The 61188-nt window shown below is 36.1% G+C and overlaps 2 non-coding genes across 2 annotated transcripts; one reads left to right on the forward strand and one right to left on the reverse strand.

Annotated features, from left to right (window-relative positions):
• Nucleotides 1-8229: 8229 nt before the first annotated feature.
• Nucleotides 8230-8420, reverse strand: LOC150093753 (U2 spliceosomal RNA). Its single transcript, XR_016550355.1, has one exon. It is a non-coding gene; the product is annotated as a U2 spliceosomal RNA (small nuclear RNA).
• A 17365-nt stretch (nucleotides 8421-25785) lies between these two features.
• On the forward strand, nucleotides 25786-25978 carry LOC150093754 (U2 spliceosomal RNA). Its single transcript, XR_016550397.1, has one exon. It is a non-coding gene; the product is annotated as a U2 spliceosomal RNA (small nuclear RNA).
• The last annotated feature ends 35210 nt before the right edge of the window (nucleotides 25979-61188 follow it).

The following is a 61188-nucleotide window of genomic DNA, read 5'->3' on the forward strand; positions in this document are numbered from 1 at the left end:
TATAGTGTTATTTCCGCCAATTATGATTTCAAGAAATCGAAATGCCTCTAAATCTCTGTTTGCCAAAGTGAGTAAGCGCAATATGAGCAATAGAAAGTGCTCAATATAATCATACTTTAGGACTTCCAGGGATGCATGGAAAAACAGCTGCGATCGCTGTGTACAGCGATCTCATACTATGTATACACTGTCTTCTACTTCGAAGTAGGAGACGGTGGAAAACAGGAGTTATATTTTCATTTATTGTCAATCCTCCGAACTTTCATGAATATAAAATGTATAGACTTTTTCAGAGTGCAGAGTGATCTTGATTATGGAAGATTGGGAGGACTCAGATTGATCAGAGGGAGTTTTGTGATATTTGTGAAATATAATATATAGTGATATATAGTAATGGACGAACCAACTCGATACTGGGGAATGAATCTGGATTGAAATTCGTTCAGCGAAAGGTAAGGTCTCGCTACTAATTGTGAGACTTAGTAATTGACCAGTCAATATCCCCCCCCCACACACACACGCACTTTAACTGGACACGTATGGACGTCACCAATGAGTTTGTTCAAGCCTTTAGTAAAGATCAGCTACTTGACCTATTTAAGAAAATTCTAAAAAGGTTTGACACAGAATTCCCAGGATACATAAACATTTATATACATGTCAACGATCAAGAGGGGGATGAAGAGGAAACAGAGGGCGAACTCACAAACATATCATCACCCACAACCAATAGACAGATAGACTCCCAAGAAGAGCAGGCACCCAAGAGACGGAAGACAGAACATGAACACATGGAAGAAGACATAACACCACAGAACACAGAAGTTAAAACTGAAAATGTCCCACCAGTCATCCTCCGGGATAAAGAGAAGGGGACCTTTTTCAAAATCATTAGGTGAACAAAACATAAAATTCTCGACTGCGAGAAACACAGATGACAGTGTAAAAATTCAGCCAGACACAGTCACCGATTATCGCAAAATGACCAAGATGTTGGACAACGCCAAGCTTCCCTTCCACACCTTCTCACTGACAAGCGAGAAAAACCTTAAAGTGGTCCTCAGAGGGGTTGCTGAGGGCATCACAATCCACGAGATCACTGCTGACCTAATCAATCAAGGCCTGACACCAGTCAAAGTAAGCAGAATGATAAGATCTGACAAAAAGCCAATGCCACTTGTGCTTGTAGAAAAGGATTTATGAAATTACAGATATCTGCAGGCTCAAAATAACAACTGAGCCGCTAAGGAAAAAGGCATCAGCAGGGCAATGCCACAGATGCCAAAAGTTTGGACATGCATAAAAACTGTGCAGAGCAGCATACAGATGTCTGAAATGTGGCAAGGGACACCAGACCAACACCTGTACCAAACCATGCACAACTCCTGCATGATGTGCAAACTGTGGAGGACCTCACCCAACCAATTACAAAGGATGCCTCTACCACCCAAAAAATCGAGAATTGGCAAGAATTAACCAAGCTCCCATTCTCAATTACACCAAAAGCAACGAAACAGGTCACCCTTCAGTCCGAAACTCATCAATACAGGAAGGCACGAGACCCACAACCAAGACCAAAACTTATACAGAGGCTGCAAGAAATTGCATCCCCACTACCCATGAGCAAGCAAGCCCAGATTTAACAGCAGCTTTAACAGCTTCACTGTAGAACATGGTGCAAGAACTTAGCAAAACAATCATCCAGAATCTCACTACCTTCCAGAAAGATACCTCTACAAGGAACCCAAACCACCATAACAGCCACACACGATGAACAAAAAATTCAAACCAAAGTCACTCAAGATAGTTGCATGGAATGCAAAGTCCTGGAGCTGCAAGAATTTGCGACTGACACAGTCCTGATATCATCTTAATTGGAGAAACCCACTTAAGGCCTGCAAACAACCCAAGAATACATGGCTACACTACATACAGAAATGACAGACTTGGTGCAAGAGGAGGAGGCACTGCTATATGCATCAAAAGCTACCTAAATCATAACACAATACCCAATCCCAAAACCGGGAACCTGGAAGTAACCAGAGTGGAAGTACATACCAGCAATGCCAGCAGCATAAAAATTTATGCCGCTTATAACCTACCAAGCATACCTATATTGACAACAGATCTGGACTCCATCCTAGGATTCAATGACTCCATTATCATAGCAGGGGATCTCAATGCAAAACACACATCTTGGTTCAGTTCATCAAACAACACCAAAGGCACCATGCTAATCAACTATGCAATGCTCAAATCTATGGTTGTGGCTGGTCCCACTGAACCCAACCACTACAGCCCTACAGGCAGCTCAGATGTGCTAGACATCGCCATTCTTAAAAATATTAAATACCAATACCAACTGAAAACAATAAACGAACTCTCTTCGGACCACAATCCCATAGTGCTCCAGCTAGGATCATCAGACCCACACTTTCCTCCACACACACACACATTCATACCATGGGACAAGCTAGCAAAGGTCCTCCCAGAGCATATCGTTCCAGTTCCAATCATCCGCAAAAAGGAAGAGATGGACACAACAGTAAACAGTTTAACCAGCCAAATCCAGAAAGCAATGGAAACAGTCAGGCAAACCATAGTCTACCACCTAGCCAGCCACATCCCAGAAGAAATAATGGATCTAATAAGAGCAAAGAATAAAGTCAGAAAGCGATACCATAGCACCACAAGACAAAAGAGCACTGAACAACCGAAACAGACAGGTCTGAGAGGCTCTTCAAAAACATAGAAATCAAAAATGGGAAGACAAACTGACCAACATCAATGCTGAAGATCACTCTGTCTGGAAATTTCTAAGAACCATCCGCACCAAACAACAAATCATACCCCCTATACAAACCAAGAAAGGAATGGCACACACAGATAAAGAGAAAGTTGAGGCACTAGCAGATAAACTGGAATCACGGTGCAGTCCATCTTATACAAACCTAAACATCAACCTTATATACAAGATACACCGCCAGGTTAAGACAACCTTACAACTGCAGAAAGATAACTCAGAACCCATCGCTCCCACCACTCCGGCAGAAATAATAACTGGCATAACTAACCGAATAATAAAACTACTCCCAAGAAAGGCCATAGTACATCTCGTCAACATAACCAACGCTATCCTCAGATACCAGCATTTCTCCACAGCTTAGAAGATCGCAAATATCATACCATTGAAGAAGCCGTGAAAGAACCCCCAACACCCTGAACACTACAGACCAATCAGCTTGTTACTCAGCCTCGGAAAGGTGACCGAGAAAGTGATACTATCAGGGCTTCAAGCAGAAACAGACAAAATGGGAATTGTACCAAACGAGCAGTTCAGCTTCCACAAGGGCCACAGCACTGTCCAACAAATACACTGGCTAGTGGAGATCATCACAAAAGGCTACAACTGGAAACAACACACAGCTGCCATCTTCATCGATGTAGCAAAGGCATTCAACAAAGTTTGGCATCAAGGCCTTCTGTACAAATTCATAAAATTTAACATGCCAGTTAAGTTAACGAAAATCATCCACTCGTACCTAAAAGAAAGCTATATGCAAATAAAAATCAATGAAACACTATCATCCAGACGAAAGGTATCAGCAGCCATTCCTCAGGGCTCACTTCTGGCACCTCTCCTGTTCTCAATCTTCATAGCGGACATCCCTCTGAACTCAAGAACAACAACCGCATCATTATACGCAGATGATACTGCAATACTGGCAAGATCTATGAGTCCAAATCTGGCAATTAGAAAACTATAAAGCAGCATTCACATAATAGAAAAATGGCTGGCAGACTGTAGGATCCAAGTAGACCCTGAAAAAAGTTCAGCCATACTGTTTTCCAGAAATAGAGTCCACAACATGGACGACATTCACCTCTTAGGTGTCAAAATCCCATGGCAGAATGACATCAAATATCTCGGAGTAACACTCGATAAAAAACTCAACTTCAGCAATCACATAAAGCACACTGCCTCAAGGACATCGAAAGTAATGGTGCAGCTCTACCCTATGATCAACAGGAAAAGCAAACTGGACACACAAACCAAGCTTCTCATCTACAAGATGGTAATACGCCCGGTTATCACATACGCATCCCCTGCATGGAGGCATACCACGAATACAAACATCCAAAAACTACAGAGAATACAGAACAAATGCCTGAGGATGATCTTAGACGCCCCTTGGTACATCAGAAACTCACAAATGCACAGAGAAATCAACATCCCTTACATCTCCTCCCTACTCCTAGATCTTGCAGGGAAAATCTTTGCCACAACAAGCAATCACCCAAACCCGTTGATCAAGGAAGCCTCAGAATATAACGAAGAAAGACACAAACACAAAAGGTCAAAGTCCATCCTACGTCCAGCTAAACACAGCTAAACTCACGGCCATCAGGTGGCGAGCTTAAAGCTCATTAAACAATCCATTCAAAACACTCCCTTAACATGTTCATTGCCAAACACGCGATATCGCGCGGTGCGAGTTCTCACCAAACGGCCGATTACGCGTTATCGCGTGGACGTCGCTAACTAAATAAAAAAATAAAAAAAATTTGGCCACCACACGAAATTCCAATTTTCAGCTTGGCAATGAAAGTGTTAACAGACAAAGGGGAAAACGAAAAGCATATTTGCTTCACCCATCCAGCCAGTAATGTTATGCATTATGCGAGAGTGCAGAGTATTAACTGCTAGTAGGCTAGCAATAACGATAACATATATGTTATGCCACCTTTACCACGAGTTGCCTTGGTCTTGCACTACCTGTAGGATCAGCTAGACTTGCATCACTTGCAGGCGCAAACTTGACTTGTTTGTCTGTTTGCTTACTTGGGAAATGGAGTAAAACCAGGTTTAAAATTGCTTGGTATTTATAACATTTATTATACCCAAGGTAAAATACTTTCTACAAACATATATGTTATATATTTATTTATTACTAATTATATATATATATATATATATATATATATATATATATATATATAATTTGTGAGTTCAACAAATCTTCATCATTGGCCTGTAGAGTATGATAGGCTGAGAGTCAGCAGATAGTAGGAGAGAAAATAAAGATAGAGTGCATAGTGGTAGAGTAGGTTAAAGAGGCCTGAGTTGACCTGTTTTAGCTGTTTGCCCCCCAGGGGCGTTTCTAGAACGGTCGTTGATTTTTCACTTTAGAAAAAGGAAAAATCCTGAAAAGGAAACATGTAACAAAACAAAAGAGGGAATAAATCTGGAGAAGGAATGGAAAAGTAAACTTAGAGGTGGAGGAAGGATCTGGCCCGAGTGATGCAGCTCACAAGGAACTGCACCGCCTCGCTGTAAGCCTTCGCCGCTCGGGTTCTCAGGTCCTCCCCCACCTGTGGGAGCTAAAAACCAGTGAAGCTGAGTACAGAAATCCACAAGGTGGTTACTGTTCCTTTCTTTTGTTGTGGGCTGTTATGATTCTTTTGGCTACCTCACTTCCCTTGGCCATGTCTAGTTTGCAGAGAGCAATGTAGAACGCCGAAGCTGCCTCCTCGTCTATATTCAGGGCTACCTCTACTTGCTCAGGGATGATTTTGCTGATGTCATCAACGAAGAGGTCACCCCATTTTGCACTGACGATGTCGGGTCCATATTTCCCTGTGAGGAGGAGTTCAGGTTCTTCTACTTTATCTATTGCCTCTTTAAACTTTTCTGCCACCCCGGGCATACCTCTAAGGAGATGTTTTAGAATCTCCCCTGCTTTTGCATGAGGGACTTCTGGGTGTTCGGTTTCAGATACTTTTGCTGTTTTGAGATTTGTCAGCTCTTCTTCCTGCGGACTTAATGGCCGTTTGGAAGTTTTGGTGTTCGTCTCCATCTCTCCTACAGCTTCTTCTACTGTATCTGAATTGGCGATGTCTATATCGGCAGTGGTAGCTTCGCTTTCGTCCGTGGGAGTTACCATGATGGTTTCTGCATTGTCAGTCTCTTCTGTTGGGATCGTATTGCTGGTCTCTGCAATTCTGGTAGGTTTCCCTCCCTTACGGGACCTTTTCGTTGTCTTAGACATGGCGGCATGATCAGGAGTGGCCTCAAGAGGCGGAAACTCTTCCTGTGTTGTGACCTTTTCATTAGTTGGTTTTGTTGCTGATGTGACTGCACCACCCATCCTCTCTGCGAGGGTTCTGGATGGGCAGGTGTCGACTTTGTGGTCAGTGACCCCATATTTCAAACAAGCTGCCTCATATTTTTCATGGTTGTGGCCAATTTTTAGGCAGTTCTTGCATTTTATGCGAGGGCAGTCTGCCCCAAGATGATTGAAGGCACTACATCTAAAGCACTGCTTTTTGACGCCTGGGTAATTTACCATTACCCGGGAAGATCCTATGAGGACAAAGTTAGGAACTTCGGTCCTCATTTCAAGAGAGATAGTTACCTCCCCTGACTTCCACTCAGGATTGTCTGAGTCATTGTGAACCTGGATTTCCCGTACAACTCCCCACTTAGAGAATACGCTGTGAATTATATCGTTGTTCTCTGCGTATTCTAGGGGAAATCGTGGTATCTTAAGGGTTCTCAGGATGCTTCCAACCATGAAGGGAGATACTTTTACTTTGCCACAGTCAAACCCTTTGAGAAGCTTTTCTCTGGTCTCGATGTTTTTGGTCACTACCTGGTATCTTCGTCCCCCATAAGGGATAAATCCAAAAATGTTCTCTGCGCTGACGCAGTCTATGATAGCTTTCGCCATCGACCTTGCCGGTATTGTGGCGTCAACCTCAATTCCGAGGGTACGCACACGCGGCAGAATGGAGGGCATGATCAGATGGGGGAGCTTAACTATTCCCACCACCAAGTGTTTGATATTTCCCCAGTCTGGGGTTTAAGAAGTTCTGCAAATTTCCCGTTAAATATCGTGAAACCCGATGGGACTCGTACCGATATTAACGGTTAAGAACAGAAACTATACACTATATATATATGATCTAAGCCAAAAGGCCGAGAGCTAACCACACTACAGAAATGATCCTGTGAAGTATGATCTCTCTCTCTCTCTCTCTCTCTCTCTCTCTCTCTCTCTCTCTCTCTCTCTCTCTCTCTCTCTCTCTCTCTATATATATATATATATATATATATATATATATATATATATATATATATATATATATATATATATATATATATATATGTTACTGTGAAAGACCGATATCAGAGAATGTCGACACATACCAAATACGTCGGTGAAAGAGCGACGTATTTGGTTATATTATTATACATTCGAACCATCGCCGGTATATGTCGAGAAGCACAGATAAGCTCCGGTGGGGGTCGAAACGACAAGCTGAGAAAATGTTACGAACCTCAAAAAGAAAATTTCCTCCTGCTCAAATTGGTGATACCGTACGAATACAAGTCCCTGATGTCGACCGTGGTCGTACACATGCCCGAAATGTGTTGGCGGTTGTTGTTGGAATAGAAGACTCCGGCTTTTATAAATTACCAAACAAAAATGGTTCCCTCAAGCAGCTTTATACCCGTAATCAGTAAAGAAAAGTTTCTTTCCATAGATGAGATTTCTTCTTAAGAAATGTCGCGGAGAGAAGCAGCTGCAACTAATTCGAGAAGTGGAGGGCAAGGCTATACACGCTGTAATTGCAAAAAGAAGTGTTCCACGACTAAATGCAGTTGGTAAAAGCAAGGGACTATTGTGCAATTCAAAGTGTCATAACAGTTTAAGTTGTTGTAATAAATAAGATTGTATAACGTTAATCCCATAATTTACGGGTAAGTTTATTATTGGTATTATTTTCTTTTCTGATTTAGAATGTACTGTTCGTTTTAGGTTCAACAGTTTATTTACATGTGCTGTTACTTACGTTTTCTCCTATTTTGACATATATCATATTATTTCTCCTATATTGACATATATCATATATTAAAAAGTTGCATTTTTGTCTTAACGTAATAAAAATATTTTTATTCAACATTCACCATCAGTGCATGCTGAATGTCGACATTTGCCGGTGTAAGTGAGAAATAATGATATTTAGCAAATATTTCGTACATACACCAAGCGACTATGTCGAATACTGACATTCACCGAAGAATATACGACCTTTGCCAGATATCGGTCTTTCACAGTAACATAAATATATGTTATATATATATATATATATATAAAACTAAAGTATATATAGTTATATATACTTTAGTTATATATACTTACTTAACACTACTTTTTGTTTTCAAATAGGGGGCTCAACCAAGCATGGGTGCAAAGCCCGGTGAACCGTTGTAAAGTAGAGCAAGCTCCTTAACTTCACAAAGTTCCAATAAACAGTTTAATACCCAGGCTCCAAATAGGAGCCCGCCAGATATTAAGCTGACGAGAACAGAATATGTTTGAGTACCACTCTCTGTTCTAACTGTTGTTAGACATCTCCCATGCCCAGGGCAAACCTTCACCAAGGAACATGGAAGACATACTCATTGATAAAGTACAGTTATCGAAGCTTCCGCCTCCGCTTCTCTAACCGTACCCTATTACCCTTTGTGAGTTACCATTTTGGATCTATTAAATTCCCATTTGCCTGTTTCGTCCTAGCCCTCTCTGGCCACTGTTTGAGTCGAGAGGGTCTATAGACTTTCCAGGCTTGGGAATCCTGTTGAAACTTATGGTCTGAAGGAAAAGACTGACAGGACAGATGAAAACATAAACATCTAGGATTGAAGTGGGTTCTATCTTAAACTATTTAAATACTTTGGTTGGGGTTCTTCCCAGCGAAGGGGCCAGTCCCTTCCCTGGGTTCTGTTCACCTCGTCGTCCCAAAAGTTGTTAGAGTTAGTCTTGGGACGGCTTGGTGAGACAGGAGGTTAGTATCTGAAAAAGTAAACTTAAATTTAACTATTAATTATTCACACCTCCTTTTTGTAGTAGGCAGTTACTTCTGCGTAAGGTTAGTGGAAAGGAAAATTAATATATTAAATATAAATAAAAATGTTAAATATAAGTATAAATATAAAATTAAGTATGAATTTTTTTTTTTTTTTTTATATATATACATAAAGAGATAGCTAAAGTAAGGAGGTATTTAAATATTAACATAAAATTGAGAGAGGTATTTTTAGAGCACTTGGCAACTTTTCACAGTTCTTGCATCCCAGAGACCACTTTTGGTGGCCACCTGAAGTTGGTCTTTCCTGCTGTGATGTAGGGTCCTGCTCTAAGTTTTCCATACTCTAACTTGCCTGAAAAGTAACGTTAGCTATTATTATTATATTATTATTATGTTATGCTTCCGTTTTTATAAGAGACTCCACTTAATCCGTTGGGATCAACTTTACAGTGTCGTCTCTTATAAAGGAGTAGACGGCATCATAAGCTGCCATCGCGTCCTCAGGAAGCATGTTCATAAAGCCTTCGAAATCCCTAGGCTCTATTTTGTAGACATCTCGGAAGATGACTCCTCCCCATGACAAACCCACCGTTCTGTTGCTTTTCCTTTCGTTATAGAAGAAAAAAGGCTCTTCCTTGGTTCCAAAGGTTTTCCTGATTTTTTGCGCAGCTTTTTTCTTCCCGTGGAACCTTCTGAGCATTTCCTCTCCTATCTCAACAGTGGTGGTTCTCTCATCGCCACAAATACTCGCAAGTTCTTCTTTAGTTAGGGAGTTTTCTCCAACTAAAGCTTGTGAATAAGAAGGTTTCTCCTTTTTCTTGTCTTCACTTCTTAACTCTCTAGTGTTGAGTGGTTCTTCAGTGGGTTCTTTTTCCTCTGAATTCTCTGTTTCCTTTTGTTTTTCTTCTGTTGATGCTGAGCATCGTGCCTCCTTTTCTCTGTCTGGTTCTGGAATTTCCACTAAATTGTTAGGGCCCTCTATATTTTCTGGTTCCTTCACGTTGTTTGTCTCTGCTGGTTTGTTTTCTTTTCTGGATGGGCAGTCTGCGCTTAGATGGTCTGCAGACTTACACCTAGTGCACTGACGCACTACACCAGCATAATTCATTAGGAGTTTCCAGCCCGCTACTGTTAAGATATTATTATTATTAGGGACTAGTTTCTCCATTAATATGGAAATTGTCATATTTCCATTCTGGATATATGAGGAATGAGGAAACTCTTCATGGTATTTTCGCCTATGCTAATTTCCCGGCCATATTTTGTTAGACTCTCCTTGATCCAACTGTCCTCTAGTTCTATGGGAACTCGTTGGATTCGGATAATCTTCCGAGGGAGTCCGATTGTCTCAGGCACGATGATGTTATTTTTATAGGGAAATCCCTCAATCAATAAATCTCTATCTCTAGCCTTTGGGCTTACTGTGACCTGGAACCTGTTACCCGAGAAGTGGGTAATCCAGGTGACGTCCTTGTCATTTCCTATAAATTTTATTAATTTTAATTCTCTTAGGAGATCTCTTGCGTCTACTTCTTCTTCACCAGGCACCTGAATTTGCAGGGTGTTCGGCCGGCTAAAGGTAGGAGGAGCCATCCGGGGGGACCGAAAAACCTTATCCGGGTACTGGGGGAAAAACGCGTAGTGTTGGGAGAGGAGGGGAGTGCAGTGTCCTCACTCGGCCTCAGCCTAATTTAGAGCTGGGATGGAGCCGGTGCTATGTGATTCCAGCATGCACCTCTGAAAAATAAACAGTGTTTGTTTTTACCCCAGTCCGGGGTTTCTCGGTCCTGTAGGACTCTAGTGGTACCAGTTTTAAAAAAACTGGTACTGCTCTGTATCTACCTTATCAGCTTAATATCCAGTGCCTCAGTTGAGACTCAGTTAGATATCAAGCCGATAAGAACAGATACTACTATCTGGTTTAGCCGGGCGGCCGAAGTTCTATCTATTCTAATATAAGAACAGATACTACAATTTGCCTGTAGCCAAGAGCTCTCTATTAGGTCTTAGCCAAAAGGCCGAGAAGCGATAAACACAATCATTAACATTAACATTTCTGGCTAGATGGGTGAAGCAAAATTGCTTTTCATATTCCCCTTTGTCTTGTAATGGTAGGACTTTAAATGGAATGTTTGTGAGCTTTATGCTCGCCCATTGAGGACAGTGAAGTTAGTTGTGTTCAGCTGAACTTAATATAGACTTTGGTCTTTTATATTTGTAGATTTCTTCTTCATTATATTCCGAGGCTTCCTTGATTAAAGGGTTTGGGTGGTTACTTGTCTTGGTAAAGAACTTCTCAGCTAGATTTTTGAGAAGGGAAGAGATATAAGGGATATTAACTTCTCTATGGATCTGGGTGTTTCTTATGTACCAGGGGGCATCCAGAATCATCCTCAGGCTCTTATTCTGTAATCTCTGAAGTTTTAGAATGTTTGAATTTGCGGTGTGGCTCCAAGCTGGGGATGCGTAAGTGATAACCGGTCTAATTGCCATCTTGTAGATTGTTCATTTTGTTTGCATATCCAGTTTACTTTTTCTGTTGATCATAGGGAAGAGCTGTGCTAAGACGTTGGATGTCTTAGAGGTAATGTAACTAATATGTTTGCTGAATAGGAGTTTACTATCAAGAATCACTCCAAGATATTTAACTTCAGTCTGCCATGGAATCTTTACTCCCACCACCCCCCCCCCCCCCCACCCCCCCCCCCCCCCACCCCCCCCCCCCCCCACCCCCCCCCCCCCCCACCCCCCCCCCCCCCCACCCCCCCCCCCCCCCACCCCCCCCCCCCCCCACCCCCCCCCCCCCCCACCCCCCCCCCCCCCCACCCCCCCCCCCCCCCACCCCCCCCCCCCCCCACCCCCCCCCCCCCCCACCCCCCCCCCCCCCCACCCCCCCCCCCCCCCACCCCCCCCCCCCCCCACCCCCCCCCCCCCCCACCCCCCCCCCCCCCCACCCCCCCCCCCCCCCACCCCCCCCCCCCCCCACCCCCCCCCCCCCCCACCCCCCCCCCCCCCCACCCCCCCCCCCCCCCACCCCCCCCCCCCCCCACCCCCCCCCCCCCCCACCCCCCCCCCCCCCCACCCCCCCCCCCCCCCACCCCCCCCCCCCCCCACCCCCCCCCCCCCCCACCCCCCCCCCCCCCCACCCCCCCCCCCCCCCACCCCCCCCCCCCCCCACAACTTCCTGATTTGGATGCTTCCAAGGATAATGAAAGTTGCAGCTTGACGAAACAATGATCTGAAATGTAGGAAGGGATGTGTGAGATGTTTCTGACTAGAGGCAAGGTATTTTTGGAAATGTAGTATCTGTCCAGTCGTGCTTGGTAGAGGAGTTGATGCGGATTTCAACATCACAGAAGAATTATTGGCGCTTCGGCCATTAAAACGAACAACTACCGGTGAAGATATATTTGAAACAGGCAACACAATCTTCGAGAGATTTGGGCTTAAATGGAGTTCACTATCTGGCATATGCACTGATGGAGCCCCTGCAATGGTTGGTGCACAGAAGGGATTTATTGGAATAGTTCATGAAAAAAGCAACAGAACATCCATCCGAAAAATTTAGCAAATTTTCACTGCATTATCCACCAATAAAATCTGTGTGCAAAATCGATTAAATTCACAAATATTATGGAAGTTGTAGTAGCCAGTATTAACTTTATTAAGTCACGTGCCCTTCATCACCGCCAATTTAAGGAGTATATAGCAGACCTATTTTCGGATTATGAAGATGTGTCTTATTATTGTGAAGTGAGGTGGTTGAGTAAAGGTAAAATGTTAAAACGATTTTATGATCTGAGACAAGACATTGTAGATTTTATGGACATAAAAGGAAACACAATTAACCAAGTAAAAGATGATGAGTGGGTGTGTGATTTAGTATTCCTTGTAGATGTCACCGGATACCTAAACGAACTTAATCTTAAATTGCAAAAACAAGGACAATTGGTTCATGAACTGCATGGACATGTCAAAGCTTTTTGTAATAAACTAAGATTGTTGGAAAGTCAGATAAGAGCTAAAAATTGTTATCATTTTCCTACTCTAGCAATCCATAAAAATATATTTTATAATTGTTATGGAGATGAACTGAAGGCACTAATAGAGCAATTTGATACAAGGCTTGCCGATTTCAAAAACAAAGCCCACATTCGCTATATTTGCTCGTCCGATGGATGCTGATGTAAATAATGTGCCAGAAAACTTACAGATGGAACTCATTGAGCTTCAGGCGGATTTAGTGCTAAAATCACAATTTAACAACATTGCTTTGACTGATTTTTGTAAATTTTATTTGGTGGAAGGAAAATATACAAATTTACGCGCCTTTTCAAGAAAAATCGTTTGTCTTTTCGGCAGCACCAATATGTGTGAAGTTTTTATCGAGGATGAAATACAATAAATCAAAAATTCGGACAAGAATAACGGACGAAAACCTCGAAAATTCTATGCGATTATCCTTAAGTAATATTAACATCAATACTGATAGTGTCGTAGTTGAAGTACAAGGCCAGTTATGTCGTTCATTATATTATAAAATTTATGCAGAGCTTTATACCAAAGCATTATATTATAAATAAATGAAATATGAAGTAGCAACTTGTTTTAATTCATTTAATATTAATTTATTTTATTTAATAATTTGGTCCGGCCCTTTACTCGGAGACAGAATGATAATTTGACCCCCGAACTAGGAGAGGTTGCCCATGCCTGACTTCAGACTATGGTAGTTGTCATTTCGACCCTGCAGAAAGGATAAAGTACGTGAATCACTTGCATGGATTAAGAATTCCATGTATCTACACGCAGTAAATGAAGATGAGGTAAAGAGTGTAGTAATCGGATTAAAAAAAAGGGGGGGGGGAATGGGAAGTGACAGTGACAATATAAATGTCAAAACACATTTATTAACACATTTTCATAAAAAGTGCTATTGGGGTTTCATAAAACGGTCTGTAGTGGAATAAATAAAGGAATGCACACAGCAGCCGTTTTTCTTGATATATCTAAGGCATTCGACTGTGTTCATCATGACCTATTGCTACTGAAAATGTCCAAATACGGCATCAGAGGAATCTAATGACTGGTTCAGATTCTATCTAAATAATAGAAAACAATATACCAGCTACGGCACATTCAATAGCGCAACAAAAATAATAAAATACGGAGTCTCGCAAGGGTCTCTACTAGGACCCATCCTATTTTTAATATATATTAATGATTTATGTAAATACAAACATTTTGGCAAAATGATATCCTTCGCCGACGACACGGCATTAATATACACCGAAGCAACCCTTGAAGATCTAAAAAATCGGATTAATAGTGATATGTTAAAACTAAGTAAATGTTTAGCAATAACGGACTTAACATCAATACCGATAAAGCGAGATATATGTACTTCCCGTTAACAGATAAGCTAGACCACAATATAACCATAAAATGACATGAAAGGAAATGACATCCTAAATTGTGACTGTGGCTTAATCAAAAAAACAAAATCAATCACGTATTTGGGCCTCCATATCGATAGCAATATGAAGTGGAACTCCCACATCACTTTCATAACAAATAAGTTTAGGTTCATAATTAATAGAATATATTATGTTAAAAAAAATTGCAAATGCAGCATTCTTAAGATGCTTGTACTCAGGAGCGCGCCAAGGGTATTTCCCGCCCAGGTGCAAACTTTTATCTGCCGCCCATTAAAAAAAATAACTAAAAGAAATTGCATGTAGCATTTATCAATGTTGCTACCCTATCTACTTTGCCATCCGGGTGCGGTGTACCCTTTGCACCCTCGGGTTGGCGCGGCCCTGCTTGTACTATTCCTGGGTAAATTCCTCACTGCAATATGGCATCACCGGTTGGGGTGGAGATTATCACAACAATCTACTTACATTAAGAAACATTCAACCAACGATCTGTTTGTCATGCATAATATTCTTCCACTCAATGCCGCGCCGTGGGTAGGAGGCGCCCTTGTGCAAAACGTTTTTCAGCGACCCCATAAAATAAGTTTCCATGAAAAATTTTTTGCGAAAAATTTTATTTTGTTAAAAGTACAAAACGGTTTATACGCATATATAAAAATAAATTTCATTTAACAGTAGTAGAACATTGTAATCACTGAAATTCATTAATAAGGAATTTTTAACAATAAACATTTTCAAAAATGTTTATTCCTTAATATATAAATACAACAGAATATATATACATATATTTTTTTTTTTCAAAATTCATTTTTACTCGGTTGGAATATTATAAAAAAAGGTTTAATGACTATTACCGAGAGAAAAGATGACAAGATATATTTAACAAGATACTACTAGTTTACTAGTTTCGTTACATGAACATCCTCAGGTATCATAATCAAAGAAGTATATAAAAAAATTACAGAGACTTAAAATTGTACTAACAGAACAAGTATAAAAAACAGTAGCGTGTTTGAAAAAAATGCAAGTATGAGTTCCAAACAAACGAATACTACGCGTTTTGCGAGTGCGCCGGTACTGAACAGAAGCAACGTGTGCGTCAGAGAGATTGTAACTCAGGCTGTTGTTGATATGAGAGGAATCTAGAGAAATTTCCCTAGATTCAACAATCTTTCTTTCGAGTTCATCGTAGCACACATGGATGTTAGCAGTTCGAGTCCAGTTTACAATGTGCTGGCGGCCTTCGTCTGAGTTAGCTGAAAAGAGAACGTGGCTAGAGAGAGCGCTAGCTCTAGTCCTGTTATAGGAGATATCTCTACGGTGTTCATCCAAACGTAGAAGGATGGATTTAGCAGTCTGTCCATAGTATGGCTTTAAAATAAGAAGTATAGTTTAAAATAAGAAGAGCGTTAAAAGTTGTCTACCAAAATAAATAATAATTTCTGAAATTTTCCCTTAAACTTATTTTTTAACCCCTTAATCAACTAAGTATTAATTTTAAGGTGAATGGCCCAAGACTGACTATTTTTTTTTTTTTTAAATTACAGAATTTGATTTTTCAGATGTTTTGAATAATAAATATGCTTACAATTTAGGTATATTTTTGAAAATTAACATGTAGAGATATTAGCCACTGATTGATTTCTCACTGATATTTATTTAATATTTTTTACATTCTGGTAATTGTTTAATAATCAAGAAATTTCTAGAATATTAAAATTATTTATTAAAGAAATTAGTAAAACGACCCCATAAAAAATTTTTGTTTCAAAATAAGATAATTAACTAAAACGAAACAATTTAACTGATTTTCAAACTTAGCAAAAATATAATAGACGTACTTACTGAATAATAATCCAAATTCACAAAAAATTTACTGAACAACAATAAATATATTTTATGAAACAAAAGGCAACTACTGCACAGTAACACTGTAACGCACAATGTAAAATTAAATGATGCAAAAATACACCAAAAAAGTATCAAAACAGGGTCAATTGCAGTATGTGTAAACAAACTTAGATCATCTAGAGTTTTATAGCTCATAAATAACCTATGTTTATTAATTTAATTCGATCCGCGTCAGTCTGACGCGCAGATAGTCTACCCCATATATCCGGTATATATAATCCCGTATATATAATACGGGATTTTTAGCTATGGTCCCTCAGTTGATTAATATGTTTATAGTTTATAAACTATTATCTTTAAAATTTTATTTGTCTATCAAAAATCCAAAAATAAGTACACAATTAAAATCAAAGTCAAAAATTGTCCAAAGTCACTTAAACACAGAATACACAATACACTCAATGTTTCACATTCAAAATAAATGATGCTGAAAAAAATGTAAATGCATATTTGGATAGACGCTATTTCGTCTATCCAAATTCTAAGCGGAATTTAAGAAAACGAACATCGTAATATACACCTATGTTTCAGACTAAATATTTTTGGATAGATCAGTGTTTCTGAAACTTCAGATATCCTTGTACCCCTTCTTTAATTTTCATTATTACCAAGTATCTTTTCAAAGTACCCTTATCAAAATAATAATAATAATAAATAAAAATATATTTCATTGTAAATATCTGTTTTATTTGAATTTAGATATACATTTAAACAAAAAAAAAATATTTATTTTTAATAGAACAAAATTTATAAAGATGCTATACATTTTTACTTAATATAAATAATTTATCATCAATGAAAGGAGTGAAATTGCTTATTTCTATATCTGCTCTCCTTTGTGCGTTTTATAAATCCAGTCTTTAACCAATGATTCATACTTAACAATTTGAAAGCTAAAAAAAAATTGCGTATTTACTCAACTATAACTCGCACTTTTTTCCTAAAATTAAAGCTAAAAAATCGTGCTACGAGATATATCCGGGGATTTTGGGAAAATAAAGTTTTCAGAAAAAAAAACTGAAAATGGGTATGACTTACCAAGAAGCTTCTATTCTCCATCACTTCTTCTGTCCTCCAGAGCGGTTTCCTTGTGTTCAATCAAAGTTGTCTACCCAAATAGAGTCATCTTCTTTCCCATTATATCAAGCAAAAATTACAAGTAATTTAAGACATGAGATACGTAATGAACAATCCTTCACAAATTACTAATGAGAAGTGAAAGATGTGCGCGATTGTAGGCCAATAGAGAAAAAGCAGCTATTAAGATGTGCATATGATTGGTGCGGTATTAACAAAAGATCGCTCGACTCAAACAAAACAAGCTGCCAATTGAATTGAAATGCTAATTCTCTTAAACCGATTTTCATAATATCTGAAATGCATTCCCTATATATTTCTTAGTTTTAACACTTTCATGACCAGGGGGGAGGGTAGTGTCAAGGAAAACTATATATTGCACGTGCAACATGTGGTTTGCTTGAGTGTATATGGCAGTTTCTGTTGAAGGGAAGATGGGATTCATTAGTTAGTGTTTATATTCCCAGTTGTCTGTAATTGCACTATTTGTTGAGAAATATATTACACAGTCTGCAAATTTCTGTGAACCTTATCCAGTGACATGATAAAACTAATTGGTTTTCCTGTTTCTGCAGTATAATGGCTGTTGGGGATGGCGTATTGTTTACTGCAGGGAGCGAGTTATCGCTCCAATGTAAAATTCGGGGTGATAAAGACTCGCACTTTGAGTAGGAGAATTCATGCATAATATAATTTTAAAAAAAAAATATATATATATATATATATATATATTGGCAGACTATAAAATTTTATGAAATTCCCATCGTATGATACTTTATGGGTTGTTTCCTTAAGTATCTAATAAGTGGGTTCTAAAATATTTAGTTTTAGTATATATGGCTATAATTTTTTTATTAATAAAATATAATAAGCACATATTTCACTGTCAATGGGAAATGGCGCCTTATTTATTTGCTAACTAAACGCTGTATTTTTGCAACAAGATATTTTACAAAAATCCTGTTGCCATAATATGGCTGAACGAGCAGCCTTATTAAGCAGCGCCGTGAGGCAGGCTGCCTCTAAGCTACATCCTGTAGACATTACTGGGCAAAGCACAGCATAAGAATGAATTCACAGTGTCTTAAACTAACAATTTCCACTGAAAATATAATAAACAATCGAGAATATTTATAAAATTTTCGCTGAGCCGATGCTTGCTCTGTGAAATAAAATGTGGTAATATTGATAACGTTTCACTTCAAACAAATTATAATAAAACTGGTGATGTATTAAGTTAAAAATGTTCTTAGATTATTAAGAATTCATAATAATTTGACTGATTAAAAATTTCATTTTTATTGCGTTAATTATAATTTGTAATTGTGTAATCTATATAGTACGATATAATTCAAGAATAAGAAAATTTAATATTTTTTTTATTATTTCCCGTGATGAAATGGTGCCCCTATCTTCAAGCGGCCTTGTGCTGCGCACAACCGCACGGCTCGGTCCTGCTTCCACTACAGAAACTATATCTCTTTGGTTGTCTATTATACGTAAAAAGGAACGTTGAAAGTTTCTTGGTATATAATGTAGACTATGGATTACGATGCGGCCGGAACATACTGATAGTACAAAGGCAAACGAAGAAATTTTTCATAAATCCTTCGAATACCTAGCGACAAGCAGCTACAATAAACTCCCAAATGAAATCAAATCTATAACCTCAGCTTATGCATTTAGAAAAAGATGGAGAGACTACCTCATGGGACTAAACAATGTTGACAATTACTTTTAACTTATACTATAAGAGATCATTATAACTCGCATATCATATCCAATTAAGGTACCAATATACTAACTAGTTCATTCACTTAGGAGACTAATATATTAAACATCAAATCAAACCGAGTAAGGTGAGCCCTCATAGACACGGTCACTGGACTCGCAGTGACTGTTTCGAACTAATTTAATTCTCTAGTGACCAGTATGGCTACGGCCCTTGGTTACATATAAAATATACAAACTAACTTCTTTATCACTAAAACCAGTAACTTATTATAAACTACGAAAACTATCCGAAATGTATTTTACTCTATTTGTGTATATATAAGGAAACATTTATTAACTGTAACCAAATAAAAGCCAAAAATAAGTCTAATTACCAACAGAAAATGATAGTAATACTTGAACTGTATTGTATAACATTGTACACTCAATTGTACAACTTGATTGGTATATACTGTAATATAAATATCTTGTATACATGATAGGAATGATAATAATAAACTGTTATATATATATAGTATATACAACTGTTAAATTGTTATATATATATATATATATTTTTTTTTTCAGAATTTAATATAAATTTTTTACATATATATATATACACGGTGTCCCAAAATTCACGCAAGATTTAAATTTAGCGCCATTTGTGCGGTAAAGTGTTGCCAACGAGAAAAAAAAAAGACAGCGTGACAGCTGACAGTTCAGGGTTATTAAAAATGACCACACACAGCGAAGAGAGTTCGTTGAATGGATTATGGAACAACAACAAGTGGATGCTTAGTTTTCGAACAAAATCATCTTCAGCGATGAGGCTCATTTTCATCTTGATGGCTTCGTTAATCGACAAAATTGTCGCATTTGGGGTTCAGAAAATCCACGAGTGATTGTTAAGAAACAAATACATCCACAACGTGTCACTGTGTGGTGCGGATTTTGGGCTGGAGGCATCATCGGTCCATACTTCTTCGAAAATGCGGCTGGTAAGGCAATAACAGTTAATGGTGCTCGCTATCGCGGCAAGATAATCCAGTTTTTTGTGCCTAAATTGCAAGATATGGATGTGGACGACATGTGGTTTCAACAAGACGGTGCCACATGCCATACAGCCCGAGAAACAATTCAATTACTGCATGAGTCATTTCCTGGTCGTGTAATTTCCCGTTTTGCTGATCAGAATTGGCCGCCCAGATCATGTGACTTAAAGCCGTTGGACTTTTTTCTTTGGGGTTTTTTGAAGTCTAAGGTTTATGCCAACAAGCCCACGACCACCCACGCCTTGAAGGAGGAAATTGAGCGCTGTATCAACGAAATTCAGCCACATTTATGCAAAACGGTCATGGAAAATTTCGCCAAAAGAGTGCGTATGTGCCAGCAAAGCCGTGGAGGCCATTTACCCGATATGCCATTCCATGCATAACCCTATACTTTATGAATACTTTATGTATACTTTATGAATCAATAAGAAATTACAATTTTTAATTAAAACCCTGTGTTTTCTATCAAAATTACTTCTTGCGTGAATTTTGGGACACCCTGTATATAATTGTTAAACTGTTGAATTATATATATATATATATATATATATATATATGTTAAATTATATATATATATATATATATATATTTTTATGAAAAAAAATTGAATGACTAGAACCGAGATTTAATTAAAAAGGTTTTAATATAAACACACTACTAGTTTCGGCCTGTAACAGCCTTCTTCAGGTGACATTATAAAAGAAAAAACACTAAACATTGAGGGTTAAAAGACTATGAACAACATAGACAGTCTTTATACATAATTAGCATTAAAACGTTGTAGTTGTATTTGAAGCTGTTCTTTCATTTGTTGCATTGTTGGGAGAGTGCGTGCTTGCTGCATCACGTGAACGCCAGTACATGATTACAGCTGAATGACTATCCGGGAGGTTGTAGCTTAAGTTGTTATTTAGATGAACAGGATTGAAGATGATTTCTCTCGATTCCACAATTTTTCTCTCTATTTCGTCACTGCAACGGAAGATGTTTGTAGATTTTTCCCAGCAGACTTTGTGACTTTGGTTATCATCATTAGGATTAGCCGAGAAGAGGATATGACTTGATAATGCACTTGCTCGCTGTTTCTTGTAAGTAATGTCTCTCATGTGTTCTTCCATACGCATTTCGACAGATTTGTCTGTCTGCCCGAAATAAGGAATATCGCAGTCACATAATATTTTATATACGCCAGGGTATTTGAGTTGATGATGACAAGGTTTTGGGTGGCTAATTAAGGAACGGATCTTTGGAAGTGGAGTGAACAAGGTTCTGATATTGTATTTTTTTAAATGAACTGCTTACAGATATAAACCATCTGAAAACTTCTTTCGAAGTTAATGGATATTCCAAGAATATCATTAACAAATTCCTTCTTAATCCTCTCAGACATCACTCAGAAGAAACAAATAGATTCAAAAGCAATATATCTATTCCTTACATAAGTACTGTTTCACATAAATTAGCAAAAGTTCTAAAAAAATACAATATCAGAACCTTGTTCACTCCACTTCCAAAGATCCGTTCCTTAATTAGCCACCCAAAACCTTGTCATCATCAACTCAAATACCCTGGCGTATATAAAATATTATGTGACTGCGGTATTCCTTATTTCGGGCAGACAGACAAATCTGTCGAAATGCGTATGGAAGAACACATGACAGACATTACTTACAAGAAACGAGCAAGTGCATTATCAAGTCATATCCTCTTCTCGGCTAATCCTAATGATGATAACCAAAGTCACAAAGTCTGCTGGGAAAAATCTACAAACATCTTCCGTTGCAGTGACGAAATAGAGAGAAAAATTGTGGAATCGAGTGAAATCATCTTCAATCCTGTTCATCTAAATAACAACTTAAGCTACAACCTCCCGGATAGTCATTCAGCTGTAATCATGTACTGGCGTTCACGTGATGCAGCAAGCACGCACTCTCCCAACAATGCAACAAATGAAAGAACAGCTTCAAATACGACTACAACGTTTTAATGCTAATTATGTATAAAGACTGTCTATGATGTTCATAGTCTTTTAACCCTCAATGTTTAGTGTTTTTTCTTTTATAATGTCACCTGAAGAAGGCTGTTACAGGCCGAAACTAGTAGTGTGTTTATATTAAAACCTTTTTAATTAAATCTCGGTTCTAGTCATTCAATTTTTTTTTCATAAAACTATGTATGTTAACCGAGCCAATGATCATTCTGTCATATATATATATATATATATATATATATATATATATAATTTAATTAACATGTCAATGTTAATTTAAGTGTCTTTTAATATCTTTCTATGTTCTTATCGCCTGATGAAGTCATTCTTGACGAAACATGTTGCATTTTTTCAAATAAATGTCATTGTGTTATAATTCTCGGGTTTAATTTAATTATAAAATAATAATTAAATAATTCATAAATTAAATAATTAATATAATTAATATTAATAATAATATTATTATTAATATTATTATTATTGTTATTAACTTTTTATATAATTAAACATTATTTATATAATTAAAAATTATAAAACATTAATATAACTAATATTATTAATTATAATTATAATTAATATATATTATATATATATATATATATAATTTAACATTTAGGAAATTGGTAGGCAGGTCTAGATCCCTTAGTCGTCATGAGTGGTTGAATTAACGTCTGTCGATAATCTGAATACTTTTGGTGCTCTAGAACTCAGAAGACACTCCGCTAGAGTGTCACCCTAAACACTAATGCGTATCATTTTTTGAGAAAGTGCGAGTTGTACGTCGATTATACTGACGTATGGGGTTAAAATAACAAACTGTACGAGAGGAGAGGAAAACCCGATTTGTTTGAATGAAAGATTTCCTCTAGCTCCGAATTTTTTTTGGGTGAAAAAAGAAAAAAGTTTCTCTAGCCAACGACTAGTACCGAACGTATAACCATCCATCCATCTTCTAGTTATCTAGCGTTACTTTCAAGATTAATTATATTAATTATTTATAAAAGAATACAAAAAATAATCAGTTACATAATTAAATTGATTATTAATTAAATTGTTTATTAAATAATATGAAAGATTTTTAATAATATTAAAGAATATTATTTGTTGTACCAAAAAGTTCAATATGAGTTATAAAATAATAATTAAATAATTCATAAATTAAATAATTAATATAATTATTAATAATAATAATATTATTATTAATATTATTATTATTGTTATTAACTTTTTATATAATTAAACATTATTTATATAATTAAAAATTATAAAACATTAATATAACTAATATGATTAATTATAATTATAATTAATAATAATTAATATTATTATTATTAATCAATATAATAATTATTATATTGATTATTATTATTATTATTATTATTATTATTATTATATCTCAGAATGACATAAAGGAAACCTGGCACCTGATTAATGAAATGCTGGACAATATACACAGAACCACTGTCTCAGAAACAATAAAACACATCTTTGCCTGCGATCCCAAATCCCTCAAACAGTTGGCAAACAACTTTAATCAGCACTTCGTGAACTCTGTCCAAAAGCTACAAGAAACAACTCTTCCTCACACAAACGAACATTCTCCACTAGGTCCACGAGCAACCCAGTCGATGTGGTTCCAAACAGTAACAAAAGAAGAACTATCACTGGCAATTCAACAAATTAATCCTAACAAAGGACCGGGGATGGACGGAATCAGACTAAAAGACATCAAGAAACACTCAACCGACCTACTTCCAGTTATACAAAAACTGTTAAATAAAATCTTCGAAACGGGACACATACCTGAAACACTGAAGACTGCATTAATCACACCCATACAAACAGGGAAAAAGAAACATTATAAGTAATTACAGACCCATCGCCACGCTATCTGTAATCAATCAAATCATGGAGCGCATCGTGCAGCAGAAACTCTCCACATACGTTGAAAAATTTCAAATCATACCCAAAACAATATGGCTTTCAAAAAAATAAAGGAACAGCAACACTCTTGGAAGATTTCGCAGATCTAATAAACGCTGCATTGGATAAAAACAGAATAACATTAGTGGTATTCATTGACCTAACAAAAGCATTTGACACATTAACACATAAAACCTTGTTAACGAAACTTACCCATATCGGAAACAGTGGAGCACCGCAAGGAGCTGTCCTATCTCCCATTCTATTTAACATATACACACACGACATTAAGCCAACTCCCCCTAAAAAGTAAAATCTTTCAGTACGCAGACGACACGGCCATAGTATCCATTCACAACAATGCAAATATCGCTTACACAAATATGCAACATGATATCAATCAAATCACTAACTGGTTAACCGAAAACAGCATATATATAAACCCTGGAAAAACAAAGCTAATGATATTCAAAAACCCCCAAACCCTGCCAACAGAAACTAAATATCTCACTATCAAACATTCATCCTCCTATAGACAAAGTGCAGAACCTAAAATCACAACCATCACACAGGTGAAAACAACGCGCTATCTTGGACTTCACTTCGATGCTGATCAAAGTTGGAATAGCCATACAAACTACCTACATACCAAGCTTAGGATAATAGCAAGCAAACTATACAGATTAAAAGACATTGCCCCAACCCACATAAAAATACTAATCTATAAAGCATTATGTGAAAACAGTTTAAGATATGCAATCACATCATACGCATTCTGCGCAGACTACAGACTTAACAGGCTACAATGGTTGCAAGATAAAATGGTAAAACTGATATTCTCGGAACAACCCACTCTTATGCAGGAAGCACGGAAAAAACACAAAATATTTAAAGTGAAACACTTATGCCACTACACAGTCATGTTAAAACACTACTACAGCCCAACATATAGAGTAACCAGAACAACATATCAAATAACAAGACCACAGTCAACAAACTACATAACATATAAGTACAACAATCAACACGGCAAAGCCACCCGAAACTTCTACATACCTGACATGATAAACAAACTGCCGTTCGAAAACAGAAACCTAGGAACATACAGAGAGCTGAAACAGGCACTATATTATAGCGAGAATGAAAATTAGAGCAATTCCTGTTTCTCTCTCTCCCACCACACACACACACACACACACACACACACACACACACAAACCTATGACAAACCCCCCTCTCAAAAACTATCACTACAAGAACATCACTACAAGAAACACAAAGAAACAAACACACCATGTCTAAATCCAACCCTATTTGCACAAAAAAAAAAAAAAAAGCTAAACTGTAATAGCAGTCGAAGTCTTCCAAGCACGTACCAACAAACAGTAAAATCAACACCTGGCTTGTGACCAGTATAGGAACATAAAACCATGAAACCACCACCCTCTATCACTATGATGTTCATTGTAAGGGTAAATATTTTAGCAGATCAATAAAAATATTATCATATAAAAAAAATTAATAAACAAATCATAAATTAAATAAAAGTTCAATGTGAGTTATAAAATAATAATTAAACAATTCATAAATTAAATAATTTATTAATTGAATGCAATTATAATTAAATATTTTAGAACGTTTTTATGCTCTCAATATTTAAATTATCAAATAACAATTAAAGAACTCTGGAAAACTCCGGACACTTTTTATGATCTCGATAATTTGCTTATGATATTTTAAGACACCATAAATAAACCTATTTAAGTGTCATCTAAAATAATAACTCGTAAAATATGTACTTATCGCTTCTCGGCCTCGTGGCTAAGATAAAAGTGTAGTATTTGTTCTCGTCAGCTTAATATCTGACGTGCTCCTACTCCTATTTGGAGCATTGGTATTAAACTGATTTTTGGAACTTGGTAAAGTTAAGGAGCTTGCTCTACTTTACTACGGTTCGCCAGGCCTTGCACCCATGCCTGATCGAGCCTCATATTTTAAAACCAAAGAATAGTTCTAAGAATTTATAAGCGTTTTGGTAAATTCATTTAAGACAGTGAAACCTGATTTCTTCTTCTTCCTTTCCAGTAATAGTTCTAGTGGCCTGTTTACGGTCTCCTCCCATCTTTGCAAAGGCTGTAGTCTATTCCTTCTCCCTTGAGCTCCATATTTCTGTATCTGGAAGTCTGCCTTCACTCATTTTTTCTGTATGTTGTCTTCATCACACTATAGAGATCGATAAAACCTGATTTAAAGATTAATCCTTCGCCTTCTGTACAACTTATGCTTCAAACAGGTTAATGTTTCGAAAAGCAAGAGTTTCCTTGATATTGCATTACTTAAAAGATATGATCTCCATACTATGCCCATACTTTTTTATATTCCATCAATAGCTATAATAGAATTTCGAACGCTTTCCTTACCGTAATAAATATTTTTTTTTATTAAAGGAGACGAAAGCGAGTTATTTGAGAATATTCATTTTTTTTCAACGTCGTGGCTTCCAAACTCAGACACGTCAGACTTTTTTATATGCTAATTAAAGTGAAGTAACGAACCACGCTGCCAAAACTTTAATACATTCGATCATTTTCATCCTAATATGATATCAGTCTTTATCAGATATCCTCTTCGAACTAGACCAAAGTTCGAAGAGGATATCTGATTTTCTCTAAGAATCTAGATAGTATCAAAAGTAAAAAGGATTACATAAGAGATTTTTAAAAAAACAAAACAAAAAAGACTTGTTCACAGCAGCAAATCATCGCATCCTTATGTGTGCAATTTAACCCCCTATAATTCAACTTTTTTTTTTTTTTAAATGTTGGGTCCATACACGAGAGGTTGCTAATCAACCTGTAATACGTTAGTACTGTGTATGAGTAGTGGGTTGGGAAAGATAATTTTGTTTACATTTGATTTAAAAGCCTGTATGTTGTATTCCTTAGGAAATACATCAGAGGGAAGACTGTTCCACAGTACCGCAGTAGCAGGGATGAAGGAGGAGAAAAAGAAACTTGTTCTGTGGGTTTCAAGGTGTACTTGAAGGAATGCTGGACGGCAGTTGCACGCGTTCTAACGAACTTGGTACTCAGTGGAGGAATTATTGATGCTATTTCGGATGAACATTTGCCGTGGAAATATTTATACAATACACGTATCGCAGAAACCAAACGCCTGTGTTAAAGTGAGAGAAGTGAGTTGTTAAAAGATGAGTTATTAATCAATTTAATTGCCCTCCTCTGTACTGAGTTAAGCATTTTGAGAGAGCTCTTAGGGGGCCCACTCCAAATGTGAGAGCAGTATTTATTAGCCGGGCGGATTTGTGATTTGTATAAGGTCATATAAGGTCAACAGCTGTTCAGAGGTGAGGTAACAGCTTTTTTAGAAGCTGAGGATGTAATGGTTGTGATGTGTTTATGCCTGCAAAGGCTTGATGACGTGGAGATACCAAGAAGATAAATCTCATCTTGTCTGGAAATTTGTGTTGTGAAAAATAATACTAGGACAAAATGGTTACTTTCGTGAGAAATAAGACAGAACTGGGGTTTAGTAGCATTGAAATTGACGAGGTTATCTGAAAGGGGATTGGAGGATCGCTTAGAGATCAGAATTAAGAGTAGTATTGATTGATGTTCTGTAGGTTGAGGTGATTTATGTCGAATAAGGTTTATCAAATGAAAGGGATGGGTGCAATGTACTGTCATCTGCAAAACTGTGTATTGGGTTGGAGGTCAACTGAATTATGTCACTGATATATAGAAGGAAGAGGGTTGGTGAGAAAACAGGATCCTGTAAAACCCAGGCATTAATTGAATGGTGAGAGGATAAAGAACCATCACATATAGTGTGTGTCCAGACACAAATCTGGCAATCTCCAACCGCAGAAGTCCTGAGACAGACCAAATGATGGGAGTTTTTTTAGTAAGCCTTTATGCCAGACCGGGTCAAAAGCTTTGAATATATCCAGTGCAACCGCTTAAGATTCACCAAATTTCTCCATGGCGTTTGTACAGAGATTAGTGATATATGGGAATAACATGCTATCGCTTCTCTCCATGATTCAAGATACCTTGCTTTATCCATTCCTTGTGGTGTAAACTCAACAATAGAATGCATAGTCTTCTATTTACGGATCCCAAAGTGTAAAATCGTAACATAGGTTAAGTTAATTTAGTATTCCCACTCAATTTGTTCACCTTTCAAGTATTCAAAGTTTTCTGTAGATCAAGAGTGAGTATCATGTCGAAAACAGTTGACTCTCTGCAGTTCATTTTCAGTATCGTTGGGATAAGATTGAATAGCAATGGTCCAACTACTAAGCTGTATAACGCCCCTTGTGACTTATGATTTCATTATAAATTCAGGGTACTCTCATGATATCTAAATCCATAATAAAGTTATTTAATCCTTTATCCAAGTGTGAGCAAACAAAGTTTGCGCCTGAAAGTATCTTTCAGAAGAGAAGAGACTGAAGAGACCTCAATAAAGGTCGATACTAGTCTGGGTTATGGCCCTTCCCTTAATGCCTAACATTATACATATCCGCAAGGAGATGTGTGTTGCATTATGGGAGATACTGAGATAGGAGTGATGTTAGCTTGCTCCACCTTTGCAACGAGTTGCCCGGTGTTGTACCACCTTATTCCAGTCCTGAAGATACTTTTAGGCGCAAACTTTGTTTGCAAACACTTGGATAAAGGATTAAACTAAATTTATTATAGTCTAACCAAATGAAAAATAAACTTTCGATATCTAAATCCATTCGTTACAACTTAAATACCAGTTTGTCATGCTGTAACCCCAAAATACCAACATGAATTGATATTTCACAAGTAAATGTCTTTCCCATTCAAAATGTCAAGGGAAATTTCGTTAACACTGACTCATTCCGATGGCATAATTTACCGAGAGTTGAAAAACCCAAAAAGGGGTGAGTAAAGTAACATTAGCTTTTATAGCAGATTAAAATTACATTCAACATGAGATACCGCATCCGCTCGAGTGGGACTATTCCCCCTCCCTCCCAGATTCCAATGTCAGAAATGATAACTAGGTGACACGAAAATATAACTGTTATTAGTCTTACCTGTTCTTCTCAGAGTAAACACTGACGGTCTCTTATACAGAGTCTTGATATTAAACGAATATTGGAACTAGAGGGAGTTAAGAAGCTAGTTGTAATTCGTCACGGTTCTACAGGCCTTGCACACACATAAACACACGTTTGGTTGTGCCCCTATTTAAAAATAAATAATATGTTGGCATATCTACAAAATAATAAACCTTTACTTAATCTTATCCATCATGTTCATGTAACTATGAAACTTCTTGGGTCCCGATAAAGTGTTCGATTGAAGTGAGTTGCCTTAGTATTGCCCTACTTGAAAATGTTGAGTTCTGCAGGTTCTGTTTTTGTGGAGGGGGGGGGGGGGGAACAGTGATACATTCTTCTTTCCGAAAGTCCAATATTATTTATAGATTAATAAGAAACATATTTAACTAGCAAACTAAACTAAACTGGCAAGAGACTGAAAACCAAATAAGAAAAGACTTGTTGGCCGACCAAAAAAAAAATGATGGATAGACTGCCAGCGTTAAAATATTGGTGACGCAATAAGTTGAAACTTAAAGCAAGAAGTAGAAGAAGAAACATGTCAGCAAGTTTCTTCTTCTTCAACATCTTGCGCATTTACGGTAGGATGAAATAAACAACTAAATAAACAACTTCATGGTATGATTGCCATAGAAAACCAAGTTATTTAAATAAATAATTATTACACCAATTCTGAGATAAAAGTTGCTTTTCATGACTTATTTTTAACGATGAAGGGATTCCTATTTTTTTTTTTTTTTTTTTTTTTTTTTTTTTTTTTTTTTTTTTTTGTGAGGAGACTGATTATTAATTTTCGTAAAAATCGTGTAGCAAACTGTCACAAATCCTATTTTATATTCCTTTTCTGAAGAAATGAGGAAAATCCAAAAAAACAACAACAAAACTTTAGGATTAACACATAGCCATAATTCTTATAAGTATTATTAACATACTCATAAGAATTATGAGTATGTTAATAATCGCGGTTTGAAATCGTGGGGGTGCTGCAACTTTCGAAATATACATACACACTGTAAGTACAGTGTATACGTGTTTGGATAAAATATCAAAATTGCGGTAAAAATTAAAAAAAAAATTAAACATGAAAAAATATTGTTTATTATCGATCAAATTATACAGTTTAGTATAATTCAAAATTATTTAAAAATAAAATCCATTCTTCTTGTTTTGAACGAAAACAAGAAGAGTGGACTTTTTCCTTTATGTTTGTGTGACCGTTGAAGAATATTTTCTCCGTTGAAATCATCGTAAGTGCATTTAACCTATCCTGATTCATAGCGCTCCTCAGAAATGTTTTTATTCTCTTTAATTTTGAAAAACAGCGTTCAGACTCTAATGTAGTCATAGGAATTGTCAATTGTGAAAATTTAAGTTTTTGTAGTTCACTTACAGTCACTACTGTCACAGAACTTATTTCTTGAGGTTGCATTTCTGAGGTCATAATTGTCAATAACCCCAATAATATTCTAAAATAAAAACTATAACAAATGTAATGTTTTTAATTATAATGTCTAAATATTTAAAGAGACGGAGTAAACACGATGAGCACTGCGAACACTCTACTACTGGCGCAAACTAACATAAACAACAGTGGAACTGTGCGAAGGACAGTGCCGCATTACTCTAACAGCTCGCATCTCACTATGACGTGCATATGCCTGCGCGCGTAGCAATGTGACACTGTGGTAAACACAGTGCTGCTAGCGTCCTTCGCCCTCCTAAGTGCTACAAGATGGATTTTTATCATTTTTTTATACAAAATAAGAGAATTATAAAGGATTGTTGATGATAAAATTATATATTACAAGCAAATATAAATAAATTAATAAATATATTTATGTATCCAGAAAAATTGGGGGTGCTGCAGTTCCGTAGTGCTTATGCACGAGCAGCCCCTGATTATTAATAGTAAAACTGCATAGCTAATTGGCAAGCCAAAAGCAGCTTATCCTGCTAACAATTCATTCTCTCCTTCCGCAGAAGGGATAGGATAGCAAGATAGAATATTGCTTTTAGAAGCAATATTCGATTATATTTCGCGTCTATCGCTTTTGACTCATGTAATTAGACTAACAAATTGCCGTAAATAAAATAGCAGCCGAATGAACGTAATATGGCATTACATGTACAACGCCCATGTGATGCCATCTTGCGGCTGTATGAGGAAACAGATTATGAAATGATGTTGTTTCTTGAAATATTTTTTGCAATGCGTGATCTACGCAATAAGCTCCATAGCAACACAAATAAGAAAATTACAGTGGGGAAGGGGAGAGAGGGGCGTTTAAATTCTTTCTTTATTTTTTTAAGGGGGGGGGGGTACTTCATCTTTTTTCCTCCTTTTAACTTACACATTTGTCTATTTATCCATATACAAGTTAAGAGAAAGTTAAGTTCGTTGCTTTTAAGTTGCAATACTAAAGGCATTAGGGCAAAAGTGTATCATATGCTTCCGCCCGTTATTTCTGTGAGATGTTATTATTATTATTATTATTATTATTATTATTATTATTACCTGCTGAAGCTGTATATAATAATCTTAAACTTGCATTTTACAAAATATATAACAAAGAATTAACAAAAATAAAAATACGCCCCCAAACGAAACAAAAGCCATGGATAACAGACAACATACTAACAGACATACAAAGAAAAGATGCCCTATGGAAACAACTTAAGAAGTCGCTGAACAATATCGCTTTAAAAGCAGAATAGAAAAGAAAACGGAATATCCTAACAACACAGATTAGAACGGCAAAAAGAAACTATTACAGCAACAAATTAACAACAGCTCAGAATGACATAAAGGAAACCTGGCACCTGATTAATGAAATGCTGGACAATATACACAGAACCACTGCCTCAGAAACAATAAAACACATCTTTGCCTGCGACCCCAAATCCTTCAAACAGTTGGCAAACAACTTTAATCAGCACTTCGTGAACTCTGGCCAAAAGCTACAAGAAACAACCCTTCCTCACACAAACGAACATTCTCCACTAGGTCCACGAGCAACCCAGTCGATGTGGTTCCTCACAGTAACAAAAGAAGAACTATCACTGGCAATTCAACAAATTAACCCTAACAAAGGACCAGGGATAGACGGAATCAGACCATATAAATATTATAGCGAGAATGAAATTTAGAGCAATTCCTGTTTCTCTTCCCCCCCCCCACGCAAACACACACACAAACCTATGACAAACCCCCTCTCAAAAACCATCACTAGAAGAACACAAAGAAACAAACACACCATGTCTAAATCCAACCCTATTTGCACAAAAAAAAAAAGTTAAACTATACTAGCAGTCGAAGTCTTCCAAGCACGTACCAACAAACAGTAAAATCAACACCTGGCTTGTGACCAGTATAGGAACATAACCATGAAAACACCACCATCTATCATCTATTATCTTCCTCAGATAAGCTTCGAGGAAGAAAATTATTAACTTGCAAGTATCTGTTATTCACAATTGTAATGTGTTATAAATAATAGAAATAATATATATATATATAATTATTACAGCATCTATGCATGCAATTTATCTGAGATATAAAAATAAATAAATAAATTATTATTATTATTATTATTATTATTATTATGTATATTCTATATTCAAAAATTCTGTATAATCTTTATTGTAAATATTAGAAGAACAGTGTTGTAAATACATAATATAGAGGCAAAAAAGTATTTTTAAAAATTTTAATTGAAATCCAATGTAGAAAAGTAGCACTTTGTGCTGAATTCTGTAAAATTATAAGTTGCAATGTCACTCAAGATGTTCATTTTATGTGTAAATATTTTAGCAGATCAATAAAGATATTATCATATCATAAAAAAATAATAATAAAAATAAAATAAAATAAAAAATTATTATTATTATTCGTGACACCTCCAAGGAGTCAGAAGACTCATCGCAGGAGGACACCCGCTGTACAACTCTCTGTCTCCACCACTACCACCAATCAACTACATCAGCGCCATCTACCGCCCACAACCACCACAAGTATTTTTTTGTCTGAAAATTGCGTGTGTTCTGAAGGGCCGATTTGTCTGTATGTGAGATGAAAAACCCGAGTTTCCGGGAGAAAAAACCCTGCTATCTCCGTATGAGATCAGCTAACTCACCTTCAATTGAAAACGTCCATATAAAGATTCCTCCCGTCACGACGGGAATTGAACTCAGGCCTTTTCCATGAAACGTTCATTATCGGTGCATGTTCGTGGCAAACTATTTTTTGTAAATCTTATTTCATTTTGTTAAAATAACATAATTATTTATTTATTATAGATACAAGGCTGAATTATGACGAGTGTCGCTGTTGAAAATATGAAAATAATTATATTTTTTCAATTATCGTTACACGAAACAAATGCACTGCGATCTAATGCCGATATTCGTTTTCACTTTTGATTGCTATTGATACGAAACTTTTATTATTGGCGTTTGTTCGTGGTGAGGATGAAATATTTTTAATAAAGCAGTTTTTAATATGTAAATTTATTTATTAATAAATTCGTTACTGATTAGGGGAGGGGAGTTTTCTTTCTTTCTTTTACTGGTGTGGTGAGTGAAATGAGTAAGCTTATGGTGGACATTGTAAATGCCTCTTCGGCAAATGTTTTCAAGAAAAGATACAAATACTGAGACACTGTATGACTTATGACTGTCCTTTTTTCAATGAGTTTTTGACTCTGGAGGTACTACTACTCAGTGGCGTAGATAAGTGTGTGTGCGTGTGGGGGGGTCGGTCGGTCAGCCCCGGACGGCACTTTGAACTGTGCCCTATACGAGTTTTACGAGTTTTGACTTTTTGTAGTATTTTTGGTGTGTATTGATAGGGGCGGCAAACTCAGGGACCTCTCCGGTCGCCAAAAGCTCTAGCAACGCCTCTGCTGCTGCTACTACTACCTACTACTGCTAATAATAATTGTTGTATTGCTTTGTTGTGTTGCTGGGGATCATGTAGTGGAGACCATAGTCGGTGTGGTGTCGTATAGCGTGTGTTCATATACGTAATGAGACTTCCGACTTAATAATTAATAATGTATTACATATAGTCATTGATATATGTTACTCACTACATAGTGTCATTACTATTTCGTTACAGTACTATTTCTAGGCCTACATGGAGTCAGAAGATTCATCACAGATATAATTATTTGAAAATACATTGATTTTAAATAACGTTCAACTTCAAATCGATGTAACAGTTATTTTTTTTTATTAAATTGGACCTATATAGGAAACTTTGATGTTCTCTGAGTCAAACAACATCAGCGCAGTGCAAGGCGAAAACTGAGTGGGTATTCTGTTTTATATGTTGGGGTATATGATTTAGTATAATTTGAAAACATAATCAAATTATATTAAGTATTTCATATATTAAATAATTTTTACAAATTATTTCATTTAAAATTAAATATTTCATTAATTATTTAATACTTTAAAAATACTAACAATACTGTAGAAACACCATAAATACATCGGCTCGCTCAAACATGGCATATGATCCTGTTGTGGCTTATGAGTCCGACAGCAGCACTGTAGCTCTGGGTATCATGAGCCATAAGTGCCAGTACTGAAATGCCCTACTATTTAAAAGATGTCTAAAAGTTAACGTTACTAAAATTGTTTATCGCTTCTCGGCCTTTTGGCCAAGATGCGTGACCAGAGGGTAACGGATGGCAATGCGTGGCCCATGAAGGTTTAACTTGAGGCTCGGTTGTTGCTATTACCTCTGGATTGAGGGGTAATGGATGGCAATGCTGTAACCCTGGGCTATCCAAAGCACTGCCCGCGGGCCACAAGCGGCCCGCCTATGGGTTTTGATTTTTATGGGCGAATAAATAAAATAACAATTTGAATCGAATGCGCATTAGATATTTTAATTTTATCACTAATCATCTCCATGTTGGTAATTTTATTTGGTGTTTTTACATCACTATATACCCATTTTTCAAATATTAGATGTGTCAATGAAGCGTTCTTACACTGTTTTGTTCCAATGCGAATGCTCCTGGAGCTCAAGGGGAACGTGAGCGCACAATTAGTGCTCAATTAGTATTGTTCGTTTGTTCAACTGTCGAGGTTGTGTCGCTGCTGCCCACCAAATTACTAGATACGCATTGTGATGCGGCACTCGGATAAATTCTTTTTTTTTTTTTAATGTAGAGCTCGGATTACCTAAGTTTGGACAGCCCTGCTGTAGCCCATGAAATTAATTGAGGTTCGACTGTTGCTGTTGCTCCTTAGATGAGATATGAGTGGTTCTGCTCGGTGGTCGGGTGAGCCTGCCACTGAGTAGAGCCAACGCTGAGAGTTCTTCTCGGTGACGGGGGTGAGCCTGTTACTGAGGGAAAAAGCGCTGAGTTAAATGATCCTTTGGATCACTCATTGTTGGGTGATTTTTGAAACTGATTTTTGAAACTTGACGAAGTTAAGGAGCTTGCTTTGCTTGGTCACGGTTCAACCATGCATACGTGCAAGGCTGAGCTCTATATTTAAATTTAAAAAACAAAAAATTAGTTCTAAGAAATTTTCTTAGATCTTTTGATAGCAATGAAGATGACTAAGTTGTCGTTGCTGAAATAAAAATGGCATGGAGATCACTATTTACAGCATTAGTTGCAAAGGTTTTTGAATTTTGAGATAGTTGAGATTTGTTAAATACTCCATTTGACTCAAATCAGAACGAATGGAATTGACTATTTTTCAGAAAAACTAAGGTTGTGTTTGTGGTTATTTGAAGTTTGTGTGGGAAAAGGATATGTTTGTATGGAAGAGGATATACAGCGGAACAAACAGAGGTCATGATCTGAACGACCCAAGAAAGAAAGCGGAATATAATTACAAAGGATGAAAGGTCAACAGTGTGATGATAGTTTTTTTAACATACTTTTATGCTATATTCTATTCAATGTCCTGGAAAATATGAAGAGTTAACTAGGTTTCTTCTAGTATTCCATGCTACATGTCCAAGATGGGTGACTTAGTCTTAAAAGGCTATACTACTGTGAGTGGACCAGGAATCTATGAGTTAGCTAATCTGGAAGTCCTACTCTGAAGACCAAATATGCAACTTTTTCAAGCTACTTCCATCCTCCAGTAAGCAGAGTGGTCTCACATCGAGAGATGAAGTTTGTCCACCCTAAAGGCATTCACGATATATCCATATTCACTCTCGGATTCGAATCTACAGCTTGTTGGCTGGAGAGCCGATACACTAACTATAATTGGGCCGACAAATTGCAATTAGAACTGTATTCATATGTGTATAGCAGCTTTGTTTACTGCTCTGTTTGCATAATGAATCTGCCAATTTCACGAAAATTGCGAGAAAATTCTACTTGTTCTCTACCTTGTCTATTGAGAAGGCTATTGTTGTTTTCCATATTCCTGTCCATATTTTCATAGTTTACTTTTGATAGTTGAATTCCATAATGACTTTTGTTATTACAACAATTATTCAATTTAGTTAAAATTCCTAAAGACTTTTAATGAATTTATTTAAGAGTAAAACGTCATTCATAAATTAAAAAGTGATATTGATGTAAGCCTTTATGCTATTTTCTGTAATCCGTACAGATGATGTATAACTGAATAGCATGTACCTTTATTTTACATCTGATTTTTTTACGAAACAGCTGTATGCCAAAGATGGGTTGCATCTGAACATGGAAGGTTATAAGCGTTGGAAGAGGTTGCTATTTTCTGAGCAAGTTGAAGTATTTGGACAGAGAAACTAGAATTGATAAGATTGAGAGCAGAAGAGAGAAGCTCATGTAGGGGATGTGTTTTTGTGATCCTTTATCGCGGAATAATTTTGAGAATAGAGCGGATAAAAATTGGTATGGGGCTATTGTGAATACTGAAATTAGTAGAATGTATATCTGTTGTAAAGGTGGTATAATCTACAGAAAATCTACAGTTTTTGTATTCGAAATAAGAGAGAAGAGGTGGTATTTTGGCACTAGTCAGTGCAATCTCGCCAATAGTTATAGACATTAGTGAAACTGGCTGACAGCAAACGATGTGATTATTAGAATTGAATGTGATGGGTAGAGTATTTTCAAACAGAATAGAGAAGAGCTGTACAGTATAAGCTGTATAATCTGTGTCTTATGTAGAAATAACTGATATGGAATTTAAGTTAATGAATCAGAAATACTTAGGTTATTGCAGAATTTAAATGCTAATACTTCTGTAGGTTTGGATGGAATGTCAGCTCAGGTATTACTTGAACTTGTGCAAAGAAATTGTCGATGCCTCTTACTTGGTTGTTTAACTTAAGTCTGAGCTTTGGTAAGGTCTCTAGGGAATGGAAGGAAGGTTAAATAGTTCCTTTGCATAAAAGAGACTCTAAGACTGCGGAAGAAAAATAAAGCCCAATTACCATCTTTGGAGTGGTGGTAAAAGTATTGGAAAAGTTGGTTAAAGACAGAATCCGAGAACGGTTGGATAAGAATATGATACTCAATGATGGGGGGGGGGGGGACATGATATTGTTAAAGGTCGGTCTTGCCTTAGGTAATTTATTAACTTTTTATAATAGAGTGACAGCTGAGTTGGACATGGGGAATGGCTACACAGTAATGCTGGTGGATTTTGCTAATGCTTTTGACCGGATATCCCATGGAATACTGTTGCGCAAATTAGAACAAATTGGGATGGATATTAAACTGGTGATGTGGATACGATAATGACCATTGACAGATACCAAAAAGTAGTGTGTGTGTGGAGGAGCAGAGTCCAAGATGAAGCAGGTGACCCGTGATGTGCCGCAAGGTTCTGTGCTTGGACCGTTATTGTTAAATTTGTACATAAATGATATACGAAATGACTTAAAGGGAGATATTCAGTTGTTTGCTGACGATGCAAAGTTGGGTAGGGCAATGATTAATCAAGCCGATGTAGAGAGCTTGTTGCTGGTAGTATGGACAAAAGATAATGGATGTCAGTTCAATGTGGAAAAGTGTAAAGTTATGTATTTTGGGATTAAAAGATAACAAGCTGTGTACCACATTGATGGAATGGTACTCCAAGAGATTGATGAGTCTTGGGGATGTCGGTGGATAGAGAGTTAAATTTCAGAGGGCATATTGCTAAGCTCAAAGGATTACTTGCTTATTGAAGAACAAGGTTAACATGCAGAAATAAAGGAGTCATTATTCTTCTTTATATGGCGTTTATACGTCCATATCTGGATTGTTGTGCTCGTGTCTATCCGCCTGGATTCCTTGGAGATGAGGAAGTGATAGAAAAGATTCAGAGGCGAGTGACCAAGTCGGTGAGTGGTGTAATACAAATGCTCCGTATTGAAAGACCGAGAGTTTGTGTTAGTTGATAGACGGAGAAGAGGGGATGTGATAGAAACATTTAAGTTAGTAAAAAGTTTTATAAGACTGATGCAGAGGAAATATTTCAGCAGTGGTATTGTGGTGGAAGAGTTCATCCTGGACATTAAGTAAGAGTGTGGTTAACAAGGGTGTGAGGACTAGATTTTTCGCTTGGAGAGTTGTGAATGAATGGAATGCATTGTCTGACTCAGTTGTGAGTATTTGGTCCGTCCATGAGTTCAAGAAGAGGTATGATAGATATTGTGTGGATAGTTTGGGTCTCCCGCGATGAGTCAATTGATTCCATAGAGATTCCTGTATAATAATAATAATAATAATAACAACTAACAACAACAATTTTATAACAAAATATCCTTCTGTACCTCAACTTAAGCACGGCTATATGTCGCTTTGTACTGTGTTCCATTTATACGTGTAGCAGTGTAGCGTTTTAAATATATTTTCTATTGGCGCTTGATCAATACTTTTTTGAGATGACTTACTTTCTACGTCTACTATTTATTCTGCGAGAATTATGCTCTCCATATTCTAGATAATTTCAAGGTCATTCTTATTGAGATTCAGTTGGTGCACCAAAATAGGTGTTCCAGCCAATAAGCCTCACCTGTTCCATTAAATGAAATCGATGCTGTCATATTTCATCGTGGGCTAGTTTACAATGTAACATCTGATAAACCTGATTTGTTCTAAGGCAGCAATCAGACTTGATGTTTCTTCGTGTGTTTTACTGTTATGGCCTTTTTTTTCCCCTTTGGTTCAAGCATAATAATTCATATATGTGTTGTATCCTGCTTATTCGTGGTTCTGAAATAGGGAAGGAGAAATATAGTCTTTTGCACTGTATTCCTCCTTTGAAGTACATGTTGAAACATTGCTTTTGAAGAGAAATTGCAGTTTGCTCTTTTGGGCTGTAGTGACTTATATTTGTGGTAGTGATGTAAATCCAGATGGATACATCGTCTGTGTGAATAAGCTTTCTGTATAGCAAAAACGCGAAGTGAACTAATAGTAAGCATTTAGTAAGGAAGTCTAAAAATGATGTGACAGTGTTCTTTTGTACATCGAAGTTCACCTTGATATGATTGCGTTAAATGTAGAGATAGCTGAGGAATGTGATGAGAGTCTGAGTGAAGGGAGAGGTGGGGGGGGGGCATGAGACTAAAGAACTACATGATCGATGTATCTGGGCCAGCCTTTTACTTTGATTGGAGAGTAAATAATCGTCTTGTAGTCAAAGTTATCTGTATAGATATTTAGCTAAAGGGATGGAAAGTGGGAAGCCTGTCCATTCTTTCCGAATGTAGAAAATCACCCTTTCAGATGAATTAACCAGATTACAGAGTAGGTACAATGTTATGACTGGAGAGAACTTATTCTTTAGCAAGGAGATTGCTGTATTGATAAAAGCATCAGTGAAAAGAGAAGAAACGTCGAAACTATTAAAAAAAAAAAGTATGGTCTTTTGTTATTGATGAAATCATGGGTGTACTCGACGTAAGAAGTCATTTGACTAATATTTTTAATGGTACTGGAATTTAGCTAAGTTTTTATTTAGCTAAATAAATCTTTTATTTAGCTATATTTAGCTAAGTGATTAATATTATCAAAACGGAACGCAAAAGGTAATTTTGTTTCTTGAATCTTGGGAAAAGCGCCTTCTTAACTCAATTATTTCGACAAAGCCCTTTGTCGAAATAATTTGGTTGAAAAAACCTGGGTTCGAATCTAGTCCAGGACGCGATGGACTTTTATTAGGGCGTTTCAGCTGAAGGTGAGTTAGACAGTCTCACGGAGGGGAAGGGTTTTTCTCCTACAAACTCGAGTTTTTCATCCCGCAAAACAGGCAAACAGGCCAGAATGTAACAAAGGGAATAAGGGTTACCCACCCTAGTAAGAATGTGGTTTTGGAAGCCTATATGGTACAAGGTGAGTTTACGCGTAAGCGAACCGAATTTTGGAAACAAAGTTTGAAGGGAATATTTTCCCTAAATACGAGAGTTTAAAGGGATATAAGTTTTAAAAATGTTTTAACCTATTAACCCTTCTTACTGGAGGCTTTAAGGGGCTTGGAAGAAAAAAATTCTTTCGTCTTTTGCGCAGAAGAATCGGATTATTTTTCATATGGGTGTGATTCACATAAATAAAGATACTAGGGGCTCTTCCCCCCTGGCACCTACAGCCCCCCCCCCGAGTTCCGAGCTGGTAAGCCGGTTCTCTATTGTTTTGAAACGTCCAACAAATTGTTGTCTAATGAAGGCAAGCACATTGTTGGACGTGAAACGTTTCAAATTTCGGCTTATCTTTATATATATATATATATATATATATATATATATATATATATATATATATATATATATATATATATATATATATATATATATATATATATATATATATATATATATATATATGCATACATATATATATATATATATATATAATACATACATACACACATATATATATATATATATATATGTATGTATGTATTTTTTTTTTTGTCTTCATATTGTAGGGCGTTTCAACTGAAGGTGAGTTAGCCAGTCTCACGGAGAGGAAGGATTTTTCTCCTGCAAACTCGAGTTTATATATATATATATATATATGGAGTGATGTACGAAAGGAGTTCAGAGGCGGTGAAATCACCTTTTTTAATTAAATAAAAAAGCACATAATGATGAAATAAAAAATAAGTAATAAATAATAATGTTAATAATAATTCGATTGGCATTTATTAGTGTTGTTGTAATAACTAGAAACGTGTGAATTAAATGTTCATTCTGTAGTCACAGGAATTCGGTGTGTGGGGGGGGACGCTGAAATATCTTAATTGTCCTTTCTTAATCTGAGGTTATGAGAACATGTGGACTAGCATACTGTCATTCTTGCTGATCAACTTTAGTTCCTTTACTTTCTTTACTGTTCTACGACCTTTCTGTTTTTCTTCTTTTGTTACGGCCTCTGCCCTGTACATCTTCCCAAAATAACAAATTTCCAAATATACATAAAATGTTAAGTTTTCCCTCCCTCTTTTTTTTTTTTTTAATAGAAACTAAATAAAGACATTCGGGTATTCATAAATCGTGTTTATGATTATTGCAAAAAATAATTAGACATTTATTCAAGTAATAGGTTGGACACAAGAACTGTATATATGAAGTACAGGGGAGGGGGGGATTACTGAGTTGAAGATTTGATTGGAATTACGACCGAAACAATTATTATAGGCTGTAGCGAATATATAATCTGTGTATGTTCCCCAATTGGTTAGCCTATTTAATAGAATGAAAAACTTCCTGATAAGTAAAACTTGGCCATTTCCGCTATTTTCACCTTCATTGAAAAGTCTTCATAAAGGTTTGTCGCACTTGGGATTCCAACCGAACCCAGGTCATTGTAGAAGAACGACAAATACCTCCAAAATCCTCCGGACTGAGCTAGAAGTGTTGTTCATCGGACTAACAACTCCAACTAAGAAACTGAAGACCTGTAGATTGTGATTATCCATTGATTGGTGTTCTCTTACTATTAAAATGTGTGCCACAATACAAATGCATTTAAACAATTCCAATAAATATTTAGTGGATATTAATTCGGATTCATAAACAGTTTTTAGGTAAGTTTTGGAATTTTAATGTATTAAGATTTCCCTACGCATTTTTAGTTTTATATACTGCACAAGTTTGTACTATCTAAACACGAATTGTTTCTTTAACTATACAGAATGATATAATCCTAAAATAAAAATAAAAAAATAATAAAGCTGAAGTGAATTTATAAGATCTTGAGCGAAATCTTATATTGGCTATTATTCACTTGCATAACTGTACTGTTGCATTGTTGTACAGTAAACTGGGGAATTAAATCGCTGTAAATGATAATCTGAGTTAACTGCAATAGTTTATAAAGAGCAACGTTGTTGACTAGATTAACACTTTCATTGCCAAGCTGAAAATTGGAATTTCGTGTGGTGGCCAATTTTTTTTTTTACTTTTTTATTTAGTTAGCGACTTCCACGCGATAACGTGTGATCGGCCGTTTGGTGAGAACTCGCATCGCGTGATCGCGCGATATCGTTCATTGCCAAGCTGAAAATTGGAATTTCGTGTGGTGGCCAACTTTTTTTTTATTTTTTTATTTAGTTAACGACGTCCACGCGATAACGCCTGATCGGCCGTTTGTGGGATCTCGCATCGCGCGATTGGCAATGAACGTGTTAAGAAACGGAGGGGTCTGTGTGTTTCGAATGCCTGTTTTCCCTCTAATTCGACAGGGAATAAAAAAAAAAAAAAAAAAAAAAAAAGCTTGAGCAGAGGCTTTTTTTTTTTTTTTTTTTTTTTTTTTTTTTTTTTTTTTTCACAAAGAAATTCAGGCCACTTTTTCCAAATTGGAAAACCCAGCCACAAATAACCTTCCATCATAGTTGTTCTGCAGAAATTGTTTATGACTTGAAATAAGACGTTTGACGAATGATAACCTCGATCTTCTCTTACCATAAACACAAAACGTCTGCAGCTGTCTGACCTGGAATAATATCTGAGATCAATTGTGAAGATAATCACAAACTCTTATAGTAAATCAGGATCATTTAAAAATACTTTAATCAAGAAAAATGAGATAGCGTGCGTAAACTTGTATAATGAATTGGTGAAATGAGAAACTCTAGAGCATAAGTCATAAGCAACAGGATAAAAATAATAATAAATAAATAAATAAATAAATAAATAAATAAATAAATAAGCATTCAATCGGCATCTTTAAAATCCAAAGAAAAGAAAAAAAAAGGTATACGGTGATGCCATAGGTGTTGCAATGGCTGACCCAGCAGCAAGAGCAATTAATGATATGGGAGGTCGGCCAATGATAAGAAGAGAACAATAATTAAAAAAAAAAAGAGAGAGAGAGAGAGAGGAAAAGAAAAAAAAAAAAGAAAGCAAAAATTAAAAAAAAAGCGAGGGAAAAAGAAAAAGGAAAAAAACTTATCGTTGTTTTTTTTTTAAATTGAATATATTTTTAAAATATTAGTGGGAAGTGAAATCAATTTAATTAATAAAAATAGAAAAAAAAATATATATATATATGTAGAAAGTTTTTTTTTTTATCTTGGGTATATATTATGTTAAATATTATGTTAAAGATACCAAGCAATTTTAAATAAAACTTGGTTTTAATCCTTTTTCCCAAGTAAGCAAACAGACAAATAAGTCAAGTTTGCGCCTACACCTAGTGCAAGTCTGAGGCAACTCGTTGCAAAGGTGAGGTAAGATCCGATCACTCTCTTAGTATTTTCCCCTAATGCATTAAAGGTAATGGTCACTACCCAGGCCGGTTTCGACCTTTATTAAGGTCTCGTCAGTATATATATATATATATATATATATAAATACTGACGAGATACCAAGTAATTTTAAACTTGGTTTTACTCCATTTTTCCCAAGTAAGCAAACAGACAAAAATGTCAAGTTTGCGCCTGCCTAGCTCCCACTGATGAGACCTCAATAAAGGTCGAAACCGGTCTGGGTAGTGGCCCCTTGCCTTTAATACAAAACATCATACATCCCCTTATTGGAGATGTGTTTTGGCATTAAGGGAAAATATTAAGATTAGTGATTGGAGCTTGTTCCACGTCTACCACGAGTTGCCCTGGTCTTGCACTACCTGTAGGATCAGCTTGTCTTGCATCACTTGCAGGCGCAAACTTGACATTTTTGCCTGTTTGCTTACTTGGGAAAAATGGAGTAAAACCAAGTTTAAAATTACTTGGTATCTTTAACATATATATATATATATATACACACACTTTTTTTTTTCTGAGATCAATTTTCTCCCAGAAACTCGTTTTTTTTTTTTTTTCATCCCTTAAAACAAGGAAATCGGTCCCTTGGCACACATATGTACAGGCATAAAAATGTTGGGCCAGTAAGACAACGGGAAATTACTTTGTTCTGTAATCAGTATTCTCCAGTAAAAGCAACATTGCTTCTCCAGCCAACCAATCTTGGGATCGGCGGATTCAAAATAAAATAAATTATGGTGATTATTAGAAATTTATTGATTTCATAATAATCACCACTCTTTGTGGTGTGTGTGCGTGTAACAAAAAGATCGTGATTTCACTTTTTTAACCAGAAACTTAATTTAATGATTCCTATGTGACAATCGGTTTTTTATAGGCCTGTTTTGTTATTTTTTTACAAAGCAATTTATATGGTGTAGTTGGAAGAAAGACAGGATATTGCCCCTCGATTGAATAAATTCGATTCTCATCCTGAAAGACAGGAATTTTTGTATATACTTGTTTAGCTGAAGACAACTTAGTCGATCTCATACGCAAGTAGCAGGGTTTTTATCCCTGAAACCCTATTTTTTTTTCATACATACCATACCGCACATAGGAAATTGGCCAGAGAATAGTATTCGCAATTATGCAGAATTATAGCATGTATTAAGGGCTATAGATCGATGACGGTACGCAACTTATGCAAAGTTTCATCATCTCTACAAACATTCGGCTCTGAAATAATGTTGGATCTAATATCCACTTTGCTTATGTAATTTTACATCGTGGAAATGAAGCTGTATGGCTCTTTCTTTTAGTAATAGTCAATTCGGCTGATCCCAGAGGTAGTCCAACACCAAGGCAACTTGTTGCAAAGGTGGAGAAAGCTACATGCGTCTTGAAGCTTTTGAAAATCAGGAATACCTGGAATTGCGAGTCGTTCTGAATAGTTATCTCAGATCGACTGTCGCGGTATCGCAGTATCGCAGTGCTTGTGTTCAAGTAACCCATATTTTACTTATTAATGGCCCCCAAAGTGCAAGAGTACTGATGCTGGCAATTCGGATATGCCAAAGAGAGGCTTAAAAAAAAAAAAAAAAAAGTGTGCTGAGGTTGCTAAGATTCCATTCACATTCTGATAACATTACCAGCCTGGCTGGACGAATGGTTAACGTGCCTGCTCTCCACGCAAGAAGCTGCGGTTTCGAATCCCGCAGTGGGCATGGATGTCTGTGATTGTCTGTGGAAATACTAGTGGTGGTGGTTGGTGTAGTTGCGGTCAGTTGGTGGTTTGTGAGTAGTGAAAACAGAGTTGTAGAGTAAACACCCTCCCTCGATGAGTCTTTGGACTCCGTGGAGGTAACAAATAAAAACTTTATTACAGTATGTTGTTATAATTATTCTATTTTATTATTAGTTATTGCTGTTAATCTCTTACACTGTCTAATTTATAAATTAAATTTTATCATAGGTATGTGCTGTATATATAGGAAAATACACACACACATCTATATATAGATGTGTGTGTATATATATAGTGACCATTACCTTAATGCATAGCATCATACATCTCCGCAAGGAAATAGGCTTTGCATTAAGGAAAAATTCTAAGGGAAGTGATAGGATCTTACTCCACCTTTACAACGAGTTGCCTAGTGTTGCACTACGTGAGCCGCAAATTTGACTTACTTGGGAAAAAGGATTAAAAACCTGTGTGTGTGTGTGATGATCATTAGTTACATTGACTCAGTGATTAGATATATTCATCTTTTTTTGACTGACTGAAACCGAGAAAATAGATAACAAGTTAATTTAATGGAGCACCCGACATGTTTCGTCAAAACGACTTCTTCAGGTGTAGTAACACTTAAAGCAAATTTAAAAAAAAAAAAAAAAAAAACATAAAAACACTGTGCCATTATAATAACAGACTTGTAAACTGAAGTGAAGTTTGAATTGTCGTTATAGTACGTTCTGTAGTTTCCCGGTGTATATAAAATAATATGTGATTGTGGAAGGCCATACTATGGCCAGACTGAGAAGTCAATCCACCTATGGCTAGAGGAACATCAGAGAGACATTTCATACAATAGAATCAGAGCAAGCGCACTCTCAAGTCACGTCTTATTCTCAGTGAACACAAACGGTGAAGGCCGCCAACACGGAGTAGATGGGAACGCCACATCGAACGTTTATATTTGTCACGAAGAAGTAGAACGGCGCATAGTGGAATCCAAAGATATTGTCCTAGACCCTTTTCACATTAACAGCAACCTCAGTTCTAGTCTACCTGACTCGCATAGTTCTGCCATTGGATACTGGCGTACGCGTGAACTCATGCGCACGCATTTGCACAACAATAGAACTACAGAACGGACTATAACGAAAATTCAAACTTAACTTCAGTTTACAAGTTTGTTATTATAATGGCACAGTGTTTTTGTGTTTTTTTTTAATTGACTTTAAGTGTTACCGCACATGAAGAAGTCTTTTGACAAAACAATGTGAAGTTAGGGAAAATGTGAAGTTAGGGAAACAATGTGAAGTTAGGGAAAATATATTTATTAATTTCAAATTTTTTAGCTTTTAAATATTTATTATTCTGACTAAGATCATTAAAAATAAACATAAAACTGAATGAATGCGAGCTTTTTACTTGCGTTGGTTATCCAATGCCAGTATTTGCACAATAAATTATATATTAAAATAATTTCTTCTACAGTTTTTGACAGCAAAGAGTATTGAGTATGATAAATGCCAAACTTAGTAAGATAATATACTAGTTTTGACATTTTGGAATCTTGGCTATTGGCGGATTGTAAACTTTATCATTTTTCATTATTATTATTTTTAATCACTTTCCTGTTTCCGTCTGTAGCGCGAACTAATTAGCGGTGTTATTAGGCTCACTTCGCAGCTGCGTATAAAACATACCTTCAGAATAGATTATAACTAAAATCGGTTTCTTCAGCAGTTTTTGTGTTTAACTAGAAGCGTATTATCTCATGGGCTCTCTTGCCTTAACCTTGAATTTTTAGGGGTGATGGGGGGTGAGGAGATCCCATTTTTATTGCTATGCTACTGTCATAAAATTTCTAGTCAAATAAAATATTTTTATTAAATTTAATTAAATACTATTTAATTATTTTAATTATTTTATTGTTGTATTTGATGAATATAATTATTACGAGACTGAAGCTTCATTGTCTTATGCGTAAATAAAAGTCAGTTAAATATCCCTTTTATCAAAATATCTCACTTAATTTCAACTTCCTTAACACAATGATTGTCTCATAAATTATATGAAGTGTTCTTGACTTTCTACTTAATTTTCACATAAAAATGTGCCCTCTTTCTGACGAGTTATAAGTTATTAAACTGTCATTTTTTTAAAAGTTATAATAATAGTAGTGTCTATTAGTATATTAGGCAATCTTCGCTTAAGTGAAGATATTTAATATGCGCTTAACATGCAATGCATTGTACATAATTGAACAAGAGGCGGTACCATCTCATACTTAATGCATATGTTGAGTTCAACTTTGCGCGTGCTTTATATATATAATCATCACGTGTTAAATTTTTATTTACAGTTACGTTTCAGCATATTATATATTGAGATATGTTTTTATATAGTTAGAATTCAAAACACGTATTTAAAATGCAAATGCATTTGTAATTCTGGTTCAAATAACTAATAAAGTTGTTAGTATTATATTAACATTGTTTTTAAATTTTAAATGTATTTGCTTCTGCAATTCTCTTCTTCAGTGTCATGTAAATCTCAATTTAGGTTTGTTTAACTAAATTTTAAACCGATAGTTGACTGTTTAAAAATTTATTATCTGCTTAACATTTATCTGTTTAAAATTTAAAACGAAGGTGTTGTCATCTTGGTTGACATGACATTATTCGGAGGTCACCCGTTACTAGACCTTGAAAAGCTAACTTTTTTTATGATGGTACCATCCACAATGGATTTAAACCAATAGTTGATCTTGTAGCGTGGCTGGACTAACAAGAATCCGTGAGCCCTGTTCTACAGATCAAACATTGTTAACTTTTTCAAGCTATTTAATATAAATTAAGCAAAATATCAATTATTAATAAATAAATAAATAATCTGCACCACATCTTGAAAAACATGATAAATATGTGTACTAATAAAAAGAAAATAGGAGCAAGAATTTTTTTTAAAAGAAAACATTTTTTTATTTTTTTAAGGAATTATATTCGTGATATTTTTTTTTAAATGTTAATCTACTCAAGAAAAATTGTAGCCTGTAGTCCATCATTGCCATGTGTCGACTAGGGGTTAGATAATACGGAAATCCTGCTGTATATACACCAGCTTGGTTGCAAACTGCAAGGTCAACAGCAGAAAATGAAGTACCGTGCACCGTGCAAAATCCGGGTGGAGTGAAGAGACAACAAACTGTGTGTTGATCTTAGCAACGTAAACAACCTTAAAAAAAAAAAAAAAAGAAAAATAATAGTATCAAAAACAAACTTATAAATACATATAATTTAATAAGTTAAATAAATTTAAATTAAAAAAAAAGAGAAAAGATATGAAGACTAATAGTTACGAAATGTTCTCGTTCTTTAGTTCTTCCAATCTTTACCGAGAAATGCAAATATAAACAATCGGAGGAAATGAAGAAATCCTGTTGAACATAACAAAAACAGTTAAATGAAGGTAAAGAATATTTTGAAAACTATACTTAATGGATAGAACACAATTCGAACAATAAACTCTTGGACTATACCACTTATTCGATACAGAACTGGCATAGTCCATTCGACAAAAATGGACGTTAAAACTCGAAAATTAATTACTCTGCGGCATCCATTTCATCCACGAAGAAATGTTAATTGATTGTGTCTGTCAAGGAGAATGTGGCCGCAAGTGAGACAATTTGTTGGACAAAAATAAATTGGATTAAAGATTACATGGACAACAGTATTAGACTCCAAGCCATTTCAGAAAAAAGTCCTTCTGAAAGCTACAGCAAATAAATTCGATTACAAAGAAAGGACAGCAAAATAATCGATGTCAGCGCTGGGTCAATAAATCCTTATAGCATCACATTATTTGGGAAATACCGAAGGGGAAAAAAAATAACAACACTAATACGTGATAATGCCTATAGGATGGATACATCAAGAAAGAAACTGAAGGTTTTGTTTTAGCCGGACAAGAACAGGCATTACAAACTAATGTAATTAAAGCAAAAATAGAGAACCTAAATAATAACAGCGAATGCAGATTATACAATAAGGAAGATGAAATTGTAGAAGAATATCTGATCAGTGTCTGTTGCAAAATGTTCATATTGATTACAAATATGATCCACCATGCTCAAGTAGCCAAAATAATTCATGGGTATGTATACAAAAAATATCGTTCCTATTTCTGATAACTGGTGGCGGCATTCAATAGAGACAGTACTGAAAAACGAAACTGCAAAAATTCTCTTGGATTTTAGAATGCAAACTGACCGGCTTTTGTATAGCACAACAGGCTCGATATTATTATGGAACATCGACGAGTTTGGATTCCTGAAATCACAGACTCCAGTGACATCAAAATGAACAGTAAAGAACTTGAAAAACTTACAAAATATTGAGACCTAGCAATCGAAATTAGTCGGTTGTGGTTGAAACAGCTCAAGATCATTGTAATAATTACTGGTGCAGTTTTAAAGAAACAATCTAAACATTTACGATAAACATGGACGATTTAAACACATGATTTTCAAAAAAAAAAAAAAAAAAAAATGCATTACTTGGAACAGCCCATAATTTACGACTCTGCCTAGCTCGTAAATTCTTGAATTTAACTGGACTGGGAGAGCAATCAAATCGTTGTCATTAGCGCTGTTTTATCTCTGTTTTGGATTGTGTGAATGAATAAATAATAATAATAAAAAAACGAATTTATGCAGAGAAAATCCTCACATAAAGCTGGTTTCATCATTACCCTCGTATGGGACTGGCTAACTCACCTTCATTTGAAAAATCCTTATATAAAGGTGACTCGACGTGTCCTAGGCGAGATTCGAACTGAAATTTGTCCAACCAATGAGCAAATACCACATCATGGCCAGAATACGCTAAGAATGCATCCAATTAACAAGGTATAGTACGCCCACAGTTTGTAGATCTCTACTTGGCGTCTTGCCAGGAATAGTCGATTCATGCTGAAGGGGAGAAAGAAATGAAGGACGTACGAATTGGTCGCCAACACGTGAAATCACGTGCTTTATAGGTAAAATTTTCCAACTGTTATACAAGCAATATAGTTAACTACAATGATCATAAAAGAGAAGTTAATTTTCCGACGTGTAATAATAAACTCATCTCACAATACGGACTGATTATCCTGTTATCTGAATGGATTCTCCTCCTGTTGACATGCGCAGAAGTGTTGAAGGGTCTCGAATCTGTGGGCGTACTATAATAGTGTCACGCTAAGCGATAACATCTACCTACCACTTTTACAGAGATTCGCGAAGTCACCCAGAGATTCACTAACCCACTCCTAGATTGAAGAGTGGAGACTCTAGCAACCAAGTCGGCATATGGATACATATAACACTTTGTAGCAATATGAAAATCATTTTCATATCTGATTTTCATATCACATTTCCAGCTTCATTATTATCTGCAATCAATGATTTAAAACGCCAGTCTTTATCTTTGTAGGAAAAAGAAGAACAATCTAGTTAACTGCAGTGCTATCAAAACATGGTCATCCTGTATACTCTCTCGCAAAAATTAAAAAAAAAATAAATCAACCTTTCTTACGTTTGCTAATGCCTGGCTCCCCAAACAAGCTGAAATTTTTCTTCACTGGGGGGCATTTATCTGTAGTCTTTATTGGCACAAAGACATCCAAACATCCAATGCTTTCTTATCTTTCCAAAAAACATGCTGTAACTTAGACCAGCGCTTCCCAAACTGTGGGCCGCGGCCCCCATTGGGGGCCGTAGGTTTTGTTGAGGGGGGCCGTGAAATAATGAAAATAATTTTAAAATGTTTTAAGACTAAGTATATATTTTTTATTTTAAAAGAAACGTATTTAACTTTTATTATTTCTTTTTTGTTATTTTTTATATTTTAATGGAAAAATTCACACTTGGTGTTGGTTCACAAACTTTGCTTCCTGCGTATTTCGGCGCTTAACGAATATTAGTAAATATTGCTTATTCATATGTTTCGTTTCAAAGCAGTGGTTAATTGTATTTACTTCGAATGTTCTCCAGGGAAGTTCCAAATCTTTCTGTCCCTTTCATAATGCGTTCGTAATCAGGGACTGTTGATATTTCAACTCAATTGTCAGCTATGCTTTTATCTTTCGGTTGCGCGATCTTTTGTTAATACCGCACCAATCATATGCACGTTTTAATAAACAGACTGCCTTTGCTGTCTGTTTCGCGTTAGGCTTAATTACCGTAAAAGGAGAAAAGTCACAAAAGTGAAAAATGTTCCTGGTCCGGGGATTCCCGTATTCAGGTAATATTCACTAATTTCATGTTATCAGTCTGTGGTGTGCCAGTATCGGTAAGTGGTGATATTATTTGATCTATTCTACGTTAAAAAATTTAACCTTGAGATGGATAAGTGGTTGATAAAAAATAAAAAAAAAAAATCCCGCGAACAATCAGAAGAAGCAGAAACAGACTAAAAAAAAAAGGACAGTATTTCATATTTTACCAGAATAGCCTGCATCGTCTTCAGAACCAAACGGTAAGAGGCAAAAAATGTAATATATGAATTTGATTTTTGCAATATTCGCTGTGTATGTTTTGTATTGAATATAAATACAATAAATATAATAATAATATATCTCTATTACGATTTTTTTCGAGGGGGGCCGTGAAATATTTTAATTTTTGCAAAGGGGGCCCTGACATCCAGAAGTTTGGGAAGCACTGACTTAGACGTTACTTCTCACCTGACCTTCTACTAATTCAGTGCAAATCCAAAATCCACTTAACGTTAGAACACGATTTTAATTTTTCATGTATGGGATGGCGCATGTTTTATTTTATTTTTATTGAACGCATTTCGGCTAATTGGTGACTTTCCCCTGTTTCTGCCTTTTGCATTACTTTAGCTGTTATGACAATGGCTGTCCTACTGAACTACGCAACAGTATCCCTCGAAGTATGTAGAAACATGAACAGTAACTTTTCAAAATCCAGCCACAGTTTAAATTTAAATAACTGAAGCAGCTTCTTTTCCTTTTCAATTATTTCCTCTACATCTATTCCTGGAACAGTCTTCTACTACCACCAGCTGCTCGAAAGAGAAAAAAACAACCTTATCTCTTTGCATCGTCTAGCTCACACATGATATCAGGTTCTGCAGCCATCTATGGAAATGATAATTGTCTTTTCTTGAATTATCTAGCACATATTCAGCTTACTAAGAATACTTCATATTTTGTATTGATTTTTTTTAATGTCAGCATTTTATTTGTAAATTTTCTTCTGCGTATTTTGCTCATATGCATACATACATAACGCCTGAAATCTTACGGCTTTTCTTGAATAGATCCAAGGTTTACTTGGAACGAAAGAGTTTTAGATTTTTTAGATTGTGTCTCTTAAACCACTGTCATTTTACGTTAAAAGTAGACAAATGTCGGTATTTGTTTTTATTTATAAATATATTTCATAAAGCCTGACAAAAATACAGTGATGACAAAAAAAAAAAAAAAAAAAAAAAAAATACGGACACTTGTGTACTTTTAACTTAACACTCGAGAGGTCAAATCTGATCTGACATATATACATGATAATTGTTAACATGAATATTCTTTAACCTATCTATTGTATAGGCTGAAGGTCATGAGTAGCTGCGCGAGTATATTAGGAGTGCTATTTCGCACTTTTGTTGCTGTCAGTTTGGTTTAACACGTGTTACGCAAAGATTTGTGATATTTGACCTGCGGAGGTCGCGGCAGATCTGACAGACACTTGCTAATTGCCATAGATATTTTATTGTATAGGTTGAAGGTCATGACCGCTGCGCGTGCGTATGTTACGAGTGATATTCCGCAATGTTTTTTTTTTCTTTTTTGCTATCAGTTTGGTTGAACACGTTTTTTGTAAAGGTTTGTGATATTTTACAGTAAATTGTATTATCTGAGAGATACCCCACTCCGATGTCAGTATAGTATAGTTGAGTTGTTGTTTTTTATTCTTTGTTCAATAATTTCTAGATTGTAACTGAAAATAAATAAACCAACATGTATTACTGAAATAGAGAGCCGAAGGCTTATTTTTTTCATAAATTTCATAAATATCCTCTAGATGTGCTTTACATTTATAGAAAATACCTTTGCAACGAGTTGCCCAAAGTTGCACTACTTATGCTTGTATCCGCTGAAACTTTTAGTTTCTATATTTTCCGCACAAAACTCTTGAAATAATGTCGGATTCAATATTTATCATACATATTTCTATCATACATATCCTCTAGGAGATGTGCTTTACAGTTATGGAAAATACTAAGGAAAGCCATCTGTAGCTTGTTCCACCTTTGCAACGAGTTGCCCAAAGTTGCACTACTTATGGTTGTTTCCGTCGAAACGTTTAGTTTCTATATATATTTCGACACGAAACTCTTGTAGTTTCTATATTCGGCTATGAAATAATGTTGGATTCAATATTCACTTCATTTGTACCATCAAGTATTATATTTGCAATGTTTTTTCTTTCTTTCTTTATTTTTTTTTTGCATTTTGCACATACTAGTATGAATATTCAGTATGAATGTATCTCTCAGATATACCTCGTCCTACGATGCAAAATTACGCCCTCGACCTCAGAGACAGAATCGAAAACTCTTTCGTTCCAAGTAAACCTTGGATCTATTAAAAAAAAAAAAAAAAGCCATAAGATTTCAGACGTTATGTATGTATGCAAATGAGCGAAATACGCAGAAGAAAATTTACAAATAAATGCTAACATTAAAAAAAATCAATACAAAATATGAAGTATTCTAGTAAGCTGAAATTTTATTTTAAACTTCTGAAATTTTATTTAAAAAAAGAAAAGAAAAAAAAAAGACATCTGCTGTAAAGTTATATAACCTCTAGTTATTATTGCCTAATTTATCAAGTCTTGAACGCCTAGGAGTAGTAAAATAAATATCGTCTCCACTCTGTTGCCAGAATCCTTGCTGAGAGGATGGGTGGTGCAATCACGCCAGCAACTCCACCAAGCAATGGAAATGACACACCACAGGAAGCTTCTCCTCCTTTCGAGGCTGCTCCTGATATAACAGAAATCCATACCTCCACTTCTAAGAAAAACCGAAAGGGGAAAAAAACTTCCACAAGCAGTAAAATCCAACAAGAAGAAACAGTGGCTATTGAAACCATCAATACCAATATAGATACTAATACAGATGAAATAGATACACAAGAAGGAAAGATGGAGGTGAACAGCAACACCTCCAAACGGCCATTAAGCCCACAGGAAGAAGAGTTGGTAACGCCCAAAACATCAAAAGTATCTGAGACCGCTCACCCAGAAGTTCCTCATGCAAAAGCAGGGGAGACTCTAAGCCATCTTATTAGAGGTATCCCTGGGGTGGCGGATAAATTCAAAGAAGCGATGGCAAAATTAGGAGAACTTGAACTCCTCCTTACAGGGAAGCATGGACCTGATGTTGTCAGTGCAAAATGGGGTGACCTTTTCGTGGATGACATCAGCAAAATCAGCCCTGATCAAGTAGAGGTAGCTATGGATTTAGATGAGGAGGCAGTTTCGGCGTTTTTTATAGCTCTCTTCAAACTGGACATGGTCAAGGGAAGTGAAGTAGCCAAGAGAATATTAACAGCCCACAACAAAAGAAAGACACAGTAACCACTTTGTGGGTTTACTGTACTCAGCTTCACTGGTTTTTAGCTCCCACAGGTGGGGGAGGACCTGAGAACCCGAGCGGCGAAGGCTTACAGCGAGGCGGTGCAGTTCCTTGTGAGCTGCATCACTCGGGCCAGATCCTTCCTCCACCTCTAAGTTTAGCTTTCAATTTTTGCTTTTCTGTGTACTTTTTTGTGTTTGTTTTGTTACATGTTTCCTTTTTAGGATTTTTCCTTTTTTTGTAAAGTGAAAAATCAACGACCGTTTTAGAAACGCCCCTGGGGGGCAAACAGCTAAAACAGGTCAACTGAGGCCTCTTTCACCTACTCTACCACTATGCACTCTATCTTTATTTCCTCTCCTACTATCTGCTGACTCTCAGCCTATCTTACTCTACAGGCCGATGATGAAGATTTGTTGAACTCACAAATTATTACTGTTGCCAAATAGAGTGGCGGTTAGAATCCACTATAGCAGAGACGCTTGCGAAAATCTTTCCCAAGTGTCTTATGCGAACACAAGATATATTTCGCAAGTGTAGATAATTTTTCATCGTCTAGCATGAAACTAAAACAAACTTACTCATAAGAGGCCTGAAATGATAACCTTTCTGAGGTGAGATTACTATAATATTATTCTTAAGTTGTATTCCAATTTTAAACATGCTTTCCAGTTTTTTGTCCTATATTTCAGCTATAATATCGAACAATACATTCGAATTAATATGATTAGTAGGCCGTATTGCGTGAGCAAATTTTCAATGTAACAAGTTTGGAGTTTCCATATTTAATTTCTTTGTGAGACGCAAAGAGATTTTAAAAATAACTCCCATACATTTCGGATAACACCAATTATTAAACAGATATGAAGCTGTTTCGAACATATCAGCGAAATAACTTCATTATAATATTATTAAAATTTGCTAAAATACAGTCACATTTAGGATTACGTGATTGGCTCGTGGAGAGAGAGATGGATGAAATGGAACGGATTGACGCATGCGCAGTGTTAAGAGGTTTTTCTATATATCAGAAATTCATAAACGTATAGTGTTTTACTAGATTCGTTGTAATCCTAAATTATCAACCTCTACTACTATTACTAAATGCATACTTTTTATTTCATTACAAATTAGCAAATTTTAATTATTTATTGATTAACGTTTATTTCAAATGTATAATTATTGATTATAAAATGTTTAAAATATCCATATTATGCAAATTTAGTTTGGTATGTTAAAATACTGTTATATTTACTGCGCACAATATATTATACAGCCAGTACGTACTGTAATAACTCCATTTTGTGTTCTGTTGATTTAAGGCCTGAAAGAGTAACTTCCCACCCTAGGAAAAAAATTTTCGTAATTATTAGTATATACGTTGAAGTCGTGTTTCTTGAATGCACAACGATGGTTCTACTCGAGGCATAACCATATTTGAGATAAATGCACTTACAACCATACAAAAAGTCAGACTTAAAACTCTGCAAGAATGCTTATACTCGTATTTTCTTGACTCAGCATTTTTCTTTTGGCAAAAGCTTCAGACTCAGCATTAGATAGAGATCAATGAAAGAGCTTGATGTTGGGTATGAAATTAAAAATAAATAAATAAATAATAGCAATCATTAAATCCTGATAAAATTATTAACAATACTTTCAGTAAATAAAAACGTTTCCTGTTTAATAAATGTATCCAACCCGGTAATAACAAATGCGGGCCCAACGGGAATCATTTTGATTGATCCTCTAATTTAAGAGATAATCAGGTATCGGGAATATATGTCATTAAACAATACTAAAATTAAAAAAAAAAAATTTTTTTTTTGATTATACACTGGTATGCATAAATAAAGGAGCAAAGAGAAAAATCATGCTAACTCGGGGGGGGGGGGGACAAAAACGAAAGTTAGATATATTATGTGAAAAGTGATGCTGAGTCTGATTATCGTATACAAATGAGTGGTGCTGTCAGTTTTTATGCCACAGCATAAAAACGTTTCGGAGTAGTTTTTGCATTTCGTGTTCTAGAGTAAGAACAACATATTTTGTTACAGTAAAATTCTTGGATATTGCTGCAAGACATTATTTAAATGCAGTGGCAGATCGTGGCTTTGAAATCGTGCTACAACTTTCGAAATACACATACACAGTGTAAGTACAGTGTATACGCGTTTGGATAAAATATCAAAATTATGGTAAAAATTAAAAAGAAAATTAAACATGAAAAAATATTGTTTATTATCGATCAAATTATATAGTTTGGTAAAATTAAAAATTACTTAAAAATAAAATATATTCTTCTTGTTTTGTTTCATGAAAAAAAAAATATTGTTTATTATCGATAAAATTATACTGTTTGGTAGAATTCATTGGTATAATTTACTTAAAAATAAAATCCATTATCATAACCCTAATAATGTTCTAAAATAAAAACTATAACAAATGCCGTGTCTTTAATTGTAATGTCCAAATATTTAAAGAGACGGAGTAAACAATAAGCACTACGAACACTCTACTACTGGCACAAACTGCATATAAACAACAGTGGAACTGCGCGACAGACAGTTCCGCATTACGCTAATAACTCGCATCTCACTATGACGTGCATATGCTTGCGCGCGTAGTAATATGACACTGGTAAACACAGCGCTGCTAGCGTCCTTCGCCCTCCTAAGTGCTACAAGATGGATTTTTGTTATTTTTTATACAAAATAAGATATTGTATAGGATTGTCGATGATAAAATTAAATATTACAAACAAATATAAATAAATTAATAAATATATTTATATATCGAGAAAAATTGGGGGTGCTGCAGTTCCACAGTGCCTATGCACGAGCCGCCCCTGTTTAAATGATGAATTCAAGTGGCAAGCCATCCTAAGACTACAGGCAGGCCAAAGTCAGGCGGTGGTATCCAGACAGTTGCATATGAATCGTTTCGTGGTCCACGGACTGAAACCTATTCTAACAGCTACAAACAGCATCCCAGAGATACAATGAAGGATGAAGGAAGGCCACAGGCTACAACCGTAGTGGGTAACCAATTTCTCTGATTATCTACTCTTCGAAACAGGAGTGCTACCTCGATTCAGCCACAAACTGATTTCGTGTAGGCTACAACAAGAACATCTGCTTCTACTGTGCGCAGAGTGTTTCGCGAAGGTGGTCTGCATAGTAGTCGACAGGCAGGCTGCGTGCCCCTATCCCTAGCCACAGCAGAGAACATTTGAAATGGACTATATTCCACGTCATCTCTACTTAAAACTAATTGGGTCGGTACTGCTTACAGACGAGTTCCGATTTGCTCAATCGGAATCAAGCGATGCTAGGCGGTTCTGAAGAGAACCAGGCAGACGTTATCATCCTTCTAATAACCGTGAAAAAGCACTTATGGTAGAAGTGGCGTGATGATTTGTAGAAGCATCTCGGTGAGTGGACGCATCGACCTGTATGTGCTTGCTAGCGGAATAATGAATGCCGTAACTTATAGAGACGAGTTCCTGGATCCCTATGTTCGTCCGTATGCGAGTGAGATAGGAGATACATTTATTCTCTAAAACGATAATACTCGTCCTCATCGAGCGAAGCTCCTGGATAAAATCTTCAAGAAGAGACTTCGTATGGACCTCCCCTACCCCAAATCTTGAGGGACTTAGTAAAGCTTTGCAGGAGCAATGGTTGCTATTACCAACTGAGCTGCTGAACATCATTATAAACGTTATGCAACATCGTTGTGAGCACTGTATTGTTGTGAAGGTAAACCAAATTCCTGACTGAGGCACTTGGACAATTTCATTTAACCTCTTGTTTTTGACCATTGTCTTCATGTCTTTATGAGGACTGGCTTAAAGGGCAGAAGCAAGAATGCTTTTCATCTTCCCCGTTATCTGTAGAGGACAGTGTAGGGATAAGGTGTTATTGAGCTATTAAATTAAAGCTCTGATCATGGCAAGAGGGTAACAGCAATAGCCCAGTCCCTAAGTTAGAACTCCATTGGCTGCGGTGATTAATACCCTTGGAGGGTAATGGATGGCAATGCCATCCATTACCCTCCAAGGGTATTAATCACCGCATCTCTTCATTAGAGTTAATTTTCTAATGTATCCATTTGTTACCGAATTAAACTGTATTTATTTACAATTTTTGTAGGCGTTTCTTTCACATCGTAGTGCTTTACACCGAACCGCATAAAAATTCATCATACAGTTTTTCAGTTATCGTGATTTTTCTCTTTGTTCCTTAATTTATAGAAACCAGTGTATTAATAGAGAACGGCTTTACTTTATGGCCAGATTTTCTAGAATTTTGTAGAATGCTTTTTGTTTCCATGTGTATGTCTTTGAGTTGCCTCACTGCAATAAATATAAGGATAACATGGATTAAATATTGAATTACAATTGCCAGGAAGTGGTGTACCTATAATTTTGTCTTTCCCCTGCAACTAGTACGCCCGTGTGTACTGGAGAATTTTCGTTGGGCCCGACTTATAATGTAGCTCCTCTTTCCTTCCCTCATATTGTGAGGTTTCAAAAGTAAGGTTACTTCTCTATAGCAAGGCCTTTTGAAGTTCCATCCTCTTAGCATTAGGGTTCTATACATGGATCCAAGAAGAATGATATTTATAACTTTTTTATTTATTAAATAACTAACATTATTTATACAAATAATGTTATTTGTAACATTATATATTATTAAATAATTATATTAACATTATATATTATTTAATAACATTATTTATACAAATAATGGTATATGTAAACTTATACAAACTCATTTGTATAAGTTTACTAATGAATATTAGAATATATTAGAATCTTTCTTCATTAGAAGTATTAGGAACCTAAATTAATTATATAAAGAAAAAGAGGGGGAAAAGTGTCGCCAGTGAAATAAAAAGGATGCAGATGAGATGATAGAATGATGGAAATGAATTATTCATATTTTTTTATATATTTTTTTTTAATCAGCCTCACGTACCAGAGATTTTAAGACCTATGACACAAGATTGTGTCATGTGAGGGGTAAATATATACCGTGAATAGACAAAGGAGTAGCTTTGACATGGATCCCAGAAGGAAAGAGTAAAAAGGGAAGGCTAAAAGTAATTTGGCAGAGAATGACAAGAAAGACAGAGATAGCTTGGTCAGAGCAAGAGAGAAACAGAAATTGCAAAATATAGAGATAATTGGAGAAGTTGGATCTGGGCCTTTTGTGCTACACAACACGAAGAGTATTATTATTATTATTATTATTACGGGCAACTCCAAGGAGTCCTTGGACTCATCGAGGGAGGCCCTAAACAACTACTCAACATCCATCCACACAGTATCTATCATACTTTCCCTTAAACTCATTCACAGTCATGGCACCCACAACAGACTCTGGCAGCTTATTCCACTCATTCACCACTCTCCAAGTAAAAGACCTAGTTCTAACACTCTTGCTAACCACACTCTTGCCCAGTTTCCATGGATGGCCCCTAGTCCTCCCAACACTAGTCCTATTCTGAAAAATATCCTCTGAATTAATCATATAGAAACCCTTCAGTAATTTGAATGTCGCAATCATATCACCCCTTTTCCGCCTATCAACCAATTTCTGCAACCCACAAATCTTCAACCTATTCTCATAAGGTTCATTCCATGGACCTGCTATCATCTTGGTCACTCGCCTCTGGATCCTCTCTACCTCCTCCCCATCAAGAAGAAACCTTGGCCCCCAGATCTGGGAACAGTAGTCAAGATAGGGTCTTATCATGGTCTTATTATTGTTCCTCGATACAGAGGAACAATAACTTGCTTGTCTCGGCTTATCAAAGTATTCTTCAGTAACTAAGTGATTTGATGAGCTAATTTAGCCACTTTTGCAATGTGCCCCCTAAACTTCAACTCCCTATTCACCAACACTCCCAAATCCCTGGCCTCGTCAATCTCCTGGTGTACAGTTCCACCAATGTGGTATAATGCTGCTAATCTTTTCACCTCAAAATGCATAACCTTATACTCTGCCACATTAAATTGACATCCATTCTCCTTAGCCCAGTCCTCCAATCTATCCA

This window comes from Typopeltis vanoorti, chromosome 23 (assembly GCF_054136105.1).
Source record: "Typopeltis vanoorti isolate ZY-2024b chromosome 23, IOZ_Tvanoo_1.0, whole genome shotgun sequence".
Lineage (NCBI taxonomy): Eukaryota > Metazoa > Arthropoda > Arachnida > Uropygi > Thelyphonidae > Typopeltis > Typopeltis vanoorti.